We start from the raw sequence: 64632 nt of genomic DNA on the forward strand, positions 1-64632 counted from the left end.
ACCCTTCCCCACCCAGAGCGGGCAGTCTCTACTCAGCAGGCATGTATGTGGGACCAGAGTGGCCGGTGCTTCCAGATTTTCAAGAGAAGCCAGAAGGACTGATTTTTATGGGAAATACTCAATTTTGTAAATTTTTGACAAGTAATTAAAGACAGGTGAAAGCTTGTGGCCCAAATAAAATAGCTCTGCAGGCTAGTTTGCAGTCTCTGTCATTAATTAAGCAGGTGGTGGGAAGGGACAAAACATGGAAAGGGTAGCAGGAATGAGACGTGAAGGGACATTGTGTGCTAGGCTGGAGAAACTAGACTGTTTCTAGAATAGAGTAAGAATTTTAAGTTGGGGTGACATAGATAATTGGCATCTCTGTGAAGAAATATGACTTGAGAGAGAAAAGACTGGAAGCAGAGAGACCAGCTGGGGCTATCGCAGCATTTAGGCAAAAGATGCTCAAGCTCTGAACCAGGGACAGAGGTCTATATGGAAGGGAGGGTGCAGATCTGAGAGACGTTTAGAAGGTTTAATATATACGGTGTGGTGGTTAGTTACATATGAGGAATTAAGGATACATGAGATGAGGAGAGTTATCAAGGCTGAATCCTAGGCAGTTGGTGTCAGTGACTAGGAAGATCACTGTGCCATTACGTGAATTAGGGAACTCAGCTGGAGGGAGATTGGGGTGGGGATGTAGCTGGGATTAAAGTTGCCTCTCTTTTGTATATGTTGAGTTTCAGGTGCCTCTGGAAAATATAAAAGCTTATATCCTGAAAGTGATACAGTAAACATATGTAAAATTCTAGCAATAGGTCCATAAACAAAAAAACAAAAAACAAGTGGTCATTAAAATTATGGAGAGAAGGAAGAGGGAGAAGGGCATAGAAGAAGAACCCTCAAAGAAGCATTAGAAGAAAGAGTGGGTGACATAGGAGTAAACATGTCAGTGGTCAGTAGCATCACTTGTAGTAGAAAGGCTCTTTGGTGAGGCCTTAAATGAGAGTGAGCTCAGAAAGGTCAGCAGGGGAGCAGGAAACGGAAGCCAGGTTGTGGTGGGTAGGGAAGAGAATGGGAATGAGGATAATTGCTGACATTGATGAGTGCTTGCTAGAGCCAGACACGCTTCTAAGTTCTTTCAGTGTGTGATTCATTTAACCCTCACAATGAGCCAGTTTCCCAGTTTTACAGATGAGGAAACTGAGGCAGAGATTAAGTAACTTGTCTAGAGTTACACAGTAAGGGTCAGAGCTGGGATTTGATCCAAGGCAGTCAGCCTACTGTATGCTTAATCATGTACTCTAACATAGTAGGATTCACTTTCAAGACAACACTTTGTTGATAAAGGTCGGCAGTAGGGACTCCAGATTAAGGAAGGATGTTTAGGGTGTGAGGAATAAGTAAGTAAACCAATTTGATTTTTAATTAGCATTATCAGTGAAAAATATCAGAACTGGCAGTAATCTTACCGTATTCTATTTCTTCTCTTTCTTTTTTTTTTTTGAGAGAGGGGTTTTAGGTGAAAGTTTAAAGTGCAAATTAGTTTCTTGTTCAAAAATTTATACACAGTTTAGTGACATTGATTGCAATCCCCACAATATGTCACTACTCTCCCCCTTTTCCTTTATGTCCCATGTTCCCCCCATCCATTCATCCAGTTTTCCTGTCCCTTCCTGCCTTCTCTTTGATTTAGGGCAGGGGTTGCCCATTAAGTCTCATATACTTGATTGAACTAAAAAGCTCGTTCCTCATGTGTGTTATTGTTTGTTTTATAGTCCAGTCTAATCTTTGGCTGAAAGGTGCACTTCAGGAGTGGCTTCAGCTCTGAGTTAGCAGGGTGTCTAGGGGCCATGGTTGCGAACGTTCCTCCAGTCTCCATCAGACCGGTAAGTCTGGTCTTTTTACGTGAATTTGGATTTCGTTCTACATTTTTCTCCCATTCTGTCTGGAACCCTCTAATGTGATCCCTGTCAGAGCCGTCAGTGGTGGTAGCCAGGCACCATCTAGCTCTTCTGGGCTCAGGCTGGTGGAGGCTGTGGTTCATGTGGTCCTTTAGTCCTTTGGGCTAATATTTTCCTTGTGTCTTTGGTTTTCTTCATTCTCCTTTGCTCTGGATGGAATGGGACTAATAGCTGTACCTTAGATGTCCGCTCACAAGCTTTTAAGACCCCAGATGCTATTCGCCAAAGTAGAATGTAGAACATTTTCTCTGTGAACTATATTATGCCAATTGACCTAGATGTCCCCTAAGACCATAGCCTCCAGCCCTTAGCCCCAGTAATTTGGTCCCTCAAGGTGTCTGGATGTGTCTAGGAAGCTTCTGTGACTTTACTATGGTCAAGTTGTGCTGACTTACTCCTACATTGTGTGTTATGTTTCCCTTCACCAAAATTAACATTTGTTTACTATCTAGTTGGTGATTTCCCCTCAAAAAAAAAAAAAAAAAAAAACCCTTCCGTTCCTCGTAACCTGTCAAAGATTGTTTTTTTTCTGTGGGTAACCCTTTTCTTGGGTTTTTATAATAGTGGTCTCATACCATATTTATCCTTTTGTGGTTGACTTATTTCACTCAGCATAATGCCCTCCTGGTTCATCCACATTGTGAGGTATTTCGCAGATTCATCGCTGTTCTTTATCGTTACGTAATATTCCAGTGTATGTATGTACCATCATTTGTTTATCCATTCCTCTGTGGGTGGGCACTTAGGTTGTCTTCATCTGTTTGCTTCTGTGAAAAATGCTGCAATGAACATGGATGTGCATATGGCCATTTGTGTGACAGCTCTTATTCACGTTCTGTTTCTTTTCTTTCTTCTCATGCTTGTTTATGATAACCACTGATTCCTCTTTAGAAAAATCATTGCTTGGATTCTACCATTAGACATGGCTGTTGGGAACCAAAAATGCAGGGAAGGAGGAAGGGCCAGACATGGAGAACTCTGACCATAACTGTTTTAACTCAATAGGGATTTTGAGTCAGAACTATGTGTATCAGAGATTGCTACTGTGGTAGTGAAATTCGGGAAAGATTAAAGAAAAGTTTTAGAAGACACCGTCATTTTTTTTTTTTTTTCCATTTGTTTCCTGGGAATAATGAAGGCAGAAGAAATGTGTGCAGCTTTCACACTCAAGTGAGAAGGTGCCTCCACCATTCTCAGGAATGCAGCAAGGTGATGGGATCAGCTGGTTCCCGTCCTCATGCATCACTGCCTCGTGGACAATGCAGGCTTCCAGGACATCTGTGGGGACAGATGCATTTTTTTTAAGCTGAAAAGGCTAACCCCCTCTCATTGCTCTTTTTGTTCAGAATTTTTCTTGTCTCTCACTTTAGTTTTATTTCTCAGTTGTGCATTAGTATCATTTTGTCAAGTTAAAATTTTTATTTGTATATTGGTTGCTTTAGAGAGAATTGACACATTTACAATGTTTGGTCTTCCTATCCAAGGCAATATGTTTTTTTTCTATTATTATTTTGACACTAGGTATGTGTCATGGATTGAATTGTGTCCCCCCAAAATATCTGTCAACTTGGTTAGGCCATGATTCCCAGTAGTGTGTGGTTGTCCTCCATTTTGTGATTGATGTAATTTTCCTTTGTGTTGTAAATCCTAGTCTCTGCCTGTGGTTAATGAGGCAAGATAAGGTTATGTTAAAGAGGATTGGAGGGGATGTAACACCCTTACTCAGGTCAGCTTCCTGATTCAATGTAAAGGGAGTTTCCCTGGGGTGTGGCCTGCGTCACCTTTTATCTTGCAAGAGATAAAAGACAGAAGCCATCAGAGAGACATGGGGACTGCATACCACCAAGAAACAAGAGTCAGGAGAATAGTGGTCCTTTGGACCTGGTTTCCTTGTGCTGAGAAGCTCCTCAACCAGGGGAAAATTGACAACAAGGGTATTCCACCAGAGCCGACAGAGAGAGAAAGGCTTCCTCTGGAGGTGACGCCCTGAATTTGGACTTGCAGCCTACTAGACTGTGAGAGAATAAATTTCTCTTTGTTAAAGACATCCACTTGTGGTATTTCTGTTATAGCAGCACTAGATAACTAAGATGGTATGGTTTAAAAGTTTTTTTTAATGTAGCTTTTATTACTAAGTTTACTGATACATTTTATTTTATTTTTTTTAATATTATCATTTCAAATCACTATTATTTGTATGAAGGAAAATTACTTATTTTCTATTTTAATTTTTATCCTTCTACTTTCTGAATTTTATTTTCCCTCTTCTAATTTTTTTTTTTTTCTTGTAAGAAATACAGCCAGAATGTTCCTTGGAAGCAAAGATGGCAAGACTTCTTCTCATATACTTTGGACATGTTATCAAGAGGGTATCATGCTTGGTAAAGTAGAGGGTCAGCAAAAAAGAAAACCCTCAACAAAATGGATTGACACAGTGGCTGCAACAATGGGCTCAAGCATAGCAACGATGGTGAAGATGGCATAGGACTGGGCAGTGTTTAATTCTGTTGTACATAGGTCGCTGTGAGTTGGAACCAACTCAATGGCACCCAACAACAACATTTTTTATGTGCTCCTCATGTGTTTTCAAGGTATACCATGTTACCATTTACAAATAATAGTAATTTTACTGTTTCTTTAAATATTATGTCTTATCTTTTTTCTCTTTTTGTGTAATTGGATTGGCCAGGACCTCTAAAATAGCAAGATTGGTAGTAGTCAATGTTCTTATATTCCTAACGTTATTGGGAATGCTTCCATTTATCCACCATTGATAAGGGCTACATCTGCTAACCAAAAGGTCAGCAGTTCAAATTCAACAGCCACTCCTTGGAAACCCTATGGGGCAGTTCTATTCTGTCGTGTGTGTGTGTGTGTGTGTGTGTGTGTGTGTGTGCACATATATATGTGTGATGGTTAAAGTTGTGTGTCAACTTGGCTGGGTCATGATTCTCAGTGGTTTGGCAGTTGTTATGTAGACTGGCAGCCCTACAATGTTGTGGTCACTTCCATGATGAGATTTGATATAATGTGATCACCTCCATGATGGGATCTGCTGTGAGCAACCAAACAGTTGAAATGGAGTTCCCTTGGGCATTTGGCCTGCATTGAATATAAGTGGACATTCTGGCAAGGTTTGTGGGCTTTTGCTTGCTCTGCATCCTGCAGCTGGCTTCTATTCATCTGACCTCCAGTTCTTGGGACCTAAGCAAGCAGCTTACCTATGGTCTTGCCTGCTGATCTTAGGACTCATCAATCTTAGCAGCCTGTGAGCAAGAGCCCTGTTCTCTGACCTGCCGATCTTGTGTTCACCAGTCCTTGCAGCTACATGAATCAGGAGAAACCTCTATCCTGACCCATGGACTTGGGACGTTCTAGCCTCTACAACTGTGTCAGCTATTTCCTTGATACAGACCTCTCTATATATATATTTATATGCTTTACTGGTTTTGCTTCTCTAGAGAACGCAGTTTAAGACATTTGGTATTGAGAGTGGTTCTAGAGAGACAAAATTGTAAGGATGAGTTTTCTAAATTGGTTCTCAAGTCCGGTTAGTCTTAAAGATGATGACTCTGCTTCCAGTAGTATAGAGGGCACTACTAATCCATGGCTTGAGGTGGCAATACAAACACACAAAATATCACCATCAATAGATCAGGCATTGGTGAAAGGTGAGGCTCTGGGTGGTTGCATGTGTGATACCTTTCTACAATTTTGTCAGAATGAGAAGTATAAGGAAGCTGGTTGTTTGGCCCTACTTTCACTAGACAAACTAATGAAAGAAAGAGATGAGTTCACGCCTTCAGAGTCAAAGCTCAAGTGCCACATAAATGACCTCGAAATTTCCACTTGTGCCTTGAAAGAAAGCCTTATTTCTTGTAGTAACAGAGCTGATACTGCCAAAAACCAAACCCAGAGTCTTATTGTAAGAGTGGCAGAGTTACAACACCAACTCAATTGCCAACCTCAAGAGGTGCCTGAAGTTAAACCAAGGGTATTAATTGGGAAGAAATGAGATCCTGAAACTTGGGATGGGTACATATGGGCAGATAATCCGGAAGTTGTAGACACTGAGCCCCTAAATTCCACTCAATCACCCTGCCGACAAAACCACCCCTCTCACTCCCATCTGAAGAGATTACTCCATGTTTGTCTGCTAAACCATCCTCCCCAGTAAAACCATTATCCCCTCCACCATCATCTAATGAAATTAACCCAGCAGTGTCTAAAGAGCCTATGTCTGAGTCCTTGCCTGGGGCATCGCTTGAGGCAGATGCCTTACAAGATGATACTGAATGTTCTCAAAACACTTCCCCACCATGGATTTTGGCCTCTATACCTATAACTAGGTTTCAGTCCCAGGGAGCCCCTAAAGGTGAAGTACAAAGTGTGACCCAGGAGGAGGTACACTACACTCCAAAAGAACTGCTTGACTATTCTAACACTTACAAACAGAAACTTGGGGAATATGTGTAGGAATGGCTATTAAGGGTGTGGGATAATGGTACAAGGAACATAAAGATGGATCAGTCTGAGTTTACTGATATGGGCCCACTGAGCAAAGCTACTTCATTCAGTGTTTCAGCTTGAGAAGTTAGGAAGGGATCTAATAGTTTATTTGGCCGGGTTGCGGAAGCATGGATTACGTAGTGGCCTACACTAACCACACCTGCCTTGGTATATTGTAGAAGTAGGTATCCAAAGGCTTAGGAAAATTGACACATAGTGTATTTATCAGGTTAGAACCACAGACCCACACATGGAGTAGCCAGGGGACACATCTTTTACCGCAACTGTGAGCTACAAATTTGTGAAAGGAGCCCCAGCGTCCTTGAATACTGCTGTGATGGCTATTTTATGTAAGTCAGATTTGACAGTGGGAACTGCCCCAACTGAATTAAAACACTTACCTACAATGGTGTTGACTGGAACCTGTGGTAGAAGGGGCCAAGTGGTGGCACTCAACTGACAAAGCAAGGTGGGCATGGCTATTATAATGGGCAGTGGAGTTAAAGCAGTAATCAGAATAGTCTGACTCAAATGGACTTACATCTTTGGCTGCTTAGTCACGGTGTCTCTAGGAGTGAAATATATAGGAAATCTAAATATTTACTTGATCTGTACAAGGAGATGAATTCTAGGTCAAGTGAACAGCAGTCTAACTTGGATCACCAGAATAGAAAGTCACAGCCCCTCAATCAGTTCCCAGACTTGAGCGAGTTTAAAGACCCACAACCCCTTGACTGAAGGGGAAGCTAGGTCCCCTTGAGAAAGAGCTTCAATAAACTGCCAAAAACTCATACTGTTAATCTTCCTCTCAGCCTTTCACAAAGGGATCTATGGCCTTTTACAAGAGTGACTGTTCACTGGGTAAAGGGAAATAATCAGACTTTTGGGGGATTACTGAATACTGGCTCTGAACTGACACTAATTCCAGGGAGACCCAAAACATCACTGTGGCCCACCAGACAGAGTGGGGGCATATGAAGGTCAAGTGATTAATGGAGTCTTAGCTCATGTCCATCTCACAGTAGATCCAGTGTGTCCCCAACCCATCCTGTACTGATTTCCCCAGTTCCAGAATGCATAACTGGAATAGATACACCCAAATTTGATCCCTGACAAATGAAGTAAGGCTGTTATGGTAGTAAAAGCCAAGTGGAAGCCATTAGAACTGCCCCTACCTAGGAAAATAGTAAGCCAAAAGCAATACAGCATTCCTGGAAGGATTGCAGAGATTACTGCCAGCATCAAGGACTTGAAGTATGCAGGGGTGATGATTCCCACCACATCCCCGTTCAACTCACCTATTTGGCCTGTGCAAAAAAAAAAAAAAAAGATGGATCTTGGAGAATTACAGTGGGTTATCAAAAACTTAACCATATGGTGACTTTGATTGTAGCTCCATTTCCAGATGTAGTTTCATTGCTTGAGCAAATTAATACATCTCTTGGTACCTGGTATGCAGCTGTTGTTCTGGCTAATGCCTTTTTCTCCATACCTGTTTTGAAGGACCATCGGAAGCAGTTTGCCTTCAACTGGCAAGGCAGCAATACACTTTCAGTTGCCTACTTCAAAGCTACATCAACTCTCCAGCCTATGTCATAATTTAGTCCTCAGGGACCTTGATCATCTTTCCCTTCTACAAGACGTCACACTGGTCCATTACACTGATGCCATTATGCTGACTGGACCTAGTAAGGAAGAAGTGTTAATGACTCTGAACTTACTGGTAAAAAAATTTGTGTTCTAGAGGGTGGGAAATTAATCTCACAAAAATTCAGGCACTGTCTTAGTCATCTGGTGCTGCTACAACAGAAATACCACAAGTGGATGATTTTAACAGAGAGAAATTTATTCTCTTACAGTCCAGTACCTAGAAATCCGAATTTAGGTGCCAGCTCCAGGGAAAGGCTTTCTTTCTCTGTCGGCTCTGGAGCAAGGTCCTTGTCATCAGTCTTCCCTTAGTCTGGGAGCACCTCAGGGCAGGAACCTCAGGTCCAAAGGACGTGCTCTGCTCCCGGTGCTGCTTTCTTGATGGTAAGATGTTCCCAACACTCTGCTTGCTTCCCTTTTCTTTTATCTCTTGTAAGATAAAAGGTGATGCAGGCCACACCCCAGGGAAACTCCCTTTACATTGGATCAGGGAGGTGACCCGAGCAAGGGTGTTACATCCCACCCTAATCCTTTTAACCACAGGCAGAGATTGTGATTTATAACACGTACGAAAATCACAAAACGGAGGACAACCACACATGGCCTAACCATGTTGATACACGCATTTTTGGGAGGACACAATTCAATTCATGACAGGTACCTTCCACCTCAGTGAAATTTCTTCCAGGGGCATGTTGAGCTGTTACTTCTAAAGTGAAGGATAAATTATAACATCTGGCTCCTCCCACAACTAAAAAGGAGGCACAATGCCTAGTGGGCCTCTGGATTTTGGAGGCAATATATTCCTCATTTGGGCTTGGTACTTCAGCCTATTTATCAAATGACTCAAAAAGCTACTAGTTTTGAGTGGGGCCTGGAACAAGAGAAGACTCTGCAACAAGAAGTTTCAGGCTGCCGTGGAAGCTGCTCTGCCCTTTAGGCCATGATCTGGCTGATCCAATGGTGCTTGAAGTGTCAGTGGCAGATGGAGATGCTGTTTGGAGTCTTTGGCAGGCCCCTACTGGTGGGAGCAAAGCCCTGCCATCCTATGAAGATAACTACTCTCCTTTTGAGAAACAGCTTTTGCTTGTTACTGGGCCTTAGTAGAGACTGAACACTTAACCATGGGACGCCAAGTCACCAAGCGACCTGAGCTGCCCATCATGAACTAGGTGTCGTCTGACCCACAGAGTCATAAAGTTAGACGTGCACAGCAGCATTCCATCATTAAATGGAAGTGGTATATGTGAGATCAGGCCCGAGAAGGACCTAAGAAACAAGTAAGTTGCATGAGGAAGTGGCCCAAATGCCCATGGTCTCCACATTACCTTCCATCTCTCAGTCTGCACCTATGGCTTTATGGGGAGTCCCTTATGATCAGTTAACTGAGGAAGAAAAAACTCATACCTGGTAGCTCTGCACAATATGCACTCAAAAGTGGACAGTGGCAGCATGGTAGCCCCTTTCTGGAACCTCCCTAATGGAGAGCAGTGAAGGGAAATCCTCCCAATGGGCAGAACTTTGAGCAGTGCACCTGGTTGTCCACTTTGCTTGGGAGGAGAAATGGCCAGATGTGCTACTGTATATACTGTATACTGATTCATGGGCTGTGGCCAATGGTTTGGCTGGATGGTTGGGGACTTGAAAGGAACGTGATTGGGAAAATTAGAGTCAAGGGCATATGGGGAAGAGGTACATGGATAGACCTCTCTGAATGGGCCAGAGAAGTGAGGATATTTGTGTCTTATGTGAACGTTCACCAAAAAGTGACCTCAGTAGAGGAGGATTTAATGAACAAGTGGATAGGATGACATGTTCTGTGGAAACCAGTCATCCTCTTTTCCTAGCTACTCCCGTCATTGCTCCCTGGGCTCATGAACAGTGGCCATGGTGGCAGGGATGAAGGTTATGCATGGCTCAGCAACATACACTTCTACTCACCAAGGCTGACTTGGCTACAGCCACTGCTGAATGCCGAGTCTGCCTGCAGCAGAGACCAACACCGAGTCCCCAATATGGCACCGTTCCTTGAGGTGATCAGTCAGCAACCTGGTGGCAAGTAGATTACATTGGACTTATCCACCGTCATGGTATTCCACACAGTGTTGCCTCAGATCAAGGGACTCACATCACAGCAAGTGAAGTGCAGCAATGGGCCCATGCTCATGCATTTCACTGGTCTTACCATGTTCCCCATCATCCTGAAGCAGCTGGCTTGATAGAACTGTGGAATGGCCTTCCAAAGATACAATTATGGTGCTAGCTAGGTGGCAATACCTTGCTAGGTTGGGACAATGTTCTCCAGAAGGCTGGATGTGCTCTAAACCAGCATGCAGTAGTAAAGGGCAAGACAATCTCTTCAGATTTTGATTTGCTGAAATTTTTGTCGTGATAAATCTAAAGTATATATCTTTATACAATAGGGGGTATAAGTGTTGCGACACTCAAAGGTGGTGTCAGAACTATAGCTATAGATGTCCAGGAGTCATTAGCATTATTTAAGGAGGACATAGAAAGTGAAAAGAGCACTGGATCAAGAGAAGAACTCCAGGAAACACTAAGATTTCAGGGCTGATAGGATGAAACCCTGGTGGCGTAGTGGTTAAGTGCTACGGCTGCTAACCAAAGGGTCGGCAGTTCGAATCTGCCAGGCGCTCCTTGAATACTCTATGGGATAGTTCTACTCTGTCCTATAGGGTCACTATGAGTTGGAATTGACTCAAGAACACTGGGTTTGGTTTGGTTTGGTTTAGGATGAGCCCACAATAAAGACAAAAAATGGAGAGAAAGTGCTAAGAATAAAAACTGAGCTGCCACGTCAGAGAGGCTGAGGGAATAGAGTTTCAAGGAAGAGCTAAGCGTCAACTGAATGATATGCATTCAACAGGCTCAGTCATAAAAAAAACCTAAAATTGGATTTAGCAGTTGGCAGGTCGGTGGTGACCTTTGCCAAGGTAGCTTCAGGGAAGTGGATGGAACAGAGGACTGATTTTCATGGGTTGAGCTGTTCGCAATAAACAAGGCATGGAGAGAGTGAGCCTTTACCTCCTTTCAGGAAGCTGGGCTGAGAAGGTAGGAGACAGGGAGGTGACTACTCTGGCAGTTGGGATCAAGTTATGATTTTAAGCAAGAAGATATTTCAGTGATTTATGCTTTCCGGCTGGTTTAGAATCAATACTTCTGTTGTGCCCGATATAATTCATTAAAAATATTAAAATAACATAAATCTTTTATATTCTTTTTCTGTACTCATTTGAGCCCTTAATCTCTTTTACTCAGTCCGCATCTGCCCTCCTTCCTGCTCCTTCCCTAGCAAGTACTACACACACACACACACACACACACACGCACGCACGCACTCACGTACACACGGCCACATACACTTGCCTCTACTATAATGACCATGCAGACCCCTCTCAGAAAATGTTCCCATTGGACTGTACCCAGGAGTTGTGGCTGTGCCACCACAACCAAGGCTGTAGGGACGATCAGATGAGCTCTGAAGGAAGGGCCCAGTTGAATAGGTATTTAGTCAGATAGTATAAAATAAATCCTTCTGGGGAAAACATTGAAGATTGAACTTTTAAAAAGGTATGGAGTCCATAATAATTTTTATTTCATATCCTGCACAGGTGGCAACAGAGGACTGTAAAGGCGGATGTAATTAGCACAAACTTGACTCAGACTAGCAAGACAGGTCCCAGCACAAAGGGGGGGTGGTTGTGGGGGGTCAGGGGCAAAGCCCATGGGCCAGTGAAGCTCCCATCTCCATCTGGTTGTTGGCTCCACCTCTTGGATTTTAATTTCTGTGGAAAGTGCAGGCTTCCAGGAGTTCTGTGGTGCGAAGCAGAGAAGTAGGACATTGAAAATCTACCTATATTATGAGCTCTGCCATGAATGAATGGTTAGGCATGATACAGAAGCACCCAGACACCCCACCCTCCTCTTTTTCTGACTGACTGGTGCACTGTGCCATTCTCACATTGCCTGCACAGCTTCTCCACTTGCCTACTCGGGTGCCAACCCCAGTGAGCAGCCCAACTCAAGGATGATGACATGACCTCTCGGCACTTTACCATCTCTCCACCTTATTTCTTATTGGCCGGGCTCACAGGCCTGAATATACGTGGCTGGAAGTAGCCTAGGGGACTATGCACTCTGACCTCTGCTATACTGCTCCTCTTTAGCAAGATGCACTAAGCACCTAGAATATTCCAGCTTCCACGTTAGGGGCAGGGAATGGAGCAGAGAACAGCATAGCCAGACTTCCTCCCCTCATGGAGGTATAGTATAGGAAAGTATAACCTGAATGCTCCCAACAGTGGCCCTGGACAGGCATGTTCCTTACATCATAATTACGCGGAGTAGCTGTTAAAATGCAGATACCCTGATCCTAGTGCTGAATCAGTTTCTCCACGCCTGGGCCTGGAAGTCATTATTCTAATATGCACAGTGAAGTTGAAGAATGACTATCCTACAACCACCCATTATTCTCCCTCATCTTCAAGATGATTCCAAGTGATTAAATTAAGTCCAGCACAGTTCTAGTGCAAAGCTATGTTTTACTGTCTTTTGACTCTTAGGAAATTGGTCTTCAGCCTGAGTGCTGTATGACAGCTTTTGGTTAACAGAACTTGTCATTGCTCAAGCTCCCTAGAGCAGCACTGTCTAAAAGAACTGTCTGCAATGATAGAAATGTTCTCTCTGCTGACCAAAGTGAAGCTATGTGTGGCTGCTGAACACTGAAAACGTGGCTGGTGTGACTGAGGAACTGAATTTTTAATTTCAATTAATTTAAACTTAATTAACTACACGTGACTGAAAATCTGCTGCTGCCAAGTCGGTTCAGACTCATAGCGACCCTATAGGACAGAGTCGAACTGCCCCATAGGGTTTTCAAAGAGTGCCTGGTGGATTTGAACTGCTGACCTTTCGGTAAGCAGCCGTAACTTTTAATCACTGACCACCAGGGTTTCCACATGTGGCTAGTAGTTACTATACTGGACAGGGGAACTCTAGAAAGAAAGGAGTTTGCACATGAACCACTTCATTAGTAATTAAATGGAATTCTGCACATCCAGGAAATTCACTACCCTAGTACCCTGAGCCTGTATCACCCTTACTATCTGCCCATATAAGCTGGCCTTTCATGACATGCCGGAACTACATTTTCCTCTCACCATTTTATCTGTCCATGTGATCTCAAGGGGCTACAGCCTACTCCTTTTATACCCACCACCCAGAACCCAGCATGGTGTCTGGCTTGCAACATCCCCCCGCGGAGCGCCTCCTACTTACTTGAGGTGGAACATTGGGCCAGGTTATTCATAGCCATCATGTACTCTTCTCCTAAGTATTTTTCATACGTCGTTCCTTCCTGAAGCTCGGCCAAACATTCTGTGTCATCCCTGAACAGCACGTCTTTGGTTTCAGATTCAGACCGGAACAAACAAAATTTGCCTGCAAGGCACGGTCTTCCAAACTGTGCCTGTCAAATGAAGAGGAAATGCATGAGGCCCTGTGGCAGGGAGGAGCTGGGAGCATATGGATGGGAGGAGGCTGAAGCTCTGAATCAGCCCTGGGGAAAAAGGGAAGCTGACGAGGTGAGCCTCAAGATCTTTCCACATCCCTTGCCTGGCATTACCCAACGTGGGACTCAGCCCCATTCTTTCCTGTGGCCCAAACGCTCTTTGTAGGGTCCATCCCAGTCCTATCCTCCTCTGAGAGGTCCCGCTCACCCACTCCTCACTTTGATATCTCTTCCTCATTTCATTGGCCATGTCCCTTGGGGGCTGCTTATAGGAAACAAGTAACATATCCCTTAATATGCCTAAAGGAACTCTTGAATTATGCTATCTTAATTAAAAAAAAATAAACAACTAATGGTAGCATCAACTGGCAGTGAGCTGTGCCTGAGGGGAAGGTCTTCAGGATTGGAACATTCAGGCAGTCCCCCACAAGACAGGGACTGGGTTAGTTTTTCTCCCCAGAGGGTGAGCTCTCTCCTTATAGGGCTGCTGTGCTTTTCTAGGTGCTGAGAATAGTGCTTAGTGTACCTAAGCAAGAGAAACACAAATTCCAGTCTTCACGATTTGTATCACAGAATGCTGGGAAATGGGATTGGTCTTCATTTTCAAATAGACTGAAGTGGGGAAAATGAGGGTACCACTGAGCAATGTCAGGGAGGAGAAGGAGGGTAAATTCTTGGTCCCAAGTGCGTGTGGATAGGATGAGTGACTTTTCTTCAGTGGCCAGGACTGGGAGACAAATACAGTTGACATGTTCTGGGCACTTTCTATAAACCAGGCATTTTCCTATGCCTTTTCAATTTTTTTTTCGATATATTACCTCATTTAATCCTCACAATAATTAAGACGTAGGTTAAATTGTCATTCTTTTTATTTTACAAATGAGAGGAAACTCAAGCATAGAGAGGTTCAGTAATAGTACACCTAAGATGGCACAGCTAGGAAGCCACAAAGCTGAGATTTGAACCCAGATATTTGAGTTGAGTTCATGGCCTCCCAATTCTAGCTTCCAGAAAGAGTATGCTGGAGTCTGGGCTTGAGCTTAGTTGTGAACTCCCCTAAATAACCCATGTTTGTCTGGGAAGAAACAGTGGGAGGCCCTGGTTAGTCCGTACCTGTTGGTTGAGTAACTTCTGGCGAACACAATTTGCCTTATCTTTCCTTGAGACCACAGCGTGATTTGGGACTCGGGCCAGGTGGCAGCTATCAGACTTGTCCACAGGCTTCCGGGTGCCATCCAGGCACAGCAACTCAAAGTCAGTCAGCTTCAAATCTTTTTCCCCATCTTCAAGGTCATTACATGGGAAGAGAAGAAGGTGGATCAGCCATAGCTGCCTAGCTTTGACAAACCCAGTGCACACACTGGGGTTATAGTCATGCGGAAGAAAAGAGACACCCACATGGTCTACAAGATGACGTTCAACTCACACTTACTGGGAGTTACTAATGACTACCCCCTTCTAACCTCTCAGTGAGTGAACTACCTTTTGTGGATGTTGTTTAAAAAGGTCTTTTCTACGAACTTCCAAAGCATACTGTGCATGTTGCCCTAGCACAGGAAGAACGTGACACCCTAGACCAGCTGTCCCAGTCGCTGTACTATACCATGTGGTACGGCCAGACAAAAGAACTTTTCTTCTGGAAGCTGCAGCAGTGTTTTGAATCTGACTCACTCTTACTAGTTCTAAGTGAAAGCACGTACACGCCTTTGTGGGCATGAGTCTATACCCTGTCCTCAGCCCCTTCTTCATTCTTTTCTGTATTCTCTCTGAAAAAAAGCTCACTCATTCTCAGGGTTTCTGCTACTTCCCTCTGAGACAATTCTCACAAATGTTTTGTCAGCTTTGACTTCTCTCCCAAAATACAGGACTGCAACATCTTCCTTCATATTTTATTAAATAAGCAGTATATAAGTTCACAGTCATTACAAACATTTAAACATACGTATGCATAAAGTAAAAACACTTCCTTTTCTATACTCCCAAATCCCACTCTGTTCTGCAGTGGTAATCCCTGATACCACATTTGTGTGTTTCTTTCCAGGCCTTGCTGTATGCATTTCCCTACATATGTGTCTCCATGGATGTCTATGATTTTGTTTAGTGATGAATCTTGACAAATGTAAAATTCCATAACTTTGTTTTTTTTTATTGAGCTAATGAAACATCTTATGCTTCTGTCTCAGTGTATGGAAATCTGGCTTATTTTTTAAATTACTGTATAACATTCCATAGGATGCATGTAACATAGTATTTTTTTTTCCAACCATTTCTCCATTGATGGGTATTAAGGTTATTTCCAATTTTTTGCCACTACAACAGGGCTAAAGTGAATATCATCGCATATGACTGTGCACCAGTAGAAGTAGAATAGCTAGTTCAAAGGGGGTACGTGCATTTTTAGTTTCAACAGAAAGATCCAACTTGCCTGTCTCTCCCCCACCAAGTAACAGCGTACATCTTCAATCGCCTTCTATCGTTTCTCCTTCCCTTTCTTACCAGCCCCTCAAACTCAACACCTACCAAATGGAATCCATCATCTTTCTTCCCAAACTCATTTCATTCTTTTTCAAAATTGAGGCATTTATTGAGCAATACTAAGTTCTCAGCTTCTGCTAAGCACAGCACAATCTTTTTGGAGGAGGGAAACGACACATATATAAAAGCAAATGTTCAGGGCACAGATAATAGCAATTTATATTTTGCGGAATGCACTGTAAATCCTGTGTGAGTTCAGAACCAAGGCAGTGAGGGTGGATTAATTAGGGAAAACTGGCTGGAAGAAGCCACATTTCAAATGCGTCTTGTACTATGTGTAGAATTGAGAGAAGGAGAAAGAAACGCGTCTCTGGGGGAGGGAAAGAAGGCACTGGCAAGACTCAGTGACAGGTACACGCCTGGTATTTCCATTGGTGAGAGGGGAACGACGCCACTGGAGCAGAGTCGCAGATAAAGGGGCTGAAGAGGTGAGTCACACCCAGGCATTACAGGCCTTGAGTGCCAGCAGTGGAAGGTGGAGTTTATGTGGGAAGAAAAAAATGGGTCTTTGAGAACACAGGAATGGAAATCAGTGTTAACATATGAGCCAGGACTTGAATTATCCAATTGAGGAAAATTAAATGGGAGGTATGTAGTCTGGACTAGGGGGTAGCAGTGGAAATCTAGAAGAGCACGTTAAAAAAATTTTGTGTATGCAATAAAAGTTGTGCATGTGTTATTGTTAATGCACATTTAATCTGTACAATCCTAAAGAGTGTAAGGAAGAAACTTTCAAAATACTTATAATCTCATAGCATATACGTTCAATGCTGGTGTATTTCTTCCAGTCTTTTTTCTACACATACAGACAGTATACACACAAGTATATACACAAGTGAGATCATACAACCCACATGATTTTGTATCCCGTTTCTTCTACATCATAACATAGCATAAGTATTTAACAAAGACCTATTTTGAACAAATAAAATCAGCCACTTACAGACCGACTAATCTAGCCCTGATCAGAGAGAGTATAGGAAGATCCACAATAGGAACAGAGGTTGTGGAAGAGGAGTGGTTTTGAAAGAAAGATGAAGACTTCGGATTTATAGAAGTTGAGTTTATAATACCAATGTACTTTGTACATAAAAATGGCCACTTGGCAAATGGAGATACTGGAATGAAATTTAGATGGGAGGTCAATCCTCCTAAAGAAATTCTGTTCAGGAGGTAAGAACTTTGGAGTCATTGCAAAGAGTGGAGAGTTGAAGCTGAGAGAGAAGCCCTACTCAGAATATATAAAAAGAAATAAGGGTGACAAAGAACTAGGCTTAGGGGTACACTCAGGTATCAGGAAGGAGAGCCCTTGAAGGCTTTAGTGGAGAACGTATTTAGAAACGAAAATCTTGGTGCTTATTCTCACTGGTGTGCCATTGTCTCTAGGATACCTCAGTGTACACACCCAGGAAATGCATAAAATAGCTATAAAGAACCTTATCAGGATAATTGACAAAATTTGAATTTGGGCTGTGGATTTGATGAGTATCAAATCAATGTTAATATGAAATTTTCTGATGTTGGTAATTATACTGTAGGTGTTTTTTTTTTTTTTTTTTAATGTAAGAGAATGTCCTTGTTCGTAGGAAATATGCACTGAAGTGTTAAGGAGGGAGGGGGCAAACTGCCTGCAGCTTTGGGAGTGTGCATGGGAGAGAATTCAGGGCCACTGTGAACCCCACGGTCTTTACCGCTCTGCCTATGCAGGTGAAGACTTCTCTCTTCACTGAGTCAAACAGGTTAAGAATTAGGGCTCTGGAGCCTGACAAGAGTTCATAATACTTTCATGAAGGCACCCGTGAATCCTAGCGGATCCTAGTGACCTGAATAGCAGTGATCTGAATCCTAGTGATCCAGATTTTATGGGCAAAGAGGAGCATATGCACATACCGCCAGTGTTCTTTACGACCGTCTGATCCTTTATAAAGGCCACATCTCCCCGATCAACCAAACACCTGCAGAGTTCCAGACAGGGGAAGAAAGAAGACAGCAAGTCAGAGTGACACATCTGTCATTCAGGAGGGCCACACTATAGATTCAGGACTGGCCATCTGATATGAGCAACAGAATGAAAAAGAAAGAGAAAACAAAAAGCTCCTATTTGCTTTGTAGTTATACAATCTCAGCTCTACATAAAAAAAAAAAAAAAATTTTTTTTTTTTTTTTTCAGCTCTACATACTAAGTCCTAAATTCTGGCATAGTTTTTCCAACAAAGAAGCATCATTTTCGAAGCCTCAAAACAGGTCAGTTTTCCAGCAAGGTGATGTCTCATCCCAATATATGAAATGTGAATGAGAAACTCAAATCTATCAGATTCTTATAAGATGGACATGTCTATGCCCCTTTCATGAGAGATGGAAACGCCATCTACAGGACGGAGTAGAACTGCCCCATATGGTTTCCAAGGAGCAACTGTTGGGTTTGAACTGCCAACCTTTTGGTTAGCAGCCGAGTTCTTAACCACCGCACCACTGGGGCTCTGTTTTACTTGATAGATAAGTTTTAAAAGACATTTTTTAGAAAAAGAAGGCTTTATAGATATTTATATAAGCAAAGTTTAGTCTCTTTTATCTTGACCTGTAACTCTCAGATATAAGTTACCATGAGAAAAAGACAAGGTAAAGGTGCCCTGCGTTTTATGCTTCCTCAAACCCTTAAACCCCTGAGAAAACAACACACTCTACTTAGTGATAGATTGGAATTGTACGTACACTAACTCATAAGGTGGCTCTAGGTGGAGAATTGTGATAAACTCTGGTTTTTACTTCGCTACTGGGAAATTCAAATACAATGCCACCATCAGTGTGCAGTTCATGGATTAATGAACTACCAAATGGGAGAAGGCCTGAATCAGAAAGGATAGTTACAAAGCAATAAGGTAGTAAGGTACACGGGTGTCTCTATAAAGATGATAAACAGTTCATAAAATAGAATTATAGTTAGGAATTTAGAAATCTTGTACTTCTCTGAATTTCCAGATGCCTGTGGTTCCAGGTCACCCAAAGGTTCACGGAAAAGCTTCAGCCAGACTCCTGACTCCAGTGTTTATTCAACTGTACTCGGGTTTCTTAGAAGTCCCCGGATAGTACAAATGGGTAAGTGCTGAGCTGCTACCTTAAAGGTTGGGGGTTCGAATTCACCCAGAGGTACCTTGGGAGACAGGCCTGGCGATCTGCTTCTGAAAGGTCACAGTCTTGAAAACTCTAAGGACTAGATCTACTCTGCACACATAGGGTCGCCATGAGTCAGAATTGACTCCATGGAAACTAACAACAAAGGGTTTCTTAACTTTGGCATTAGTGATATTTTGTGCCAGTAACTGGTGTGGGAGGATCGTCCTGTGAATTGTACGATGTTTGGCCACCCCTACTCACTAGATGACAGTAGCACTCCCCACCCCCCAAGTTGTGACAATCGAAAACATCTCCATACACTGCCAAATGCCCCCCGGGAAGGGCAATTTGCCCCCTGCTGAGGACCTCTGAACTGATCCATATGGCCTGTCTCCACTGTCTCTGACTGCTGGGTCTGGCAGCTTGTGACCTGGAGAGACAAGATACCCCTTAACACACATTTCTGCATTTGGTTGCTAAATCTAGCCTTTAACACATATAGCACCAACAGGCTAGGAATATAAGAATCTCAGCCTTAGTTCCTAAAAAAGAAATTTGATCAAGGTTGGGGTATTATATTCATGTCAGAATTAAGAGACTCACTTGAAAGCTCCCGTGTAGCCATAGTATTTCTCCTTGCTGTTGGGAACACACTTGTTTGGTTGTGAACCACCACACAGAGCACAGAGGTTGGAGTCTGGTTCAGCGCCAGGTGCACAGCTTTCACTGAAATACTGATCTGGGCAGAAAGACAACAAGAAGTCAGCTCCTCCTACCTGAGCCAATATCAGCAGCCTTTATCTAACAAGTAACAGGGCTGTAGGGCCCAGGAGAGATGGGACATACTCATTCTGTGACCTGCTACCACCACCTGAGGACTTGCCAGGCTGTGGGCATTAAAAGGAAACAAGTGAAGGTGTGAAAAGGAGTCAGTGATCATTACAATTCAGGGTGGAGGGAATCCTTTGAGTACCCTGATGGTGTCACGATTTAACCTAAAAAAAGACAAAACGGAAATGATATAAAAGGGATGAAAACCAAAGGCATCACTCCCTGAGACTGTGCCACCTGAGTTCTGATGTCTCCTTCCCCTGCCATTCATTAGAAGAGCCATGATTAGGACTCCAAGCTTGGGAACCAAAACCAAACCAAGCCCATAGGGTTTCCAAGGCTACCAGTCTTCAGTACGGATTGTACCTCTACATAAAACAAAACTCCTCACAACTGGATCAATAAGCAACATCATGGTAAATGGAGAAAAGATTGAAGTTGTCAAGGATATCATTTTATTTGCACCCATAATCAATGCTCATGGAAGCAGCACTCAAGAAATCAGACGATGCATCGCACTGGGCAAATTTGCTGCAAAAAACCTCTTTAAAGTATTAAAAAGCAAAGATGTCACTTTGAGGACTAAGGTGAGCCTGACCCAGGCCATGGTATTTTCAATTGCCTCATATGCATGTGAAAGCTGGACAATGAATAATGAAGACCAAAAAGAATTGACGCCTTTGAATTATGGTGCTGGTGAAGAATACTGAATATACCATGGACTGCCAGAAGAATGAGCAACTCTGTGTTAGAAGAAGTACAGCCAGAATGCTCCTTTAGAAGGCAAGGATGGCAGACTTCGTCTCACGTACTTTGGACATATTATCAGGAGGGACCATTCCATGGAGAACGACGTCATGCTTAGTAAAGTAGAGGGTCAACAAAAAAGAGGAAGCCCCTAAACAAGATGGATCGACACAGTGGCTGAAACAATGGTCTCAAACATAGCAACAATTATGAGGTTCTGTTGTACAGAGAGTTGCTATGAGTCAGAATCGACTCAATGGCACCTAACAACAACAAATCTTTACGGAAGCAGACTGCCACTCTTTCTCCCATGGAGGGCTGGTGGATTTGAACTGCCGACCTTTCAGTTAGCAGCTCTGTGCTTTGACCACTGTGCCAGCAGTGCTCCTCCTCCAAGTTTAGGAAAGGGGTAGTTGAATTTTCCTCAAAGCTCAGCTGCTCTCCCAGGGCTGTAAAAAAAAGAGGCTCAGGAAAGCAGAGGTGGTGCCCCCTGCTGGTGGGGAGCCTGAGATTTCCGAATGTCCACCCCACCAAACTCAGCTTCCTATCCAACTGGTGTTACAGAACACCCCGAGCAGAGACATGCTCTTTCTCCAAGTCCCCACACTCACAGGGCTTGACTGCTCCAAAACAGACTTTAGAAGTCTCTCCATTTTAAGGAGTTGCCCAGATTTGGAGGTGGGAGAAAGGAAATACTAAGGAAACCAATGTAAATCAGAACAGTTAGAAAACGTTTATCTGTAGTGAACTTAACACCTAGAGCTTTAAGAGGGTAGAAATAAGCTCATACCTGAAGATATATTCAGGGGGCACAGAGAATAAGCTGATTTCCACCCTTGCAAGGGACCTTTGAGCTGGGCAGTGATTCGGTGAGACTGCCAAGGGAGACCCTTAAAGAGACCCGAGGATCACACCAACTAAGTCGCAGGGATTGCCAGCTATCTAGCCAATATCCATTTCCTCTTTTTTCTTAGTAGAAAAAACATAGTTTTATTTGGGGCAGAAACATAACAAAATACAAGACTGTATTTCTCAGCTTCTTTTGCAACTAGGTGCGGCTATGTAAGTTCTGGGCAGTGACAAGTTATTTGAGGTAATTTGGTTACTTCCCGAAAAGCTCCTTTAAAAAGTGACAGTAGCTGGCGTACACTTCCATTTGCCCTTAGCCCTTGGTCCTTGGGGCTTCCTGGAACGTGGCTATGATGGCAACCATGATGTGACTTGAAGATGGCAGCCTCCAGCCAAGAATGGTAGAGTGGAAAGAGAGGACTCTAGGCTTCTTATGATCATATCAGCCCTGCACTGCCCACCTCTGGTCTTTTTCATGAGAGATGAAAGTAAATGTGTATTCGTCTAAGCCATTATGTGCGACCAAAGTGAGCCAGCTTGATTCAGCAACCCAGCTCTCCAGACTTCCCGCCCTGTTTTGATATTTCATTGAGGTTCCTTTTTACCTCATCTTTACTTCAGAGCCCACACCATGCTGTACTCTCTCCTTCTATTGTCTCTCTTATCAATGGCCCTGACCACAGCTCACTCCCAGGCTTCTCTCACCGAATGCACAAGATTTGGTCTCATTGTAGATCAGGCCCATGGGGATGTTCCAGCCGGCGGTCCGGCCCACTGCAGTGTGGCAGGACTTCTTGCCTCTCAGAGACTTCCAGGTGATTTTAGGATTCGATGTCTTAACCACTGCCACAGCAAGATAGCCTGACAAGAAAGGTGACAAAAAAGAAGCATTAATATCTGTGGGGCCTCCAGAGTGTCTGTCTCCAAGTAAAGCCTGCTACCTCCTTAGAGAAGCAAAAACATCCTAAAGTCTTCACTCTGTCTTTGAGTGGACCCTCCCAATAACTGACTGAGGTTAGGTAAAAGGCAAAGAGACAGCTGCTGCACTTTGTCAGGGGGAGATTTATCTGAATGAAAACAAAAATAAGAAGATGAATAAATTATCATTAGGGCAATTGCTTGTGTATAAACCCCTCCCCAAATGCATACAGCCATTGAAGTTATAAACTACACAACGTGGAATATCAGAGGAGTTGATACTGAAGAGCAAATGTAACTCCAACATTTTATAAGTTACCACGTATCGAGATAGAGTAGTAAAAGACCAATAAACTACAGGGAATAGGACGGCCAGGCATTTTCTGATAAGGAGAACATAGTTTCGCACCAAAATAAATATGCAAAGCAGAAAATGTCAAAGTCAAGTCAGCTGGGGCCATCTTCAGCAGCAAATACATGCCGGTCTTAAAACTGGTAATGGGACATCAAGCCATAATTTCAGTTTTCCATTTAATTAATTCAGGAAACAGCTTCCAGCAGGAAAATGAGAAGCCCTATTACCCATGTAAGAAGAACGGGCCTTTCTATGCTCTGCTAAGGAGTCTGGCTCCTAGAGTGATGAGGAGAGGCTGGGGGGCGGTGAACTAGGAGAAGTGACAGGGACAGACTTGCGTGTCATGTGAAACATGGCCTACAGAGATCTGAGCACGGGGACTCTGGGGACCAGTGCTCACTTTGTTGTAAGACTTCCTGACCTGGTCCCCCACCTCTCCAGAACCACCCCAGCCACAGCCATGGGCTAGAGCCAGGTTGGCCCTGGCTGGGGCGGTAGGCTAATTTCACGCTCCAAAACATCTGCCTGTGTGAGGCTATCCCCCAAGTCATGCAAGGCACAAATAAGCAAGGTTCCCTGGCTGGTGCTAAGTCTCATCTAATAGTGTACAGGTCTCATGTAATGCAAGGCGGTGGGGAACGTGGGAAGGGCCTGCGTTGCCCTTCTGGATATGTGATCCTGGACAATTCCTCAACTCTCTGAGCCCTAGGGGCCTCTTCACTGCCCACTGCCGTCGAGTCGATTCCGACTCATAGCGACCCTATAGGACAGAGTAGAACTGCCCCACAGAGTTTCCAAGGAGTGCCTGGTGGATTTTAAATGCTGACCTTTTGGTTAGCAGGGGGCCTCTTACACATCCTTAAAATGAAACCAAAAACCAAATCCAGTGCCATCGAGTCGATTCTGATAATACCTGCTTTATAGCGTTAAGTGAGAAACGCTATGTGGAAATCATGGCAAGTCTAAAGGCGTAATCATCACTATTAATTTGTATCCTCTCACGATTCTTTTGCATTTTAAAATGGGTTTCTTTGATTGCCTATCTTCCTGTATTTGAATTTTAAACTTGCCTTATCCCCTTCCCCAACGATGGGAATTTATCTTTTTTTTTTTTTTATTTGCTTTAGGTAAAAGGAATTTACCTTTTAACTCCTGATGTTACCAGTCCCAACTCACCTTTATCCGTCAGCGTACACCCAGAGCCATTTTCTGGAGAAAAGAAAACAAAGAAGCCCTTAAGCACTCATTTACAGATTGAAAATCATGCCTTCCACAGGCTACAGCTACATTTCAGTAAAAAGAGCCAGGAAAAAACTACCTACCTATCATCGATTCCCAACAAGACGAGGCTTTGGATTACGCAAAGTAATTATAGCACACCTCTAGAATTTCGCCACAAACTGAATGTCAAGTTTCCTGCTCTGTCTACCCTGTGACCACAGGAGGGTGCCGCAAGCTATATCTGCATCCCTGCCGTAGGGTGGCTGGAAATATATGAGCTTTGGAAGCACGAAAACCTGCTGGGAATCCTGGCTGTCCTTTATGTCGGGGTCACATTTAGGGAGGAACTTAACGCAGAGAGCCCCCACTCCTTCACTGGTGGAAGGGTACAATAACTCCCATCTTTCAGGATGACTGTAAGGGTTGGAGATGATGGAGCCCAGAGCCTGGGAGGCAGCAGGGAGAGTGATCATGGCAGTGTGTACAATTTAGCCTGTAATTTTCATGTCTCCTCACTCCATGGCCCAGAGGGAATAAAACCAGAGAGGCACTCATCTCCACTTACTGTAGTTCTCCGCCAGGACAGGCACCAAACCACACTTGCCGGCCGTGTAGATAAATCCTCCATCCAAGCTCATGGCGTCAGCTTCTCCTTTCTGCAAACACAAAGCAAAAGATGAAAAGAGGTTGTTTCATGTCCCATCTACCCTTCCAGCTGCTTCTTTGAAGTAGCCTTCACATCACGGGTCATGTAGGCCCAGGAAGACAGTGGTTGTTTATATTGCACCTCCTAAAGGATCAGGCAAGCAACCCAGCCTAGAAGATGTACCCTCGTTTTCACTCAAACCATCAAGAACTGATTATCGACTCTAGATGATGTGCTTTGCTTATTCAAGAGCAAAGACCGACAGCACATTCAGTCCTTCTGTTCTGTCACAGGACACACCGCCAGAGACACTCCCACAGCATCTTTCCGACACCGACACTCAATTTGTGTGACAGAGAGACACAGTGAATCAGGCACTCTAGTCTGTGTCTGTGGAATAGAGTGCCTCCTGATGGGGGCTCCAACCCACGACCTTCGAGTCATTGGCTGAGGGCTATTTCAGTGCTTGGTAACATACATGGGGTGCTCAATGAATGAATCAAATACACCCAAACGATCAGCTAACAAGCCCTGAATTTCAGAGATGCTTAGATTCAACAAGATTGCCAAGCTTTCCTTGGACATAGTAATGAACTCTCTAGGAATACACCACAAAGGAATAGATATGTTGGCAACTATTTGAGCAAAATGTGCACTAATACCCGAGGAGAAGGAGCCCTTAAGCAGTCCTACGGAGCCACATGCTTAAAGGTGCTGAACCTGCCTATGGGGCTGTGTCCACAGGGGTCGGCTCATCATGAGTGAGGGCCAGGTTCCTGGGGATCACGGTTTCTACAACATTGCCTGGAACACTCCCTGAGCCTTAGGCAGCAATGACAGAGATGCTGCACAGGAGCGACATACCATGATCTTGGCAATGCAGTCTTCCGTGGAGTCTGCTGACTCACATTCTATTACTCCTACACTGCTAGCGCTCCATTCATCACACTTGATCCGCTCTTGGTGGCTCACCGCGCACCACTTCACTTTCTGGCATCCTGCTTCCTCAGGGCCTATGGCATAAGAAAGAGAGCCACAGATCAGAAGAGGCCCCGTAAGTTGCTTGGTGGTTATTAATGCTACTGTCTTCGAGCAAATGCTCGCATTTTCCAACCATAAACAAACAGATCTCATTTGAGAACTCAGTCACCCCAAAATGAAGTCAAGACACAATCTCTTGGCTGGCTTCTTATCATTTAGATTTAGCTTAAAATTATTTCTTCTGAGAAGCTAACTTTCCTCCCCAATCTGTGGGCACTGTCTCACTTTAGGCTGTTGCTGTTGCTTTCTTCTTCTTTTTAAATTAGCATTTAACCACCTGTTCTTTTCTTGTTTATTTATTGTTCGTTTCCCTGAAGGAGAGCATCAGCTCCAACAAAGCAAGGGCCCTGTCTGTCTTGTTCATCACAGCCTCTTCATTGTTTAGGGCAGTGTCTCACACTTGGTCAGCTTAACAAACATCTGTTGAATAAAAAGACACATGCTCGTTGTTCAGACTCAACTCAAGAGCCCCTTCTTCAGGGAGCCCTTTACCTGAACCCCAAGTGCAGAAGAATTTTTTCTTTGTTTTACATTCTCATACAATCAAGATGTTTGCTTTGTTTCCTTCTTCTGGGCAGATCCCTCATTCTGTAATTGGTTCTTCAGTACTGTGACTACTCATTAAACATTTGCCTTTTCTACTACTCTGGAATTTCCATTCCGGCAGAATTTATGTTTTATTCACCATTATATGCCCACCACCCGGCACAGTTTATGACCATTGTTAGTTGCAGGCTTTGACTCACGACAACCACATGCATACAGAGTAGAACTGCTCCATAGGATTTTCAAGGCCGTGACCCTCCAGAAGCAGATTACCAGGCCGGCCTTCCAAGGCCCCTTCAGGTGAATTTGAACCGCCAACCTTTTGGCCAGTAGTCAACCACTTAACCATTTGCACCACCCGCGGACTCCAGCTTATGACTAGATGTTCAGTAAATGTCCATTGAATAAACGAACAATCAAACAAACCCTCAAAGACACAAGGAAATTCAGGAGGGGGATCGACCCTTCTCTCGTGGCACAGCTGGCCATAGTACCAGCTGGAGGTGTGCAAGTGGGTAGTGATTTCATTCCAGTTTGTGTGAGGCTGATCGACTTCACAAAGTGAGCATGGTGACTCTGATTTATACAAGGGAAACGGTGCTGGTCTGAATCCAATTTGTTTTAAATATGGACTTCCTCTAAAGCCCTCTGTTAATGTCCAGGTTCACCTCACAATAAGTAATACCATTCAGTATCAGTCTAGCACTGGGCTGCACAGGCGGGGCAGATAAAGGCATGTCAGGTGAGGCACTCAGAAGCCTGGAAAGATTCTACTGCTGGTGCCCACGCCTGCCAGGTTTCCCAAGCTCTTGTGGTCACCAGGTCCTTCGTGAGTACTTACATTTGCCTTCCCTTAGATTGCGAATGGCAGAGACATACTCATATCCCAGGTACAGCGTGGCATCCATCTCAGAGGGGACCTTTAGAAACCCCTGGGCAGAGTCCTTAAACAGCAGGTTCCTCCCATGAGTGGAGCTGAAGATATGGAATGCTCCTGGCTTTTTAATGCCGAACTGCTCCTGTTTGTAGTAAAACAGAATGGTGAATGGCAACAGCTGACAGGGAGGCTGAAAATGGTACTAAAGAGAACAGAAAACAAAATTAAAAACCATTAAACTTTTTTAAGGTGCCAGGAGAGAAGGAAGCCAGCCTGCTTTTGCCCATGCAGACCTTCTCCACTCTCAGCCCTCCTGGACCCGTGCCTGTCTTCCTGACTGAGTTGAGAGTACCTGGAGATCAAGATGTGTGACTCACTCATTCACTGTGCGCCTGCCACTTAAACTCTTGATGGACAGATGGGCAGGCTGCTCCAGAGGATGCTGGCTCAGGCCTGGCAGTCCACTGCTCTAGGGGAGTAAAGCATGCTGGGCTTGATGCCCCTATGGTGGCCAGGCTGAGAGAAATTGGGAGAGAGGTCATTTCCTCCCTGGGGTGTTTTAGAGGGCTTCATGCGGGAGGGAGTGTTTGCATTTGGCTGTGAAGGCCTGGTTTAGATGGAAAGGAACAGAATACAGCAATAAGGAGCCTCTTCAGACATCACTGGTTCAAGAAGTAAGGGCCTAGCTGATGGTAATACTGGGCGGGACCTTCTGCTGCTCTGTGAGGAGTATCTGCTGGTACTTCCAGAGAAACGAGTGATGTATGGTGCGGTTCCTGCTATGCCCTGAGAACAGAAGGACTCCTACAGGGGCAAGAAGGCAAGGAAGGAAAACCCCCAAATCCAAACAGGTCCACAAAGCAGGAGGGGAGGACGGCAGATGGGTGGATGGGGATACCTGTGCTTTGTTGAGAACCTCCCAGATCAAGTCCTCCTTGCCATCCACACTTCGGGCCACAACGGCGTGAGAAGGGATCCGGGCCAGGTGACATTTCTTGTATGCGTCCACTGGCTTTCGGGTGTTGTCCGGGCAGAGTAGCTCATACCGGTCCCTTTCAGCCTTGTCTGGCATGTTTTCTGGAGGAGGAAAAGCCAGATGAGCTTCTACAGGCAGAAACATTGAGCTGTGGTACCCCTTCCCCACCCCTGCAATGCCCGTGGAGTCACAGGATTTGTGAGCTGGGGGACCCAGAGCAATCACTGAGGGCCAGAGAATATAGAAGGCTTGACCTGCTCAAGACTCACAGCCAGTTAAAGGCAAAGAGTTTGATAGCAAGGAAGGCTCTGATGCCCAGTGCAGCGGTGCAGCCCCACACCCCACACCTTCAATGAGTCTGATCTCAGCACGTATACTGGCAGGCCAAGATCAGCCAGGCTGACCCCAACCCTCGAACTGTTCGCTATGGTAATAGTGCCTCCAGAAGCAGGCCACTTGTTGAGGAGGTGGAATCATGGAAAGGCCCAGGAGTTCAGGTGGGAGAGCCCGCAGGTGCACACCTCTGAGCAGGAAAGAAACCCAACTGACGACCAAGGAGGAGGACTGTATGTTCATGTCTGACTACTGAGCGTGAAAAAGAGGGGCAGGAAAAAAAGAATGCCTGCTGCGTGGAGGGGACCTGCAGGATTCTTTTCCCATCACTTACCAAGTATGGTCTCATACTTGACAAAGGCCACATCTCCAGTACCGTCCTGCAGACACCTGTGGGAAAGAAATGCACTAGAGGGCTCCTGTCATACATTCCAGCTCTGCTCTTTCCAGGAAGAGCCTGGGGGAGGCCTCTATGCAGCCCCTGTATTCACGTGGTGAGGTCAGCACATTGGGGTATTGACATCCAGGGTGCTATCGAAGTGGGGAGATGAGCTCACATTAGCTGGAGGTTCCTCATCTTGTGTCCCCAAACAGCAAAAAGCAATTGAAGATATTTGAATAGAGAAAAGATTTAAGCTTCTGAAATGGAAGAAAAAGGCATAGTATCCCCTGAGGGTAGGAATGTAGCCCTGGCTGACTTCTAGTCTATAAACTTTAGGATATAACTAATGGAAAAAGAGGGAGCAAGAAATTAGCTACGTGAGCTGTCTGCATGTGGACAGTGAGGGGAGGCAGGGAAAAGGCCAGAGCATGGGGCACAGGGCACTGCTGTAGTAGAGACAGACAGAGGGTCAGTCAATGCAAGATGGGCCCAGATACTAGAGACATGCCTGGCCTTCCAGGCTCACGGGCTCTGGGCAGAGAGAGGGGCCTGCTGTGGGCATAGGTGCAAGCCTAGCAAGCCTTGAGGTAGGATGAAAGGGAACAAACCCTGGCCTGGTCTCAGGAGTCCCAAGCTGTACCACTGACTCCTTTTGAGGGGGTTAGTTTTCCTCAACACCCCTGTCGGCCAACCGGGCTCTGGTTTGAGTCAGGGAGGGTCTCTCAGCCTGTGGCCATGTGGCTCTTTGGCCACCATGGAACAGCAGTCTCACTCACTTCAAGGCACCTGAGTAGCCGAAATAACCTTCATGGGTGTTGCAGGCACACTTCTCTGGCCCCACACACAGCTTACACAGGTTGGGGAACTTAGCCAAATCCGCACAGGGGACACAGCTGCCGGAGAAGAAGTTGGCCACTGCTGCTCAACACAGAGAAATGGATGTCAGGGTATAAGCCAGCCTTGCCACAGCCAATTCCGTCTTCCAACCGGGGCTTATTAGGGGACAGAGAGCGACCAAAATAAAACCAACAAACTCAGTCCCAACTATGCTTTACTTGTGTTAACTCATCAAGATCAAGCGTTCCCAAATAGGGACAAGGTAGTCCCTTCTCCCTCTCCTCCCCAAGAAACAGGCTTGTGCTTTCACCCACCAAGGACTGTCCCACCCACCTCCCTGCCCTGTAAGAGAAGTCTTCTCTGTAAGCCACGCCCGGGAGGTGGGGGAACTGGCCTGGAGAGGTGCAGGCCAAGGGCGTGGCCACCAGAGAAACCTTCAGCAGAATGTAACACACATTGGCAACAGGCAGGAAAGAACTCCAGGGAAATAGACAACAGGACCCAGCAACTGTGGCCCAGGCTGAAACCATCTGTGGGGCCCCTGACACCCTTTCCTCCCTCTCCTGCACGAGTGCCTCTGCCAGGGTGTTGGGAGCTCAGAGAAGAAAAGACACAAGTGCCACCTCCCAAGTACTGCTGCTGCAGCAGGCCCTGCCCATTTAAAGCTGCTTAATGCCCCTCTCCCCACAACCCCCCTCCAGAATTCATCACACATGTTCACCTGATAGTGACCATGTGGCCCCAGTGTTGCCTGTGTGGGCAACTCCTGACAGCTTACCATTCTCAATTGGCACGTGTGGCTCCGGCAAGTCACAGAGAAGCTTGCCGATGGGAATGTTCCACCCAGCGGACCTGCCTAGGCCTGTGTGACAGGACTTCCTGCCTCGGAGCTGGTTGAACTGGAAGCCACTGCCCTTCAACACCACAGCCACAGCATAATATCCGGTTTGTGACTCTGCAAAGGAACAGAGTAAATCAAAGACCCTCGGCCTGGGCCATGGGGAAACATTAACATCACCACGGGACTGCTGAGCTGGGAAGGAGAACCCAGAAGCCATGCTTACATTGGGGTGGAGGGTAAGGAGAGAGGAATCGGAGAAACCTTCCTAGGCTACAGAGGGAACCTTTGTAATAACCCTCCAGGCAAGCACAGAGGCCAGAAGGCCTGCTGCACATGTGCCTGCCCTGGGTCTGCAGTGTGTCAGCCTGCACTTACCAATCCAAGCCCACCCGGAAATGGGATGTGAAAACACCCACACTCCCTGGCTCCCTGCAATCATTTCCTGTCTTCTGACACAGGTCCAGGAAGGGCTGGGCTGCTCTCAGAAGAGTTGCAATACTATTGGAACTCTTAGTGTATGCTCCAGGGTGGTCTCTCCCCTGTGTGTGGTACCAATGGTCCTGGAGGCTTCAAAATCCTGAACACGTTACTAAACCCCAATGGCCTTTGCGTCAGGCTGCACGGAGCATGCTCTGTTTCTCCAGTGAGCACGTTTCCAGGCCCAAGGGCTTGGTATCAGCAGCACCATCCCTCAACCAGCCTTGGCAGCACAGATCCCTTGATTTGTGCATGTGGCAGCCAGCAGGGCCCCTTGTTCCCCACAAACTCCACTGAGAGGCATGCACTGAATGTCCATTACCTGCCAGGAAGGGACAAGACTCAGTGTCCACCACAGCAGAACAAACTTCCTTCTGGTTCCCCAGGAAGAACTTACTGTCTGTCCCATGGAGCTCTGCCACAACAGGCTTCAGGTTGTTGGGTTTCAGTCCTGCCTCATACACCCAACCTGCATCAAGAGTCACAGCATCCGCTTTCTTACCCTGAAAGAGGACAGACCAGACTATGATGAAGCCCTCGCTTCCAAGGACCAAACCAAAAAATTAAACCCATTGCCATTAAGTCAATTCTGACTCATGGCAACCCCATGTGTTACGGAGTAAAACTGCTTCATAGGGTTTCCTTGGCTGTAATCTTTATGGAAGCAGGTTACCGGGTCTTTCTTCCGCAGTGCCGCTGGATGGGTTCAAACCTTTAGATAAGCAGCCAAGCACAAAAGGTCACCTAAACCCAGGTAAATGGGGATGACTGGCAGGGCTCCATGGGACTGGGACCAGAAGAACCCTCAAACTGGCCAGCCCATGCATGACACTGCCTGCGTGGGCTGCCCCCACCTCTCTCAAAAGGACGCTTGGCCACCATATTCCCATCCCTCCTACACAGAGGAAGGGTTGGAAGACTTTTCTCTTTACCCTGGTAATCCCGTACAAATAAATCATTTCCCTATGTGTGCTCTTCATATTCGTTTATATTGAAAATCATTTTGTTATCTTTGAAAACAGTCTTTCTTGTTTTTCCTTCCTATTTTTTTCTCTTTTTGATATTTTGAATTGAAATGAAAATATTGTAACATTTTTAAAGATTTTTTAAAAATATAATAAAACCAGCTTATAACCCTACCTCTCCAAACAACCATGTTCATTTTCGCACAGCTGGTACAGAAGTGTACATACATTTTTATAAGACTTCATTTTACACGATATAAAATTGTTCATTTCTACAAATGTTACTATCATTTTAAGTAGCTCTATAATTATGGATATCTATATTCATTATGGAGCCCTGGTGGTGCAGTGGTTAGGAGCTCAGCTGTTAACCAAAAGGCCAGTAGTTCGAATCCACCCGCTGCTCCTTGGGAGCTGTATGGGACAGTTCTACTAAGTCCTATAGGGTCGTTACGAGTTGCAACTGACTCGACAGCAATGAATTTTGTTTATACCCATTATACTATGGATAAATGTACATCTATATGCCCATAATACTTCAGAAATTTTAAACCTTTATGGTTGATTTTAACTGTTTTGCTACAATTTATATCACTCTAATGAACATCTTCAAGGAGCCCTGGTGGCACGATGGTTAAGCACTTGGCGGCTAGCCGTAAAGCTGGCAGTTCGAACCCACCAGGAGCTCTGCAGGAGAAAAGACCTGGCGATCTGCTCCTGTAAAGATTACAGCCTAGGAAACCCTATGGGACAGTTCTACTCTGTCATATACAGTCCGTATGAGTCAGAATCGACTTGATGGCACACAACAACGATGAACATTATTGACCTTATATTTACTTTTGATAGAATGTTCCCTTAAGATAGTATCCTAGGAGTGGAAAAATAGAGTCAACATGTGCATCTTAATGGTACTTACTGCGTATTTTACCATATTAAATTCGCTTTTTATTATTTTATTATTAAGTGCAGTCCAACACAATGACTATTGGAGTTTAGTGTCCAGGATTCTTGAAAATTATACAGCAATTTAATAATAACATTTGTAGAAATGGAAAAATTTATATCATGTAAAATAAATGAGATCTTATAAAAATGTATGTACACTTCAGTAACAGCTATGCAGAAGTAAACATAGTCATCTGATGAAGTGGAATTACAGGCTTCATTACAGTTTTAAAAACTTTTAAAATTTCACAGTATTTTTAAATAACAATTATTAATGAAAAAGGACATCTTGTTATTATAATTTCTTTGTATGAATAATACGTTCATGCTATTTTTCTTAGGCATCTCCTCCTATTAAGCTGAATGATTTCTTCAAAAAGCATTAAAAATTTTTTTTCTCATAAGTTATATAAATATATTTTAGTCTGTTGATTTCTACCTCATTTTACCTTATAAAATATTTTATTTTCAAATTATTCCTTGTGATAATGTATCCTGTTGCATTACAGTTGCTGTCTTCATTCCTCCATGTATCTGATAATCTATTCTATTCATCCTAGTATTTTAATAATATTTTATGCTTAACTACTGAGTCTATCTAGAATTTACTTATTGTATGACAAAAAGTCTATGGGGGCAGTTCTACTCTGTCCTATAGGGTCGCTATGAGTCAGAATCGACTTGACGGCACTGGGTGGGACTGGGTATGACAAAAAGTATTGTTTTAAAATTCTTTCTGGGACATAGAGGTGATGGTTAGAGCTGCAGCAGCTATCTTGTGACAAGGAGGCAATCTTGAGAATGGGAAGCCAGGATTAAGGATGTCACAATGGAATAGCAGAAGGAGCCTGGAAAATTGGTGCCATGGGGGAGATACAAAAACTTCTTGTTAGTTTAGTGACTAACATGTCTACAATGGGCATAGACTCATCTAGGTAGGGTTGCCAGCTAAAACAAACAATGGATAATTTTTTTGTATATGTATGTCCCAAATATTGCCACGGAACAAATACTAAAACTATTTTTGCCATTTGCCTGAAATCCAAATTCAGCTGGGCTTCCTGTATTTCTTATTTACTAAATCTAGCAATCCTACATTTGTAGAACTTATTAAAAATACAGATTTCCAGGTCATCTCCATCCCCATCTATGATTCTAATCCAAAAGATGTAAAGAGGGACCCTGATTATTTTGAAGTATGAGGTTTGTGGAAAACACTTAGAACAAAACATTATGTCAGCGTTTCTCAGATTTATATAATTCTTAGAAAGCTCGAATTCATCTGGGATTTGAATTCATACCAAATAGGTTTATTTCTTATCATTAGACTATTACTTGCTGGCTGTAGTACTTTGACTTTGTGCTTCTATGAACCCTCACCTTTAAGTCAATGAGTCACTTGAAATATTATAGCTGCCTTACCACTAAACCAAAAAAAAAAAACCCATTGCAATCAAGTGGATTCCGACTCATAACAATCCTATGGGACAGAGTAGAACTGCCCCATGGGATTTCCAATGAGCAGCTGGTGGATTTCAACTGCTGACCTTTTGGTTTGCAGCCATAGCACTTAACCGTTATGCCACCAGGGCTCCACCTTCACACTAGGTCTAGAATTTATTTTCTCTTTACCTGAATTCTTAAAGCAAGTCACATTTTATTTTATATAGACACTTCAAAACATATGTTTAATATGACAAAACAGAATTTTTTTTTTAATGACCGATATATTTATGTTCAGTATTATAAACAAATAGGAGATTCAAGGAAACCCTGGTGGCATAGTGGTTAAGTGCTACTGCTGCTAACCAAAGGATCAGCAGTTCGAATTCGCCAGGTGCTCCTTGGAAACTCTGTGGGAGATACGAAGGACCCTTCTGTTCTATAACAACTAACTTTGGATAGGATACTATCTTTGTGGCTTTGCTGCTCTCACAAAAGATAGGAGAAAACTTCAGAGGCTCTACACAGAAACTGACAGACACACACACACACACACACACACACACCACAAAACAAAAATAAACAAACAGATAAGAGCTTTGCCCGTAACAGTGAGGCTAGGGAAAGTGGTTAAGAGCCTAGGCTGTCTTGCCCAAGACACCACAAGTCTGGGTAGGAATACCCTGGGACCTGAGGGGCTCAGGAAGCTAAGTAGCCAAGGCCTAAAACATGGGGTCCAGGCTGCAGCAAAGGGGATTCAATGGGGAACGTCAACGAATAGTGAGGGGAAAGATTAAAACCACGCACGACCTCCTAGGTGAACATAACCAAACCTAGAACAAGGTAAGTCACAATGAGTGGGAATCAATATAAGCAACAGACTTGGGCCCCCAAGGGTTTTGGAGGATGGAACCGTCAAATGCAATAGACAATAGCTGTGTATGAAATGTTTAGTGTCTTGTATGAAAGGAAGGTTGCAATTCCAGAGATAAGCACAAAAATTCCATTGCTGTCAAGTCAATTCTGAATCATAGCAACTCTAAAGGACAGGGTAGAACTTCCCCATAGGGTTTCCAAGGAGCGCCTGGTGGATTCGAACTGCCAACCTTTTGGTTAGCAGCTATAGCTCTTAAGCACTACAACACCAAGGTATGAAAGTTATAACTGTTGAAATCAAAAGTCAATAGATGTCCTAGAAGACTTGAAAGCAGAGACTCAGAGACTTGTACACCAATGTTCACTGCAGCACTATTCATAATACCCAAGTTGGAAACAACTTAAATGCCCATCAACAGATGAAAGGATAAAATGCGGTACATACATATAATGGAATACTACTCAGCCAGTAGAAGAAACAAAGTCTTGATACATGCTACAGTATGGGTGGAACTCGAAGATATTATGCTGAGTGAAATAAATTGGTCATAAAAGGACAAATATTGTATGATCTCACTTATATAAGACAAGAAAAGGCAAGGGTATAGAGACCAAAGTTTTATTAGTGGTTACCAGAGGCAGGAGGGAGGGGGAAAGGCTGGGTTAACAGTGATGGAAAAATCACATTGATTAAGGGTAGCGTTGCAAAGTCCTCAATAAGTTGCACATCTGTAAAAATGAATTGCAAAAGTTGTGTGATGGGTATATTTACAACAAAGACCAAAAAAAAAAGGAGCAGCTGCTGACGCTGTTTATGTACAACCAAAACCCTCATGAGATTTGGTTCCTTATTTGGAGGTTGAGGGTCAGGATTTCATGGGACATCCTGTTTAATTGGCCTAATAACGTGTTTATTGCTTCTGTTCTACCTCCTAGTTCATTGTGTAGTCCCTGGGGTCTTAAAAGTTTGCAAGTAGCTATCCAAGGCACAACAATTGGTCTCTATTCACCTGGAGCAACAGAGGAAGAAGGAGTGTCGAGAATACCAAAAAAAAAAAAAAAAAAAAAAGCCATTGCTGTCAAGTCAATTCTGACTCATAGCAATCCTATAGGGCTGAGTAGAACTGCCTATAGGGTTTCCAAGGAGGGGCTGGCAGATTCGAACTGCCAGTCTTCTGGTTACCAGCCAAGCTCTTAACCACTGCACCACCAGGGCTCCAGAGTCAAGAGTACCAAAACCAAACCTGTTGCTATCTAGTCAATCCCAACTCATAACGGCCCTACAGGACACAGTAGAACAGCCCCATATGGTTTCTAGGGAGTGGCTGGTAGATTCAAATTGCCGACCTTTTGGCTAGCAGCCAAACGCTCAACCACTATACCACCAGGGCTAGAAGGGGGCTAATTGCTTTCATGAAAAACTACCTCTTTTGCCATGAGACCAGAAGAACTGTATGGTGCCTGGCTACCATTACTGAACATTTTGATCAAAGATTCTATAGAAGAATCTTTGCTCAAAAGGGTGAAAATGCAGAACAAAATTTTAAATTCCCATAGATTCCAGACTACCTGGACACATGGAAGCTAGATGAACCCCTGAAACTATTGTCCTAAGATAATCTTTAAACCTTAAACCAAAAATACTCCCTGAAGTCTTCTTAAAACCAAACGATAGCTAGCTTAACTAGTAAAAAATGTCTGCCTTGAGCATTATGTTCTTTTAAGAACTATCTATATGGGATTAAAGACACAACAGCAACTTGAAAGCTTAGATACGAACATTAGGGGGCAGTGAGTTTATGTTAATGAGGGAAGAACAACTCTGAAAAGGAAGAGGAGAATAGTTGCACAACTTTAAGGAGGTAATCAATGTCACTGAATTATACATGTAGAAACTGTTGAATCGGTGTATGTTTTGCTGTGTGTATCGTCAACAACAACAACAAAATAAGTTTTTTAAGTCAATGGATGTGTTACACAGACGACTAGACATGATTGATGTGAGAGCTGATAAACTGGAGGGTAAATCTGAAGAACTCATCCAGAACACTGCCAAAAAAAGAGTGCAGAGATGGGAATTATGAAAGAGAGGTTAAAAGATATGAAGAATATACAACCAAACACTTTGAGGGACAGAGTAGCAGGGGTTGGGGTCTGGGCACCATGGTTTCAGGGGACATCTAGGTCAACAGGCATAGCAAAATTTATTAAGAAAATGTTCTGCATCCCACTTTGGTGAGTGGTGTCTAGGGTCTTAAAAGCTAGCAAGCGGCCTTCTAAGATGCATCAATTGGTCCCAATCCACCTGGAGCAAAGGAGAACAAAGAACACCAACGACACATGGAAATTATTAGCCCAAGAGACAGAAAGGGCCACATAAACCAGAGACTCTATCAGCCTGAGATCAGAACTAGATGGCACCCAGCTACCACCAATGACTGCCGTGACAGGGAACACAACAGAGAGTCCCTAAAGGAGCTGGAGAAAAGTGGGATGCAGAACTCAAATTCTAGTAAAAAGACCAGACTTTATGGTCTGACTGACACTGGAGGGACCCAAGAAGATGTGGCCACCAGACTCTCTGTTAGCCCAAAACTAAAACCATTCCCAAAGCCAACTCTTCAGACAAAGATTAGACTGGACTATAAGACATAAAATAATACTTGTGAAGAGAGTGCTTCTTAGCTCAAGTCGATACATGAGACTAAATGGGCAGCTCCTGTCCAGAGGCAAGATGAGAAGGCAGAAAGGGACAGGAGCTGGTTGAACTGACATGAGAAATCCAGGGTGGAAAGGAGGAGTGTGCTGTCACATTATAGGAAGAACAAGTAGGGCCACAGAACAATGGGTATAAATTTGTGTATGAGAAACTGACTTGAACTGTCAACTTTCACTTAAAGCACACACACACACACACACACACACAAAGATATAGAGAACAGACTAAAAAAGGTTAACATTTATCGTATTAGAATCCTAAAATAAGAAAATGGAGAGAATGAAGAAGAAACAGTATTTAAAGAAAAAATGGCTGCAAATTTCCCAGAACGGATGAAAAAATGAATCCACAGATTCAGAACACAATATATCCTAAGCAGGATAAATACAAAGATTTCCACACCTGGATCTATCACAGTGAATCTGTAGAACACCACAGACCAAGGCAATAAGATTGCAAAATCAGCCAGAGAGAAGGAAAAGATGAAAGGAACGACTGAAGAACACCAGATTTCTCAACCACAATGAAAGCCAGAGGACAGTGGAATAATATCTTAAAGTAGTGTGATAATAACTTTCAACTTAGAAATGTATATGTAGTAAAAAATATTACTCAAGAATAAAACGAAACCAAACCAGCTGCCATCCGGTTGATTCCGACTCATGGCGTCCCCATGTGTTGCAGAGTAGAACTGCACTTCACAGCGTTTTCATGGCTGTGCTCTTCCTAAAGCAGATCGTCAGGCCTTTTTTCCAAGGCACCTCTGGGTGGGTTCAAACCGCCAACCTTTCGGTTAATAGTCAAGCGCTTAACGTTTATGCCCCCTGGGGATTCTATTCAAGAACAAGAAGAAAAAAATGCACTGACAGAGAAAAAATATAACTGGGAGAGTTTACAGCAACAGATTGACTCTAAAGGGTCAACTAAGGAATGTATTTCAGGGAGAAAAGTTATCCCTCAAGAATAATCTGAGACAGAGAAATGAATGGTGAAAAGGGAAAAGTGCAAACATGTCAGAAAATCAAACAAATGTTCCTTCTCCCTTTCCTTCTCTCCCCACACACACGTCTACATGTGTATAAAGACGTGTCTAAGATTCTGTATCGGGGGGTTAAGACAAGACGGAAATAAAACGTTGGATGATAATAATATCTAAATAGGGAAGGGGGAGGTCGGAGATAGTGTATTCCAAAGTCTTTATTGTTTGGAAACGGAGTCAGGAATATTTTACTTTAAGACTCTGTTAAGCTAAATATATATGGCAAATATTTAAAGAAAACCATTAAACATAAACATAAATACAGAGCATTTAATTCCAAACAAACAGGGAGAAGAAAAGTGGAATAAAGGGGGAAAAATATAAATTCACACATGCACGATCAATTTAAAATGGCAAGAAAAAGAAGAAACATGGGAATATCAGGACTAAGAAATAAAAAAGTAATATGGTGGAAACAAATAAAAATTTATCAATAATCACAATAAATATTAAAGAACTAAATTTCCTAAATGAAATAAATGAGAACGCTTGAATAAACAAAATCCAGCAATACACTGTTTTCAAAAGACACACCTAAAGCATACAAACACAGAGATTGAATATAAAAAAAAAAAAAAAACACAGAAAAAGATAAAGGAGGGAAAAAAGAAAAGGTTTTTTTTTGTGTGTGTGTACTATGTTAATATCAGACATAATAGAGTTTAAGGCAAAAAGCATTGCCAGAGAGAGAGAGAGGATTATTTCATAATGATAAGATACCCAACTTACAAAGAATGACATGGATTAATCTGTCACTACTGTTAAGAGTGGAAATTGTAGCAACCATTTTGAAAAACAATTTAGCATTGTCTTAAAAGTCAAATACTCACATACCCTGTGGCACAGCAAGTCTGCTCCTACATATATATTCAACAAAAACTCTTAATATTATAACTATGAGCCCAAGAGACAGAAAGGGCCACATGAACTAGAGACTTACATCATCCTGAGACCAGAAGAACTAGATGGTGCCTGGTCACAACCGATGACTGCCCTGACAGGGAGCACAACAGAGAAACCCTGAGGGAGCGAGAGAACAGTGGGATGCAGACCCCAAATTCTCATAAAAAGACCAGACTTAATGGTCTGAGACTAGAAGAATCCCGGCGGTCATGGTCCCCAAACCTTCTGTTGGCCCAGGACAGGAACCATTCCCGAAGACAACGCATCAGACATGGAAGGGACTGGACAATGGGTTGGAGAGAGATGTTGATGAAGAGTTAGCTACTTGTATCAGGTGGACACTTGAGACTGTGTTGGCATCTCCTGTCTGGAGGGGAGATGGGAGGATAGAGAGGGCTAGAAACTGGCAAAACGGTCACGAAAGGAGAGACTGGAAGGAGGGAGCGGGCTGACTCATTAGGGAGAGAGTAAATGGGAGTATGTAGTAAGGTGTATATAAGTTTATTTGTGACAGACTGACTTGATTTGTAAACTTTCACTTAAAGCACAATAAAAATTATTTTTAAAAAAACCTAAAAAAAAAAAAAACTCTTAATATTTGTGCCCCAGGAGATTTGTATAAGAATATTTAATGTAGACCCACTTACAATTGCAAAAAGTTAAAAATAATCGAAATAGCCACTAACTAGAAAATGAATAAATACATTGTGATATATTAACTTAACCAATTATTGTATAGCTGTGGAAATTAATGAACAATAAAACCAAAAAACCAAACCTGCTGCCATTGAGTCGATTCCGACTCATAGTGACCCTATAGGAGCTGAGGTCTTAACCACTGTGCCACCAGAGCGCCAAAGAATAACACCAAAAAAGCCCATTGCCATCAAGTCGATTCTGGCTCACAGCGACCCCAAAGGACAGAGTAGAACTGCCCCATAGGAGGGGGTGGTGGATTTAAACTGCCGACCTTTTGGTTAGCAGCTGAGCTCTTAACCACTGCGCCACCAATGAATGATAGCTATATTCAATTATATGGGTGAATCTAGCATAACGTCAAGAAGAAAAATCAAGTCTCAGAAGACTACATATGACATATTCATAAAAAAATTTTATTTAAGTATACAATCATTTAAGCATACCTAGGGGGCCCTGGTGGTGCAGTGGTTAAAAGCCTGGCTCCTAACCAAAAGCTCCGCAGTTCGAATCCACCAGCCACTCCTTGAAAACCCTGTGGGGGCAGTTCTACTTTGTCCTATAGGGTTGCTATGAGTGGAATCCACTCGACAGTAATGAGTTTTGTTTGGGTTTGGTTATACAAGTTTTGGAGAGAAGCCCTGGTGGTACAGTGGTTAAAGTGCTCAGCAGATAACCAAAAGGTTCGTGGTTCGAACTCACCAGCTGCTCTGTGGGAGAAAGATGTGGCAGTATGCTTCTGTGAAGATTACAGCCTTGGAAACCCTATGGGGCAGTTGTACTCTGTCCTATAGGGTCACTCTGAGTTGGAATTGACTCATTGACTATGGGTTTGGTTTTATTTGGTATACATGTCTTAGAACTAAAATAAAATGGCAAGAGAATTTCAGAATTCTGGCTCCTCTGGATGAGTGAACACATAAGTAAAGCTGTAAGCAGGGCCAATGGGTTACACTACCCCAAGGGGTGCCATTCACATGGAATCCAATGCTGCCACACAGTAGCCCTGGATGTAAGCTATTGACAGTGATCAAGTTTGGGGAGCAGGTGGTAGGCTCATGGATAATATTATTTTATATTAACATAAATTAAGAATCAAGAGAGGGGCATGCATGGACCAGAGCCGGAAGTGTATAATGAATCAAGGGTTATAATTAAGCTATAACAGGCATTGATGTCCAATTAAAACACACACACACAACACCCCAGACTGGTTCTTTATACCAAAGCATTGATTCCTGGAGGTAAATCAGGTTCCATCTGGCTGTGTTTACCTCCTCCACCTGACCCCTCCTGCCAGTCTCCTGCTCACTTTGCTCCCATAGCCCTGGCTCCCCTCTAGCCCCACAAATAAGCTTGGTTCTCCTAGGTCTCAGGCCCTTTGCATTTGGTGTTGGCCACTGCCTGGAGTACTCTATCCTGTAGCTCTTTGGAGGGCCTAACCACGCTCATCCCTTGGTCTCAGCATAACTGCTGCCCTCTCAGAGAGCCTATTCCTGACCATCTAAGCAAAAGTAGAGTTCCTCTATGAGTCTCTGTCAGAGTACCCTGCTCGTTTCTTTCATCGTACATCACACAATTTAAAATGAGATGTTTGCACGTTTTTCTTCTCTTCTGACTGGACCATATGCTCTTTGAGAGTAAGGTCCATGGATGTTTAAATTCACCACTGCAGACCCACTGCCTAGCACAGTCTGATACATGTTCAGATATGCTGGGTGAGTGAACTGTATTTTGATAAACCTAGAAAAGCCATTATCTGCAACTAGACACTTTGGTCTTCTTCTTCCCTGTGCCATCCTATTTCCCCAAGATGTATCATGAACTTCCAAAACAATTTGTATGATAATTTTGATAGCAGGTATCCTTGGGCTTTTCCCCCTGAATTTGGAGAATTTTTTTTTTTTTATCCATTACCCATTGCTGTCAAGTCGATTCCAACTTATAGTGACCCTATAGGACAGGGTAGAACTGCCCCAATAGAGTTTCCAAAGAGCGCCTGGTACATTCGAACTGCTGTCCTTTTGGTTAGCAGCCGAACTCTTAACCACTATGCCACCAGGGTTTCTGTGGAGAACACAGTACCACAAAATAGACACCTTTCAGACTATGTTGACTTCTGCTGTAAGACTTAATAAAGATCTCTCCTATTTACATTTTTGAAGTGATTTTATTAGCAGTAGGTTTGACAGCCCCAAACATCAGCTTCCTACCAGTGAGCAAAGAATTGTTCCAAAATAATAGGTGAAGAAGAAAAAGAAACTATGGCTTTTCTTCAACTTTTTTTTAGGCAGTAGTTACTTACCACAAGGGCCTGGATGCACTCAGAGTAGGAACCTTCCTTCACACACACGACTGGAAGGACATTTTTCATATCGTTGCACTTCTCAAGCTCCGGTTTTGACGTGGTGCACCATCGCACAGTTTTGTCAGGGACAGCCAGACACAGCCCTAGGGGAGAGAAGCCAGAGGTGTAAGGGACCCACTCCCTGTGCTGGTGGGAAAGACAGCACCACCTTCCAAAGGGTCCTGCCAAGGCAGGGCGCCACATTCCCTCTGTCCCGACCTCCTCCCACTCCCATTCCACAAACACTGCAGGATACAATTCCACTGCATAGCCAGGCTGGCGCACAAGGAAGGCACCCTAATGGCCTCCCAGTTTTCAGCTGACCACCTTGTGCTGACCAGAAGGATGCCGGCTTGACCATCAGCTCTCAATTGCAGACAACAATCTGGTCCTCTGGATTCTCCTTGCCTCTTCCCCTCACCATCGTATCCCTGGCCTGCAATGGAACATGAGCCTTGGTGTGCACACAGCGTTTCCAGCGCCTCAACACATTGGCTCTATCCCACAATGCTAGGAACCCAGCAGGTTAGGAACTGGGGTCAGAGAATCTGATGCTTTATCCAAGGTCAGCCAGCTTGTTAGTGGCCAAGCCGGGCCTAGAAACCAGGTCTCCAGACTCCAGGTCTGCTGCTTTGTTCACCAGGACACCCCCAGAGGGCAGCCCAGGGGACAAATGATAACATTACAAGTTACTTCCTTCCTTGGTCAGTAAAACCCATTGCCATTGGGCCAATTCTGACTCATAGCAACCCTGTAGGACAGGGTAGAACTGCCCCACAGGGTTTCCAAGGCTGTAAATCTTTACGGAATTTCTCCCACAGAGCGGCTGGTGGGTCCGAACCTCCGACCTTTTGATTAGCAGCTGAGCACTTTAACCACAGCATCACCAGGGATCCCTGGTCAGTAAACCCATTGCCAGCAAGTCAATTCAGACTCATAGCGGCCCTACAGAACAGAGTAGAAATGCCCCACAGGGTTTCCAAGGAGCAGCTAGTGGATTTGACCTGCCCATCTTTTGGTTAGTAGCTGAGCTCTTAATCACTGTGCCACCAGGGCAAAAAAAAAAAAAAAAAAAGGGGGCTCCTAGTTGGGGCTAAATGATTGGAAAGATCATGAATTTGACTGTGACCATCCTCTGTCGCCTTCCGTTCCAGGAATAAGCAGGAACTCCATATATTCAATGGTCTTCTCTCTGTTTCCACTCACCCTTCCTCAGGTTTCACCAGTCTTTTTGGCGGCCCTTTAGAGAGACGGCTAAAGCCAGCCATGCCTATAGCTATTAAAATCCATGTGGCTCCAGATGTATTTATTCCCCATCACGTCGCGTTGGTGCTGTCCCCACAGGCCTCTCCACTCTCTGTGAGCCAACCCGTTCACGGCGGGGCTGACTCAGGGAATCTGATGAAAAGCCACAAAGCAGGAGAGGGGGAGACCAAGTGTTCTCCAGGAGGGACCATGGGGGGCTGACCGCCCCAACCCCCGTTACCCTGGCTTTTCGCATGGAAAATCAGAGGAGGCATCCTGAGTCAGCGGCAGACCCCTGCAAACATCACCCCTCCCAGGTCCATCAGCAGGAACTTGTCTCTCAGTCCTGTATTCCCTTTGAGCAGCTCTCCACTCGACAAGGCACTGGGTTTTGGGGTTATAAGGTGCCCTGAGGGGGTCAAAAGCAAATGAGCCGAGGCGTCTCTCAAGGAGTTTACAGTTCATCAGGCAAATCACTAAACACAGAAGGGGCTCAAAAGGTGTGACAAATGCACCCAGTGGCAGGGAGAAGTTAGAGGAGAAAGGGGGCCCAACCATGTCAGGAAGGGGTGGGGGTGGGAAGGTCCTCCAGTGCCAGGCCCACAGCACATGTGCAGCACACTCCCCTAGGGCCTGGCATCTAGGACCTCACTGACCCCTCACCTCACCCCCCAGGTGGGTGCTGTTATTATCCCCCTCACTGGTGGGGGCTGGAGGAACCAAGAAGCCCCAGTCCCGTGGGACACAGCAAGTGGTGGAGTCAGGGTTTGGGCCCGAGAAATCTGACTTCAAATCCGATGCTCTGAACCACCTAGCTGCACTTGTCAGCTCAGTGAGGCATCATCTGCGCCAAGGGCACCCATGGGAGAGCAGACTGCCAAGACAGGCAGAGTCTTACAGTGAGGCTTTGAACGCCAAGCTAAGGAGTACGGACTGGACTGCGGACGCAGCTGGGTTTTGATAAACCGTGGTGAGAATTGTTCTCATATGTTGTATTGTACCGCTGCAAGATTTATTGGACGTGGAAGAAGACGAGGAGGAGGAGGAGGAGAGAAGGAGGAGGAGGAGAAAACAGAGAAAAGGTGGCAGGAGGCTCAAGGCGGAGCCCGCAGTGGCGCTCGCCGCAGTGCAGTTCAGAGCAGTTTGCGAGGTGCTGATAAAAAAAAGACTGAGCGGAGGTGTGGCGGGAGGGGCGAATGAAAAGCCCTCGGCTTCCAGCCACGGCGCGGAGCACAGGCGCGGTACAGGGGCGCCCCCGCAGGCTCCCGAGGAGCAAGGGACGCCCAAGGCTCGGCGAGTCTGCGGGCCTGCGCCGCACTCACCCAGGAACCCGAAGGCCAGCAGGGCGCGGACGGTGAGCCTCATCCTCCCGAGTCTTCGGCGCTAAGCCGCGCGCACACACGGACCGCGCTTCTGGGCTGCCTTCTAGGGCGCCTGCGTCCCTTTATATGCTGCCCGGGCGCCAGCGGGATGCGACCTTCGACCTCGCCATGTTTGCGCAGCGCGGTTACCCAATCGCCCCTGCCCCGCCCCGCCTTCCTTCTTCACCCCCCGCTGGTCACCTCATTCCTGCGCCCTCGGACAGCCCCGCCAATGGAATCCATCAAAAATGCTGACTGGAAGGAAAATCAAATCAAATCAACCCCTTGAGACTGCGCGCTCGCTGTGTGCCAGGAATGTGGCTACAGCGAGCTGGGGGCAGCGGCTGCTTTGCTCCTGAATCCCGGGATGCCAGAGCTGGACGTGCTTCTAGTCCCTTCTGTCATTCCACATGTGAAGACCCTGAGGCCCGGAGAGGAAAGTTAATTGCCACAGATCTCAGGGAGGACTAAGCAAAATAAATAAATAAAACCCGTTACCTTGGAGTTGATTCTGACGCATCAGACCCTATAAGACAGAGCAGAACTGCCCCACAGCGTTTCCAAGGAGCGGGTGGTGGATTCAAACTGTAGACCCTTTGGTTAGCAGCCAAATGCTTAACCAGTGCACCCCCAGGGCTCCTACCAAAACGAAAAAAAAATAAACCCGTTGCCTCTGAGTTCATTCCAACCTGAAAATAACCTTCAGGGAAAATATGTGGGAGGAGAATAAAGCTGAGTTCAAGGTCAAGGATGTCAGGCCCAATACCTTTCAGTTCTTCCTGGGTGTCCCGAAAACTCTGCTCTTCCACTCTTACAGGTAATGAGGAGCTGCTCCCTCTGCCTGCACCCCGTGAGCTAAGAATCCTTGGCCTGGAAACCTTCCTTTTTCACAGGCCTGTGCCAAACACCTTACTAGGGGGCAGAACCACAGGAAGCTAAAAGTCCCACGGGCAATACAGTCAAGACACTGTGAGACTCAAAGCGTGAGGCGAGCACAGAGGAGGGACCAGGGGAGGATGTGGCCTGTTAGCCCCCCGGTCATCCCTGTCTCCCCTCCAGCCAAGTGATCTCCAGTCCCCTCCAGCCAAGTGATCTCCAGTTGGTTTGATTGCACTCCCTTGTCAGTAAAAATATTGAGCTCATGCCTTCCGTATGTTTCGTGTTGTTGTTTACTAATGGGTTTTTTTTAATGGGTTAATATATTGTGGACATTTCAGTCACGCACAAGGAATGGAAATTCTTAAAAGGATGAGCTAGCGATAAAAAGAGATGGAATATACTGATATTTAAATGTTCCTTTACTCTCTTTTTTACTTATGAGGCGTGATAGGCCGTGAATTAATACCTCAAGTACAATATACATTCAGGGAAAGGCAGGGTTCCTGGTGGGAGGTGCGAATCCATATTTCAAATAGTCGTAATTTTAGGGCTTTTGAAAAATTACATGTTATCCAATCTGACTAGATGGGTGTTGATTCCACCTCATCTTTTAGCTGACAATGGTCCTAGGAGAAGTGCCCTTTCTGCAGTTTTATTCTTGTTGGGTTTGAGGTAACATTACAGTGCTCCATTTCCCAGGTGGCCTGTGACACTTGTAACAGTGGTGTCACATACATTGCTTAACTCTAGACCTGAGACCCTGGAGTCAGGAAACATTATCCCTATTTTACAGCTAATGGTGGCCAACACTAACTTACTGTCAGAATTTTACTTAGTTCTTACCAAAGCCCTTCAAGGTGGGTGCGTTATTATCCCCATTTTACAGATGAGATGAGAAAGCTGAGGCTCAGGAAGATTAAATGGTGAGCTAGTGATTCAGAATATGGTTCTACAGCGTGCATACCTATCTACCAAGGGACACTGCCCCTCTAGCAAAACTTTACACACACAGACTAAGGGGCTTACCTGGGGTCACACTGAGAAAGGAACAGACCCAGCAGCCCCAACACTGCTGTTTCCCCATGGACACTCAGCCCAGGGTTTCCTCATGCACAAGAGCTGGTCTGTCTGAGAGAGGTCTGAGTGTCCCGACTGCAGTGCCTCAGGCATGAACTAGCTTTATTAAGCCCAGCAGGAAGGAAAAGTAGCATGCCTTCAGCCCCTTCCACGTGTCAGGCACTGTTCTGAGGCAGTCTTCCAAAGCACAGTATGTGATCTTGACTAGCAACCCTACAAGATACGATCAGTGCCCCCATCTTTCAGATGTGGACACCACAGTAAAACAATGGGTCCTTGTTCACACAACTCTGGGACCTGAAGTCAAATCTCCTGGGTCCCCACCTTCTCTAGACCACACCTGCCTCCTTGATAATGATCTTCTCTTTATTTACTCAGAAGATGAGAGGAAGGAGGGTGGAAGGAAGGAGGATAGAGAGGATGAGAGAGAAGAGCCCTTCCGGTTCCAGACCAACTCAAGTCACGATGCAAATCTTCCTCCGCGTTGTTGTTAGGTGCTGTAGAGTCAGTTCCAATCACAGTAACCCTATGTACAGCAGAGCAAAACACTGCCCGGTCCTGTACCATCCTCACAATCGTTCCTATGTTTGAGCCCATTGTTGCAGCCACTATGTCACTCCATCTCCTTGAGAGCCTTCTACCATAAACAGAATGAAACTTAAATTTCAGCCAGAGGGTTAGCCTCTTGTAGAAAGAGCTGAACTTGTGTGTACGTGCAAGGGGGCTGGGGTAGCTGGCCAAAAGGGGGCAGGCAGGAAAGCAGTGGACCTTTGAACCAATATTTGTTTTTTCCAAATATTGCCCAATTTACAAAGAAGCAGAGCAAACAAAGAGCTTCTAAACAAAAAGCCTCTGTCTGCTTAAAGCAGCCCCTCCTCGGCCTCTCACCCCCTTCTTCCCCCTGGACACCCTCTGCCCTACACAAGGGCCTTCTCCTCTGCACACAGATCTGGGTCATCAGGAGAATGTGACCAGGCAGCCTCAGAGCTGATGCTCCTAAGACCAGATACCCCCAGGCCTGCTGGGTGAGCGGAATATGGGGAGGGCCTTTTAGGAAAATGCCAGGCTATTTGAAATTCACATGACACCACCTCTGTCTCTCTTTTCCACATTTCATGAATTCTTGACAGTGCAATATTCTCATTTTCTTCCCAGGGAAATTCGTAAGAATGTCCTTCTCGGATAGCTTCACCAGTGAATTCTACCAAATATTTAAGAAGAAATAACACCAATCTTACACATAATCTTCCAGGTAACAGAAAATGAAGGGACATTCCCCACTATATTCTTGAGGTCTGTACACTTTGAAAGCAAAAATCAACAAGGACATCATGACAAAGGAAAATTATCAGACTTCTTTTATGAAAAAAAAAATCCCAAACAAAAGATTATCAAATTGAATCCAGCAACATCTAAAAAGGATAATAAACCATTATCAAGTTGGGTTCATTCCAGGAATGCAAGTTATTTTTGGAAAAATCAGTCAGTATAATTGACCACATTAACAGAATAAAGGAGAAAATTCTATGACCATATCAATCAGTATAGGGAGAGTATTGCCAGTAAATGTACAAATTACATGACATATCAACTGGTAAAAATTCAGCATCCATTCATAATAAGACCTCTTAGCAAATTTATCCTAGGAAACTTCCTTAATCTGATAAAGTGTATATATATATATATATATATATACACATACCTACATAAATCTTAACAGTGGTGGAATGTTGAATGAAACTTTCTCTTTGAGATGGAGAATAAAACCAGGATCTCTATTATTATAATTTCTACTCAACATTTGTACTGACTGTCATGGATCGAATTGTGTTCCCCCAAAATATGTGTCAGCTTGGCTAGGCCATAATTCCCAGTATTGTATAGTTGTCCTCCATTTTGTGGTTGTAATTTTATGTTAAAGAGGATTAGGGTGAGATTGTAACGCCTTTACTAACGCCACATCCCTGATCCAGTGTAAAGGGAGTTCCCCTGGGTTGTGGTCTGCACCTTACAAGAGACAAAAGGAAAGAGAATGACCAGAGAGGGGGGCCCTCATACCACCAAGCATGCAGTGCCGGGAGCAGAGTGCGTCTTTTGAACCTGAGATTCCTGCTTGGAGAAGCTCCTAGTCCAGGGGAAGATTGATGACAAGGACCTTCCTCCAGAGCCACCAGAGAGAGAAAGCCTTCCCCTGGAGCTGATGCCCTGAATTTGGACTTCTAACCTACTAGACTGTGAGAAAATAAATTTCTCTTTGTTAAAGCCACCCACTTGTGGTATTTCTGTTATAGCAGCATTAGATGACTAAGACACTGACCATTTCAGTCAGGCAAGGAAAAGAAATAAAATGCCTAAGATTTGAAAAGGAAAACAATGAAGCTGTCATTTTCACAGATGATTTGACTATATATGTATAGAATCCTAAAGAAGCTACAGATTAAATATTAGAATAAGTAAATGAGTTAGGAAGAACTGCTGGCTACGAAGTAAATATACTAAAATCAATTGTATTTCAAATAACCCAAACCAAACCAAACCTACTGCCATCGAGTCGATTCTGACTCATAGCGACCTTATAGGACAGAGTAGAACTGCACCATAGAGTTTCCAAGAAGCGCCCGGTGGATTCGAACTGCCAACCTCTTCGTTAGCAGCTGTAGTACTTAACCACTACGCCACCAGGGTTTCCTTCGTCTTATATAGATAGTTCTAAAAGAGCATAATGCTCAAGGTAGACATTTTTTACTAAATTACTGTTTGGTTTTAAGAAGACTTTAGGGGATATTTTTGGTTTAAGGTTTAAAGATTATCTCAGGACAATAGTTTTAGGGATTCATCTATCCTCCATGTGTCCAGAAAGTCTGGAATCCAAGAGAATTTTAAATCCCGTTCTGCATTTCCCCCTTTTGATTCTTCTATAAAGTGTTCAGTAATGGCAGCCAGGTACCATCCAGTTCTTCTGGTCTCATGGTAAATGATACAGTAGTTCATGGAGGCAATTAGATCTGCAGTCCAGTTCCTCCTCTGATTCCGGGGTCTTCTTCTTCTCTGCCACTCCAGGTCAATAGAGATCAATTATGTTCTGGATGGGCTTTTAAGACCCCAGACACTGCTCATGAAACTAGGAAGTAGAACATAAACACTAAAAACTATACCTGGCCAACTGACTAGATTGTCCCACGAGAACATGACCCTGAGCCATGAACCAAGAAAACTAATCCCTTAAGGTATTTGGTTGTACCTAAATAGTATCAACAGCTGTACTCCCCCCACCTTTTTTTAAGTTTTGTTGTTTTTATTGTTGTGTTGTAAAATCATATATAACACAACATTCGCCATTCTATCCTTTTTCTGATATACCACTTGGTAATACTGGTTACATCGGTCAAGTCGTGTAACCGTTGTCCCTAATCAAAGTCAATTTTTCCTTCACCATAGACAAGACCTCACTATTTCCCAAAGAATGATTCCTTCTCTCCCTGCTCCCACCCCTGCTAACTGCTAATAATCATTAATCTCTATACAGTTACCTATTCTTGTCTAAATGTTCGACTCTTTCCCTATATCAGTTTTCAGAATAATGGATGATGCCTTAGAAATTTCCATTGGTGACCAGTGAGTTTTGTTGTTATTGTTTTATTATGAAATCATTCATAATAAATGATGTCAGTAATTACTCTTTTTCAATGCTTAAATTTTCTACTTTTTGACCAGTGGGGTTCCTTCAAGTTGGCTCCTGTGTTTGTTTGACATGATCCTAGCAGTCTTTGATGACTACCATGTTTTCTGGACAACAAAATACTACGGGCCAACCTAGCTCATTTTCTCCTCCAACCTTGGAGTCAGGCACTTGCCCAGGGAGTTCTGACTCCTTCAGATGGGAAATGGTGTTTAGAGACCACAGTTCTGGGGCTTGTGGTGCCCGTAGCTTTAGTGGACAAAGATAGGGAGTATGTATTTTTTTTTTTCAGGAAGAGAAAATTAAAACATAAGTTTATACTTACATTTCCAATTAGAATTTAAGATTTTTATTTAATTTTTTTTTATGTTAATGTGTGTCTCCCTCTTACTAAGAATCTTAGTATTAATATAATTACTTATTGGCTTCATTCTATAGCATACAAATGATAGCCTCAAAATATTAATACCAATATGCTAGCAAGGCAATGTAAGATTTTTCTGTGACACTGTTTTCTTGAGATCTAACCCACAAGAGGTGCACAGTCAAAATACAGTGTTTAATATCACTTGAAATAATTGTTTCTCTTGTGCAATTATTCCACCAGTTTGATTTATGGTTAGGTTCATTTGTTCTAGTTTGTTTTTAATTTAATTTTTCAAATATATAAAATATTTACATGGCTCAAAAGTCACAACTATATGAAAGCAATCAGATTCAATCCCTATCATCTTCACCCTATCTCCCTCCTACTACCATGGATAACATCTTTGTTAGTTTCTGATTACCTCGTGATTCTTGGTGCAAATATATGTGTGTGTGTATATATATATATAATTTCCTTTTCTGATATATAAAACATAGCATGCTATACTATGTACTGTTCTATACCCACCTTTTTCGCTTATTATATCCTTATATCAGTATATAAAGCGTTTTTCACTCCTTTTAGAGTTCTGTAGTACTCCATTGTTTAGAAATACAATAGTTTATTCAACCAGTCACCCACTGATGACCTTTTCAGTTGTTCCTTTTGTGATTTTAAACCATGCCCCAATGAAGAACCTTATGTTTATTGGGCCAAATTATTGGAAGTAAAATTGTTGCATCAAATGATAAATGCATATATAATTTTGCGAGATATTGCTAAGCTCTTCATAGAGGTTGCACTGTTTGGCATTCTCAAGAACAATAAATCAATGTAACTGTTTCTCCATAGCCTCTCAACAATGTAAGTGCCAAATGTTTGGATTTATGCCAATTTAATAGGAAAGAAACGGTATCTCCTTTTAGTTAAATTTGTTATTTCTCTTATTTTAAGAGATGTTAAGCATTTTTTCATATGTTTAAGGACTATTTGTATTTTTTTACGTTAACTGTTCATATTTACACTCGTTTTTTTACTAGGTTGTCATTCTTTTTTGTCTCCGCTTTTAGAATTTCTTTATATATTAGAGATAGTAACTATTTCTTTGTGATAAAAGTGCAAATATTTTTTCCTCATTTGTATTTTTATTTTATTTGTAGTGTTTTTGGTTTTGTTTTGCTAAGCATAAGTTTTCTTATATTTATGTAATTTATTTTATTAATCTTTTCCCTTATTGATTCTGGATTCTCCATTCTCAGGTAATTGAAGAAATTCACCATGGTTTCTTCCAGTACATGGATTAATCTCCTAGATTAATTTTATATATGTTTAGATCTCTGATCCACTTGGAATTAATCCTGGTGTTTAATGTGAAGAATATGCCCAGTTTTATCTTTTAACATATTTATTTAAAAGTTTACTTTTTCCCCAATGATTTGAGATGCACCTTTATCATATACTAAATTTCCATATATGCCTTGTCTTAGTTATATAGTGTTGCCATAACAGAAATACCACAAGTGGATGGCATTAACAAAGAGAAATTTATTTTCTCACAGTAAAAAAAAAAAAATATATATATATATATATATATTTTTTTTAATAGGTTACAAGTCCAAATTCAGGGCATCAGGTCAATGGGAAGGCCTCCTCTCTCTGTTGGCTCTGGAGGAAGGTCCTTGTCCTCAATCTTCCTCTGGTTGAGGAGCTTCTCAGATGCAGGCATCCCATGTCCAAAGGATGCGTTCTGCTCCTGGTGCTGCTTCTGGCTGGTATGAAGTCCCCAACTCTCTGCTTGCTTCTCTTCCCTTTTATCTTTTGAGAGATAACAGGCAGTGCACACTACACCCCAGGAAAACTCCCTTTTCCTTGGATTAGTGAGGTGACCTGGGTAAGGGTGGTGTTACAATCCCACCCTGATCCTCTCAACATAAAATTACAACCACAAAATGGAGGACAAACCACAACACAGGGAGTCATGGCCTAACCAAACTGATAAACACATTTCTGGGGGGACAGAATTCAATCCATGACAGGCCTGGATCTATTTCTGGATTTTTCTCTTATATTCCATTGGTTGATCTGATGTTTCATTCATCAATAACATATTGTTTTAATTGCCGAGGCTTTATATTAAGCTTTAGTATCTGGTAGAATTATTTCCAGCAAGTTGTTTTTCCTGACTATTATTTTTGGGATTTTCCTATTATCCTCATTTATTCTTGCTTGTTTATTCTTTCAGATACTGTTTATAGTGCATTTGTCTAGTTCCAGGAAAACAAAAATCTGATATCATTTTTATTACTATCGCATTGAATTTAGAGAGAATTAGATATCTTCATGATGCTGAGTCTTTCTAGCTAAAAAGAAGTATATCTTTTCCTTTGTTAATTTGTTAAAATTTACTATTGTATCTTTAAGTGAGGTTTTACGGTTTTCCTCATAGAATTGCACGTTCTTTCGCTTTATGTCTAAGTGCTGTCACTACTGCTCTTGTTGTGGCTGCTTCTGCTGCTGTTGGTATTGCAAGTCAGGTTTTATCTTCCTTTAAAATGTTCCATTTATATACATGAATACTAACGATATCTTTGTATTAAAGTTATATCCTGCTACATTACATAATTCTCTTACTGTTTGAAGTATTTTTCCACTGACACCTTTGAGTCTCTCAGGAATCCAGTTGTCACCTGCAAATAGAAAGAGTTTACCTCTTCCTTTTCAATTCCTATGCCAAAAGCCAAAGTCCTGCAAGGCCTGTACAGCTTCTCCATGTTTCCCCTTATTACCTCTGCCCTCTTCTCCTACTTCCCCGCCCCGGGTTGCTCCATTCCAGCCACCAGCAGTTGCCCACACACAGTACCCAGGATCGTGCTCCAAAGTCTCTACACTGGGGTTCCTTCTGCTGGAGCACTGCTTTCCCACAAGACCCTTCTCTCTGCCTGCAGGTCTTTCACTTGATCAATTGGTCCTCACAGATCACCTGACTTAAAATTGCAATCATTCCCTCACAGATTTTCCTCAGCCCTTCACGCAGCTATTTTTCTCCATTGCACTTATAACCACCTCACATCCTGTATATAAAAAAATATATTTTACTTATTATGAATTTTTTATTGACTGTTCCCCTCGATTAGAATATGAATTCCATGAAGAGCAAACAGTTTATGTTGTTCACTGCTGGGTCTCCAGTACTTAGAACAGTGCATGGTACAGAACACATGCTTAACGTTTATGGAAGGAATGAATGGATGAATGGGGGAAAAGGAATACCAAGAAAGAGAGGAGAACTGGGGGAATCCTTGAGGCCATGTATAGGACCTGGCCTCTGTGGATAAAGGAAGCAGGAATTTCGGCTCCCTGCCCCTTCATTAAGACCCAGAATCCCTGCTTCCAGAAAGCTCTTTTTACCCCTATGATAACTGATAGCTTCAAACATGTGCTTCCTTTATATGGCTGTTAGTTACGAACTAGTTCAAGACAGCTTTTGTACTGTTATTTAAATGTCAGTTTTCCTGTCTTTTCTGCTAATTAGATTGTGGGATGCTTGAAGGCGTTAAAGACTTATTTTTTTCATTAAGAATTTCATCTAAGATGCATCAATTGGTCTCAACCCACCTGGATCAAAAGAGAATGAAGAACACCAAGGACACAAGGGGATTACGAACCCAAGAGACAGAAAGGGCCACATGAACCAGAGACTGCATCATCCTGAGACCAGAAGAACTAGATGGTGCCCGGCTACAACCCATGACTGCCCTGACAGGGAATACAACAGAGAACCCCTGGGGGAGCAGGAGAGCAATGGGATGCAGACCCCAAATTCTCATAAGACCAGACTTGATGGTCTGACTGAGACTGGAAGGACCCCGGTGGTCATGGCCCCTGGACCTTCTGTTGGCCCAGGACAGGAACCATTCCCGAAGCCAACTCTTCAGACATGGTTTGGACTGGACAATGGGTTGGAGAGGGGTGCTGGTGAGGAGTGAGCTTCTTGGATCAGGTGGAGACTTGAGACTATGCTGGCATCTCCTGCCTGGAGGGGAGATGAGAGGGTGCAGAGGGTTAGAAGCTGGCAAAATGGACACGAAAAGAGAGAGTGGAGGGAGAGAGGGGGCTGTCTCATCGCGGGGAGAGTAACTGGGAGTGTGTAGCAGGGTGTATGTGGGTTTTTGTGTGAGAGACTGACTTGATTTGTAAACTTTCACTTAAAACACACAAAAAATTATTTTTTAGAAAGTTCCATCAATAGTCTTTATGAATTAAAAGTTTAGTCTATAAGAATTTGGAAAAAAAAAGAATTTCAAATACATGAAAAGTTGCAAGGATAGTACAAAGAACACCCACATTCCTTGCATCCAGGTTCTGCAATTGTTAACATTTTATTATATTTGCTTTAACAAGCTCTTCCCCCTTCTCTCTCAAAAAAAAAGTAATTTTTTGAATATATATGTATATACACATATAATTCTTTCGAAATTCTTTGTGAATAAGCGGTAGACATAGACACGATGTCCCCTTTCCCCTAAATACTTTGGGTGTATTTCTTAAATGACAAGGACACTGTCAAACATAACCACAGCCATCGAAATCAGGAAATTAACGTTAATATATTACTACGACTACTATCTAATCTATGTATTTCATTCAGATTTTCCCTATGTCCCCAATTGTTGTTATTATTACTGTCAAGCCAATAACACCCTTAATTACAAACAAACAAAAAAAAATTCTTTTTCTTTCCGTCTGGGATGGCATTCTGCTTTTAGTTGTGGTGTTTCTTTAATCTCCTTTAACAGGAACATTTCTTCACTCTTTTCTTGATTTTTGTTACCTTGGCATTTTGAAAGCATGCAGAACAGGTATTTTGTAGAAAGCCCCTCAATTTGGCTTTGTCTGATGGTACCTCACGATTAGATTTAGACTGTGCATTTTTGGCAGGAATATCACAGAAGGAACACAGTATTGATTTGACCCATTATTGGTGCTGTTAACTTTGTTTGCTTGGTTAAGGTGGTGTCTGACAAATTCTCCACTATAAATTTACTATTTTCTTTTTGTCATTAATTTTCACTCATTAGCTGATGAGTCTTGCCTGAATCAATCATTACTATATTGGTTGTCAAATGATGACAACCATCTAGAAAATGGAAAGATAATACCTACTTCATGGGGTTATTGTGAGAGCTAAGTTAGTCATTAACATAAATCACCTATTCTCCTTATTCTCATTTGTATCACTACCAACATGTGCTCATTCTAGTCCTGTGTGCACAGCCCCCTGGACCCAGCCCCTCAGGTCACACTACATCAGGGAGATCTTTGAGGGCACTGACCACTAGATTCTTGACAATGCATCATAGAGAACGCAGCAGGCAGATCCGGCAGAATTTCCTCTGTCTAAAAAAAAAAAATTTTTTTTTTTTTTTTACTGTTACCACCACTGTTACCTGTGCATTCCTACTCATCAGTCGGTTCTTAAGGGCAGGGACTGAGTATTATCAGGTGGAATCTGTGGGCTAATGAAATGAGCATGCAGTTGGAGTTGAGATTCCTGGGTTGGAATTCTAGGTCCCTCAGAAGCTGCACTTAGGGTCACTTACAATTGCTATGAGTTGGAGTCGACTTGATGGCAACGGGTTTAGAAGCTGCTTGATGCTGGGCATGTTACTTATTTGTAGTCTACGTTTACTCATTCATAGTGGGAATACAAATACCTACCTTGCAGGTTGTGATGAAGATTATCCACATTGCCATTAAAGCACTGGTCCTGCCTGACATGTTGCAGTTGCCAATAAATGGTAATGACATCCATCAACATTACGGAACACTTAGCATGGATTCAAAACTGAATACGCACTCTCCGAGTTCATGCAGTGGCTCCACATGACTTCCTTCTGGCTCCCTACATTGCTAATGAGCCCTTCAGAAAACATACCCCAAAAGACTGTCTAGTGCAGCCACCTCTTTTTACAAATGAAAAAACTTTGAGGCGTAGCCAGAGGATATAACTGGTAGGCTACCCAGGTGACCAGGCAAAGCCAGACCCCAAGGCTCTGGACTCCCTGTCCTCAGCTCTCTCCAACAACCTGTGCCCATTCCTTACACGGTTGGCTTTCACGTTTCTGAAAAGTGTGGCTCTTGTTTTTTCTTCCTAGGATATTTAGGGATTTCATTTCCTGATGATCTTTCACAAGTGAAGCCAAGTCCTGAGATCTTCAGGAGGTCCCATGAGAGGCAGATGGTTAAGCCGAGCAGAGTCCGGTACCCCTGGGGCCAAAGCAAACAGTCACTGATCCCTCTTCGGCCCCAACAGCGAGTGCCATTGCTTACTGCCCCTGCTCTCAGTGGGAAGACAGGCGCAAAGTCCACCCAGTTTCTTAGCTGTCCAAATAAACCACTGACCTATGCAGCTGTACAGCCAATTGGTTTCTACATTTGAATTATCTAACCCTTTTACTTGTTTTGAACGTTCCCCACAGATAGGCCATTTACCTAAGTATGTGCAAGTTGTCAGTCCAGCGTATAACATCTGCCTACATATAGACTATCCTTATTCCCACCACTCCACCCCTGGGGGAAGGCAGCATGAGACAACAGATGAATCGTGGCCTGGAGGTACAAATGCACTAAAATTGCATGCAAAGCTGTGTGTGACAGAGAGGCACCACGGTAAGCATCCCCGGCTTTATTAATCCTCAAAGAGATCCATCAGTATCCCAAATATGCTGACTATTATGTTAAACATTAATTACCTGCTCTGGCCTTCTTTCCAAATTCTTAGAATTTGGGGACGTATGCACTGGGGTGGGGAGAGGAGTGATGATGGCGTACTTTGCAGCTCTCCCCCAGTGCCAGTGAAAGGCCCTGTTGGACCAGAGTCTTCAGGCTCTTGCCTCAGGCCTATGCCACCCAGGACTGTAAGGTTGGCTCTCCTGGTGGGAGAACCCGCTTTGTCTACCTGGCAGAAACCTGAGCCCACCAGAGCCAACAGTCTCTGTCCTAAAGACTAAAGCAGCTGAAACTCCAGGGGAGAGGCTTCCCAGAAGTCCTATCATGAAGAATAGACATGCCTTTGGATTCCTGAGGGAAGCCTGAAGGGTCAGTGGCCCAGAACCAGATGTGAAAATGTCATTCCCAGAAGGAGCCAGACCTTGGTTCGGGAAACTCCTGGCAGGAAGATCCTGAGCCCAGGCCCCTTCCTGCTGTCTCTCTCCTGGGATGGAATTCAAGGCTGGGGAGAAGGTCTGGCTCCCCAGCCTTCTGATGAGTTTTTCAGTACTGGCAGCTCAGTGAGCTGGGAGAGTCAGCATGGGTAGCTCTTGGGGTAGGCAAGGAGCTTGAGACTAGCTCAGAAGGAGTTAAACTTTGGGGCAGTCTCGGAGGGGCTTACTTTGACACTATCATTGACCTTAATTTACTAAGCAAGGCCAACATTCCTTCTACCACTGCTCCTCAAGGCTGCAGTTGCCCAGCTTCTCCGATTCGAAACCCAAGTTTCTGTTCTTTTCCAGCTGGATTTCCAGGTCTGTTAACCAGAATGTACAGTATCTAGGGAGGTAACACACATGAAGGTTAAGATTGCTGGCTTTGGAGAAAAGCTACCAGGCTTGAAATTCAGCACAAAAGCTGCTAGAAGGACTTCAACTTCCATCCTTGTCAGGGTAACTGGTATTGGACTGGCCAACCCATCATTAATAAGTAGAAAATTAGTAAGATATCAAAACATATATAACAACTGGTTTTAGATACTGGACTGTACACAGTACCAGATAGCAAATTCTGATGTAGGATATAAAATCAAAAGAGGCATTTGACTTAAAACTGCTGAACTAATATTAAGGCTCAGTATAGCCTTTCACACAGATTCAATCTCTGTTGCTTAGGAACCAACCCTATTATTAAGCAAATGCTTCTTTGTGGTCAGAGGTCTGTAACCCCGCTTTATTGAAATTCTTTGTCTTAAACCTCCCTGGACTATTTTATGCTCTGATTGAAATAATGTTTAACAACCTATTCCCAACAGTATCCATCATGGCTTCATCATGGCATTGTTTTGTGACAGTCATGAGACCCCCTCAGTGACCACATACCTTGTAATTATGTCCTTTAGCTAATCAGTGTATTCCAGCTGTGTTAATGTAACCGATAATGTTAAAAACCACACTTTGCTTTGTCCGCCCTTTGACTGACCTCAATTGCTGTAAATCAATCAGAATATTGTATTTTGTAGTTCCTCCTATAGCGCTATAACTATGTGCGTGATTTGCACACTCCTCCCTGGGATCCGTGAGCTTCAGACTCTGAGGTTTTCACGACCTCCATTCGAATGATATATTGGTTTCAATAAATCTCTCTGATTTTACTTAAGTAGAATTGGAGAGTTTTTTTCTCTATAAGACTTCTAAGAGACCAAATGAAGCGAGCCTGCAATTTCGGGCACTTTCTGCCTTTTTTTTTTTTCTGCCTTGAGCACATCATACAAGAACAGGTGCCTTAAGCAGAGCATGGCGGTCTCACAGTATTGGGGAAACAAAGATCAGAGTCATGGGAGAGTGAGAGACACAGAATTTGCAGAACACAACACTGGAGAAGAGGGAAGAATGCAGAGAAAGATCTCCCAAAACTTGCATGGGGGCCCCTGGAATTTCTGGCTGGATGCATGAGAACGGTGAGGCTCTAGGAGGCCAGGCAAAGAGCAGCTACCAGGGAAAAATAAGTTGAACATATTTTGGAGATCTTCAGAGCTGGCAGACATTTCAGGAGTAGAGATAAGCTAGCTCTAGAGTAAAGGCTACTCTATATGCACTCCAGCAAAGCCTAACTATCCAAAACCAAACCCATTGCCGTCTCGAGTCGATTGATCTGCAACTAAATGACTTGTGAGAAAAATATTCCTGCTCATTCAAGGAAGACAATAGAATCCAGACACAAACAACATAATAATCACAAATTCTAGCAGCCAATAAAAAAATATCAGTCATGCAAAAAACCAGGATAATGTCACCCATAACCAGGAGGAAAATTTTTCACTAGAAGCAGACTTAGATTTAATAAAGATAATAAAATTAACAGAGAAGGACTTTATACTTATTTAAGGATTTAAAGGAATACATGAACATAATGAGGAAAGAAATCAAAGATATACAAAAGAACCACTTGAACATTTTAGTGTGAAAAACACATCTGAAATTAAAAAAAAAAAAAAAGTATTGGAGGAGCTTAACAGGAGCTTAGACATCAAAGAAGAAAAGATTGGTGAATCTGAAGACAAGGCAATAGAAACCATCTAAACTGAAGCACAGAGAGTAAAAAGTCTGGGGAAAAAAAAAAAAAGCAGGCCTCTGTGACCTGTGGCACAATATCAAAACCCCCCCAAAACCGAACCCATTATCATAGACTTGATTCCAACTCACAGTGACCCTATAGGACAGAGTAGAACTGCCCCATAGGGTTTGCAAGGAGAGCTAGTGGATTTGAACTGCTGACCTTTTGGTTAACAGTCGATCTCTTAACCATTGTGCCACCAGGGCTCTGGGACAATATCAAGTGAGTTAATATATAGATAACTGGAGCCCCAGAAGGGAGGATGAAATAATATATGAAGGCATAATGGCCAAAAAATTTTTCCAGGATTGATAAAAACTATAAACACACAGATCGAAAAGCTCAGTGAGCCCAAGGCAATTAAATACAAAACACACCAAGACACATCATAATTAAATTGCCGAAAACAATGATAAAGAGAAAAATCTTAAGGGCAGCCAGAGAAAAAAACAGACATCATGTACAGGGAAACAAAGATAAAAAATAAATTGCAAACTTCTTGCCTGAAACAACACAAGCCAGAAGACAATGAAAAGACAGAAATAAAGTGCTGAAAAGAAAAAACACCAAAACTGTCAACCTAGAATTCTAATTTCAGACAAAATATCCTCCAAAAATGCAGGTGAAATAAAGACATTCTCTCAGACTAACAAAACCTGAGAGAATTTGTTGCCAGCATACTTGTACTTCAAAAAAAAAAGGCGGGGGAGGGGACTTTTTACACTGAAGGCGCACGATTCAAATGGAAACCAAGATCTATGCAAAGCTACAGGAAGATAGGAAGAGTGGTGGCAGCATAGTTTTTTTTTTTTTTTTTTTAATTTCTCTGAATTCCTACATTTAAAAAAAGATAGAGCAACTGGGTAGCAAAAGTAAAAATCCATTGATAACATGGACAGTAATACTAGGTGAAAAGCTGTCTCCATGAACCCCAAAATAAAAGCAAAAAACCCGTTGCCATTGAGCCAATTCCAACTCGTAGACCCTATAGGATGGAGTAGAGCTGCCCCATAGGGTTTCCAGGGAGAAGCTGGTGGATTTGAACTGCCAACCTTTTGGTTAGTAGCCAAGCTCTTAACCACTGTACCACCAGGGGGGTTTATGATTAACTTCACCCAAAGAATTTGGTCTTCGTCCTTGATTCTTGACAGATAATCCCAAAAACCTCGGAACTTCCCAAGACTGAAGTGTCTTTAGAGCCCTGGTGGCGCAGTGGTTAAGAGCTCAGGATGCTAACCAAAATGTCAATTTGAATCCACCAGCCTCTCCTTGGAAAGAAACATTATGGGAAAGTTCTACTCTGTCCTATAGGGTCACTATGAGTTGGAATGGACTCCACAGCAAGGGGAAGAGTCTTAGTTATCTAAGAGGGCTCCAAACCACACCTACCTAACAGGTTATGCTAATGAGATGACTGTTAGGTGAGGGCTGGCCAGGCCAGAATATGACATCAACCCAGCCTCAGGGAGGGAGGCTGGTGGTTGGGTTCAACCACGAGAATAATGATTCAATCAATCATGCCTATGTAATGAGACGCCAATATAAGAACTGTGGACACTGAATCTCCATGTGTTTCCTGATTTTTGAAAGACATAGGTGCTTGGGAAGGTGACACATCCGTTTTATGGGACATGGAATCTCTGTGCTGAGGATACTCCCAGACGTGTCCCTTGTATCCTTTTTGCTATAATAAAACTGTAATTGTATGTTTAGCACTTTCCTAAACTCTGTGAGTTGGTCTAGCAAATTACAAAGCCCAAGGCAGTAGTGGGAGCCAGCAGATCAGAAAAGGGGGGTGCCCTGGGGACTCCTGAGTTTATGGCTAGCAGGTCAGAAGTGAGGGAGCTCAAGCTTATGACTGGCGCCTGAAGTCTTAGACGAATTTGCCAATCTGGAGAGGACTGTGCCCTTTACGTTATCTTGTGGTGAGGGTCAGAGGAAGAAGTACTGAATTTGCAGCTGGTGTCAGAACAAAAGTGGAACAGAACAGAGATGGATTGGCTTGATTTCACTTCATCACCAATGGCCACAAGATGTGCATTGTACTGGTACCTGTTCAGGAAAAGAAGAGAGAAGAAAGAGGGCACCAGATGAAGGGACTAAGAACAGCAGATCCCAATATACCAAACCGGTGTTTTATTGGAAAAGATGGCAAACCAATTTGAGAAGAAAACATAAAATTGGGAGGGCTTCTTAAAAAAAAAAAAATACTCAGTAATAAATCTAACCAAGGATGTAAAAGACCTATACAAAGAAAACTACAAAACACTACTGCAGGAAACCAGAAGAGATCTACATAAATGGACAAACATACCATTTCATGGATAGGTAGATTCAAGACTGTGAAAATGTCAATTCTACTCAAAGCAGTTTACAAATACAATGCAATCCCAATCCAAATGCCAAGAGCATTCTTAAAAGAGGTGGAAAAACTAATCATTAACTTTATATGGAAAGGGAAGAGGCCCTGAATGCAAATAAGTAAAGCACTATGGAAGAAGAATAAAGTAGAAAGACTCACACTACCTGACCTCAGAACCTACTATACAGCTATGGTAGTCAAAACAGCCTGGTCCTGGTACAATGACAGATACATTGACCAATGAAACAGAATTGAGAACCCAGATGTAAATCCATCCATCTACAGCCACCTGATCTTCCACAAGGGCCCAAAGTCCATCAAATGAGAAAAAGATAGCCTTTTTAACAAATGATGCTGGCAAAACTGGATGTCCATCTGCAAAAAAATGAAATAGGGCTCATACCTCACACCATACACAAAAACTAATTCAAAATGGATCAAAGACTTAAATATAAAACCAAAAACTATAAAGATCATAGAAGAAAAAATAGGATCAATGCTAGAGGCCCTAATACACAGCATAATAGCAACACACAAACTCCAGAAGATAAGCTAGATAACTGGGATTTTCTAAAAATTTAACACTTAGGCTCAACAAAAGACTTCACCAAAAGAGTAGAAAAGAACCTACAGACTTAGAAAAAAATTTTTGGCTATGACAAATCCAACAAAGATCTAATCTCTAAAATCTACAGGAAAATCCAACACCTCTACAACAAAAAGACAAATAATCCAATTAAAAATGGGCAAAGGAAATGAACAGACACTTCACCAAAGAAGACATTCATACAGACACATGAGGAAATGCTCCCTATCACTAGCCATTAGAGAAATGCAAATCAAAACCACAATGAGTTACCATCTTACCCCAGCATCACTGACATGAATCGAAAAAACAGAAAATAACGAATACTAGAGAGGCTGCAGAGAGATTGGAACTGCTATGCACTGCAGGTGGAAATGCAAAATGGTACAACCATTTTGGAAAACACTGTGATGCTTCCTTAGAAAGCTAGAAATAGAAATATCATATGATCCAGCAATTCCACTCCTAGGAATATATCCTAGAGAAATAAGAGCCATCACACAAACAGACATATGCACACCCATGTTCATTGCAAAGTTGTTCACAATAGCAAAAAGATGGAAACAACCTAGATGCCCGTCAACAAATGAATGGATAAACAAACTGTGGCACATACCCACAATGGAGTACTTTGCAATGTCAACGAACAATGATG

At 43.3% G+C, this 64632-nt stretch overlaps 1 protein-coding gene across 1 annotated transcript; it reads right to left on the reverse strand.

Moving 5' to 3' along the window:
• Positions 1-11699: 11699 nt before the first annotated feature.
• LOC100663178 (serotransferrin-like) lies at positions 11700-45823 on the reverse strand. The gene is made up of 17 exons (XM_010599508.2): positions 45665-45823; positions 43056-43201; positions 31559-31664; positions 30622-30798; positions 29783-29924; positions 28959-29014; positions 28214-28392; positions 27280-27457; positions 25716-25864; positions 24771-24861; positions 24161-24193; positions 22417-22572; positions 19888-20023; positions 18061-18125; positions 14749-14918; positions 13404-13593; positions 11700-11939 (listed from the first exon to the last, which is right to left on the reverse strand). The coding sequence occupies exons 1-17, from the start codon at positions 45705-45707 to the stop codon at positions 11905-11907; spliced, it is 2052 nt and encodes a 683-aa protein (XP_010597810.1). The 5' UTR covers positions 45708-45823; the 3' UTR covers positions 11700-11904.
• Between the last annotated feature and the right edge of the window lie 18809 nt (positions 45824-64632).

The sequence above is a fragment of the Loxodonta africana genome, chromosome 26 (genome assembly GCF_030014295.1).
Source record: "Loxodonta africana isolate mLoxAfr1 chromosome 26, mLoxAfr1.hap2, whole genome shotgun sequence".
Lineage (NCBI taxonomy): Eukaryota > Metazoa > Chordata > Mammalia > Proboscidea > Elephantidae > Loxodonta > Loxodonta africana.

Bases quoted from the DNA above. Each gene is read 5' to 3' on its own strand.
- LOC100663178 (XM_010599508.2), bottom strand. From the start codon at position 45,707: ATGAGGCTCACCGTCCGCGCCCTGCTGGCCTTCGGGTTCCTGG. The intron at 31,665-43,055 runs GTAAGTAACTAC...GTCCTCTTTCAG, and splicing joins AGTGCATCCAGGCCCTTGTG to GGTAAGAAAGCGGATGCTGT. The intron at 28,393-28,958 runs GTAAGTGATGGG...TTCCTCCTCCAG, and splicing joins CAAGTATGAGACCATACTTG to AAAACATGCCAGACAAGGCT.